This window comes from Ambystoma mexicanum, chromosome 1p, assembly GCF_040938575.1.
Source record: "Ambystoma mexicanum isolate Mex_15411 chromosome 1p, UKY_AmexF1_1, whole genome shotgun sequence".
NCBI classification, from domain to species: domain Eukaryota; kingdom Metazoa; phylum Chordata; class Amphibia; order Caudata; family Ambystomatidae; genus Ambystoma; species Ambystoma mexicanum.
The window spans coordinates 1,149,650,042-1,149,722,130 of record NC_090921.1 but is presented as its reverse complement, the minus strand read 5'-3'; the positions used below and the strand labels follow the sequence as shown (position 1 = coordinate 1,149,722,130).

Here is a 72,089-nt window from a genome sequence, read left to right as displayed (position 1 = left end):
GGACTTCCAATCCTCAAATACAGCATCCCCCAGGAAGCCGGCCTGTAACACGGCCCCATTAAAAGGCTGACATTTAAGGCCTATAAATGAGTCACCTGTCTAGCCCTACTTAATCAACATCAAGGCACAGGAGTGCCTGCAGGACCCGATCTGTGTTGGATCATCATTGCACTAGGTAATCCACGTTGGGCTCTATAACTGCAGGGAGGTGAGCTCTTTCAATAAGGCCAACTTTTAAGGCCTGGAAAGGAATCCCCTGTCTACCCCTGTCAGGACATGGAAAGCTGTAAGAAGAAAGCATATCCTGCTAGGTATGTTATGATATGCCCCTCTAGTGCAACTTTTACTCTCACAATGCCTTGCAATCTCCTGTTCCATTCAGCCATACCCCCCTCCACCTTCTCTTGTTTTGGGAGAGGATAGCTCAGGGGTAACGCGCTAGTCTTGGAAGCAACACAGGTTCGATCCATGGGTCCGTGCTTAGAAACCTCTGGGTATTAAGCGCGTTATAAATAACGAATTACAATTACAATTGCAAAGAATGTTTCCCTCCCTGCACCATTACTACTGGGCCTAGTGCCTTATTTGCACTTCCCCTTACACCCATCAATCCCCACACTGATTCCTGGCTCAAGCTAGTGTCCCACTGCACTCTAGTGCCCTGCCTAGGCAATGCCAGGCAACCCTGACTATCATCACGCACGACTCGCCCTCAGGCACATGACACCAGCCCACTGACTCTGACATTTAGGTCCAAGAGCCAGCGTGTGCTTGCAAATTCCCCCACCTTGCAGCCCTCCTCCCTTCCCAACTTCTATCTGGGACCCCGGCCTAAACTCGGTGGCAGCTGTATGCAGGGCTTTAAGTGGGGTAAGAAATCGAGGGGGGCCCTCATTTGGGGGCGTGGCCTGTGGGGGGCGTGGCCTAAAACGTACGCAAATCGTAAGGTATGCACACACACATATATATGCATGTTATATATCTGTGTGCGTACCTTACTATGGTTTGTGTACTTTGCAAGCCATCTTTTCTAAACATAGAAATACGTATTTCTATGTTTAGAAAAGATGGCTTGCAAAGTACACAAACCATAGTAAGGTATGCACACAGATATATAACATGCATATATATGTGTGTGTGCATACCTTACGGTTTGCCTACTTTTCAGGCCATTTTTTTTTAAACATTTCGGTTTTATAAAAGATGGCTTTGACAGTACACAATTCAAGCCATCTTTTATAAAGCTTTGACTACGGACAAAATTGTCCGTCGGCAAAGCTTTATAAAAGATGGCTTGAATTGTGTACTTTTCAAGCCATCTTTCATAAACCTCGCAACATGTCAAGGAATCCCCAGGTTCGCCGAGGGTTAAAGACGCCTTGGCGACCTGGGGAAACAAAGGGACAGTAACTGCCTCTGGTGACCCCTCGCGCGAGAGGTCACCAGAGGCAGTTACTATGACTTACAGAAATGGCAGCCAGGCACAGCATCGCTGTGGTTGGCTGCCACTTCTGTCAGATCGCCTGACTTCATGGCAGGCGCATCTCCCGTCACGGCTACTGCCGCGACGGGATAATGCATCCCGCCAATGTTGCGTGCGGTGGGACGGGGGCCCCGGCAGGGCCCCGGCTCAGTCCCACTTTTTGGAGACTGCCGGGGCCCGGCCCCGGCAGGCCCCGGCCCACTTAAAGCCCTGGCTGTATGCTTACACTAGCAGCTAGCGCTCAACTCACAGTCAGTAGGTCACCTGACTCAGTTTTGCTTGAAACACCCCCAACCAACTTGGTGCCTAACCTAAACAAATTAACGTTACCATGCACACCATTGCCTTCTGCTAGTGTCTGCCCTATCACTGGCACCACTAACTTTCCACCCACCACACACCTCAAAGACCCTCTTCTTTCCCTAATGGACATGACCTCACCAGCTCAGTTGGGAGTCTCAATACTGCTGTGAGCTCACCTAACACTACCTTAGTGGTAACCCATTCAGATATGACTGCATCACTGCAATCCCACGCTAAACTTCACCCGACAATGATCGCCTCCCTTCTTGTGTGATACTGTCATGATATCTATACTCCCCTTAATGTGCAGATCAAACTTAGCAAGCCCACACTGAAACCTACCTTTACATATTTAAAGGGTGCACCACCTTGATATCTCTGACCTCAGCATGGCTAATAACCTTGATCTATTAGCTGTTTCTCAAAATCGGCATCATGTGGCATCAGGCCCCTCACTATTTTAAGCAATACCACCCAATTACACAATCCTCCATAAAGATGGACTATATGCTAGAGGTGGAAGGGTCACCCTTATAGTAAGAGATTCTCTCCCACTGAGAGTTACCTGCAACTCATTAATCTCTTTGGGATACATTTTAACTACCAAGCTTACTCTTTCTCACACTTCCACGATAACCTTACACCTGGTCAATTGTGCTCTAGGACCCATCCTCTCATTTGAAGAGGATATTCTGCACATGCTGTTTAATTTCAAACCATACTCCAAGACAATACTCCTTGGTGACCTTAACTTGGGCCTTAATGACGAGGCTGACATAAACACTGCATCCCTATGCAGCTCTCTCAAAGTGCCTGGCTTCTCACAACGTATCCTTAGCCCTACACACTCCAGAGGTCGAATCCTAGACTGGTTAGCTGACTTGAACTGTAACACTGCAGTCACCTTCAATCTGCTCTGCTCTTGGATGGATCACGCTATTATCGTATTCACCATACCTGTGTCAAATTTCCCGCCAACTGTAGCTCAGCCCCTTCCACCTACAACAATGCAAAACACCCGTAACATAACCAAAACCAATATCCTGCCCCTATTGGATGAGCTGTCCACCTCACAGCGTCCTGTTAACGGCCCTGCTGCCTTGGAAGACTTGTACATACTAACCCTCACACAAGCTATCAACACAGTGGCTCCCCTCACCCAACAAAAAGCCTAATCTGCCTTACATCTGAAAGCCTGGTTCTCCGCTGACCTTAAAGCCCTCCAGCTATTAAAACATTAATCTGAAACCAAATGGAGGAACAACGCCGCTGAACCTAATAAGGCTGGCTTCACTGACGCAGCACGAACTTGCAAAAAGGCGGTTCTCTAAGAAGAAAGCTCTTCCTACAATACAAGAATTTTGAATGCTAAATCTAGCACTAGAGAGCTCTTTCCGATACTGCACGAGCTTGAACCTCCTGCGCCCCGCCAACAAACTGCACTATCCACAGTACCTGGTGTTCCACATTCGAAAATGCCCTGCTACACAAAATTGATACTCTCCAGAAAAAGATCCTTAGAAAATGAAACTCCTTGAGCAGAGCTCTCCCCCACTCTTCTGCCATTGGGCCCCAGGCCACCCTACAAGACATACCTTTTTTTTTACTTCAAACCAATCTCAGAAACTGAAGATATTCAGATCATCAAAGGTCTCAAACCCTCCCATTGTCAGGGGGATTTATGCCCAGCTGCTGTCATCAATGACTGCACCGAACCCCTTGACCCTTCACTGCCTCCCTCATTAATGACTCTTTCTCCTCTTGCATCATGCCTACCAGTTTAAATGATGCCTGGGTATTTCTCCTGTCAAAAAAAACAACACTAGACCCAGCCATCCCTACAAACTACCAACCTATCACCACTTTCCCTTTTCTCCTTAAAATCCTGGATCGAGCAGCTTACCTACAGATTCAGCCATACCTGGAATCCAATAACCTCCTAGGTCTGCGGCAATCGGGATTCCGACCAGGCTATGGTACTGAATTGGCCTTGCTGGATTTAAAAAACAATTTAATGAGATCAAAGATGGCAGAAACTCAGCCCTCCTCTTGCTGCTCGACCTGTCGGCAGCATTTCACCTTGTGGACAAAAAAATGCTTTGTCATCACCTTGCCTCACGTATCTACTGCAGCTACTTCCTGGATATCCACCTTTGTATCTGATAGATCCATGAGAGTGTTCTCAGCTTATGCTGGAGCCCCTCCTGCCACTGTCACTTGTGGTGTCCCTCAACGATCGTGTATCTCCCCAACCCTCTACTACATTTTCACTAAACCCATTTTAAACTTGCTGGATGACCGTGGCATTTCCTATACCAACTACGTGGACGACACACAAATCCTTCTCGCTCTTACTGGACTCAACACCACGGACTCCAACACTCTATACTCAGTCTACCAAACCACATTCGTTGCCTCAATGATGACAAGACCAAGCCTACAAATCTTTTACCATCAAGGGTATCACCATCTCTACATCATGTAATGTTAAGGCTTTGGGAGTGTGCCTAGATGACACTCTGTCCCTAGCCAGGCAAGTCAACTCCATTGCTTCTTCGGTGGCGCACACTACCAAATTAATTAATGCCTGCAGACCTTTTCTAACTACTGACAGTACTCTCACAATTGTCCGGGCACTTTGGCTCTAGATCGTATTATTACAATGATTTATTTGTAGGCACCTCCACGCGCAACATTAAGAAACTTCAGATCATCCAGTAAGCTTCACCTCACCTTTTATAGTGACTGCAATATCCTTTCAAATATAAAACAGATTTTCATGTTACACATCTTTTGTGCAACCTATACAGTCAAAGGGAGTTACTAGCACTTTATCATTCCCCTCCCCGCTGAGTGTGTATAGTGTTGTCAAACACTATGGGCCTCATTACATGGTAGGAGGTAACCATGCCGCTATTAGCGGCATGGCTTCTCCCTTACCGGGTACCGGGCCCGGGTAGGTGGTATGGGGACTTACCGGGTCATTCCGACCCTGGAGGACCCGGTAAGTCCCCATTCCAAATACCATTCCCCAATCCCATTTGAGCCCCCATAGGGCTCAATGAGAATGGGGAAGGAGCTAATAACGGTACCGCAATTTGCGGTACCGTTATTAGCTCTGAAGTCCCTCAGCGGGTCCCGTCCTTAACGCCTGGTCAGACCAGGCGTTAAGGACGGGACCCGCTGAGGGACCTCGTAGTAGGGCGCTAAGGGATTACCGGCATGGTGACCTTACCGGTGCTGGTAATCCCTTAGCGCCTACCGTGTAATTAGGTCCTATATCTAAAAGGAGCATCCAACCGAATATGGGATGTTCTAATCCAAAAAGGTAAAACTTTTTCTGCATCTATGTCCAAGCCTGAAGGGTTATGCTAGCCCATACTGTAGTTGGGTTTTCCATATTTTCATCCATCAAAACTGATAAAATCCATATAATGAGTAAAAATATAACTAAACCTTGCAATGTCATTCTTGTTTATCCAATATATGCAACCTCATTGTTGGCTGCAGTTCATCTCGTCTTCCTAGTTGTCTCTTGAGGGTTTGGGAGTGCCTAATGAAATATTTTGAGATTTGAGGAGCCATAATTTTAGCATTCTATCTGTGCCTCAGATATTTGGGTCAACTGTGATAACCGCACGGACGGCCATTTTAAGTGCATCACTTGCATGTTTAACTGCAATGTAAAGAGGGCTAGGGTGACTTTGATCCATTTATATGATCACATCGAAGTCTGGCAAAACTCATGTTTTCAACATAAGAGCCAATGTACATCAATTCATATTCGAAATGTATGGCAGAAACTACATATAATGTAGTGCATGTGATGGTTTTTAGGACTTGCTTTTTGTGTTTTATAGAGAAAATTACTTCTGTGGGGCTTACATACCTTCTATGTTTAGCATTTGCTAACCCCAGCGTTGGCCCTTTTGTCTGTAAGCCCATCCTTAGGAATGACCTCATCTGCTATTTGAGCATGCTATATTAAGTCTTTCATGGGAGCTGATTTAGAAATCTTGAACACGGCTAAGTCTACTGATGCATTTCCTAAAACTATAGTTGTGCAGTTTCTCTCTAAACCAATTCCTAGAGTAACTTAAACTGGTAAAAGACTGGGTATTAATAGGTCTTTCAGGGTAGATGTTTTACAAAAATTTAAAAAGGCTCTGTCTTCTAAGGCTTGTCAGATGATAGCTCACATTTTGCGAAATATAGCTATAACAGCCCTGACGTATGCACTACATTGAGTCATGAACATGTTTCCCTCTCCCGAGGACTGTCAGCCATTTTGAGTAGCTTCATTGTTACCTTGTTTAGGTTGCAGAAGGCTCCCCCTGCGATAGAAATAAAGCTCCCTCACGTGCCATGCTAATCACTGCTCTAGAGTACCTTCAAGTTTGAAAGTATAATGCTATGGATTCGTCCTCCTCTAAGAAATCACAATGTAAGGAACAGCGCTTTCTTGGCACATAAATAATTAATTAAAATTGTAATTGACCATTTGTAATGTAAAACCTACGTTATTAACTTTTTGGCACAACACTCATGGGGATATCAAATAGCTTGGGAGCAAGCCATAGATTATCAGAGTTTTATATGTGTCCTCTTCTCAGAAATCAAAATGTAGGGAACTGCTATGCTTGGCTCATGAGAATATTTGTATGGGATGCTGCATTTCAGTGGCAGAGGATGGCTGCTTTTAGTGTGGAGTACATCATTGGTGTCCGTAGGCTGCCTGTTTAATTCACTACTTAGTAGGTTATCCTGCAAGGTTTAGAACATTCATGTTGGAGTACTTGCATACATGGTGAGTTTCAGATTCTGCCCACTGAAATTCAATCACGCAATGAACTCTATAAATTCAGTTTTGGAGCATGTCCAACTAGTTAGGAGGTTATCTACATATTGTGACAATAATATAATGTGGGCAAGTATTTTTCTGGTTTTGATTTTACCAACCCGATAAACAGTTTGGCGTTCATTAGTGCAGATTACCACCCGACAGCTGTACATTTGGTTTGTAAGAACACACTTGCTACTGAAAACAAATCATTGTGTGTCAAGCAAAAGGTCAACATGGTGCAGAGCTTTTTTTGCATTTTGTAAATAAGAATTGTACAAAATGTCCACAGTGCCGTTTGATGATGAGGATGATGAATAACGCTGGTGTAGATTAACACCACATCGAAAGAAAGTATGATATATGAGTCCTCTCAAGCGCCATTTTCCAATTTTACTAGAAGGTCTGTGTACGTCGCCTTTTGCCCTGAACATTTGAACTCTGCCGTGCAAATTAGTAAATGCGTCGTACCATCGAAGCCCATGTTTAATTGTACATGCTTCCTGCCATGCAAATGCATGCCAACGCAAATACTGGGGCATTTGTGTTGCGGAGTGGAAGGAAGGCGGTGGAAATGCAAGTTGCGTTCCGTCCCTCCTCTCCACCATACAAGGGGATGAAAATGAGGTGCAACGTGAATTAAAAGTGGTAAAGTCCTACGGTATGAAGGGCTGAAAATTAGCCCCACAAGCATTTAAAACAATAGTGGCAACTCCACGAAATATCTACATGCCATTTAGTTGCAGATTATTGGTGGATATGAAGATGTGCTGCTTCCTCTGGCTTGCTGAGGTCAAAAATGTTGATTTACCAAAAAGATTTCAAAGCGGGCTTAAAAAGTGAATTTCTTCATAGGTTGTAGCAAAGATTGTGTCATGCACTTTTGTCTCTGCGTGGCACATGATGGCAGCAGCTGCACGTGAGGGTTATACCTTATTGTATGGTGTCTATGCAAGGCAGTATTAGGTCTTTTGCCACCAAAATATTGACCTACCAGCAGCTTCTAACACCCACAAAATTGTCATAATATTGTCATACATAGCAGCCTTTTTTGGTGTGGACTGCAACAGGCGGAAATATAACATTATAACATAGAACCTGCCACGCATGTGCTGGCATTAGAAACCTCACTTGATGTGTGACAGCCAAAACGTACTGGCTTTGCTAATTCTTGTTATTAAGTTATTTATTTTATGTAATGTGATATAGTTTTAACATAAAACTTTACACATAACATTTACAGAATACGAACAGAACAATAAACTCATACAATGCGTTCATACAATTTAAACAATAGTTCATACCATGACTCATTACATGATTCCATTATTCCATTTAAACTTAATTGTAGTGTCCATTTAGTTACACCAAAGAAAATAAAAACCTAAAAAGGAAAACATTGTGAAAGGAAGACACAGACCTCCATAAAATAAAATATCATTGCACCTGAGGCCCAAATATAAATTAAAACACAGTCAAAGAGCTTTTAGCACATCTTGCCGACCAAACCATCTACTAACCATGTAGTACCCCGCCTAAACAAAGCATTCACATCTGAGGTTCAAAGCCCCAATCACCTGAATTGATTATTCCCATATCAGACCAATACCCAAGGATGTCAAGGGGATTACTGCATAAAGATGTTGCCACAGCATACCCATCCCAACTGCCTAGGGTAAAAGATGGATTGCTCTGGGATATACATGGCAACTCCACAGGAGTCAAACATCTTTCAATCACCCTCATGACCCTGTACAATGCCATATGTAGCCCTTTATTATTAGTATTAAGGCACTGTTTCCAAAATTGGATTTCCTTAATAGCATCCAGGTGATGTACACATTTACCTAAGTGATGAATATAGACCCTACCAAGCATAGAGTACTCCCTTAATACGTGATTTGCTGTCTCAAGATGTGTTTTATTAAGACAGATACGACAGGAACGTTCTGATATTTTTAGGGCAAAGGCAGAACCCATCACACTTGCAACCGGTAATCGGTTAATCCGTAGCAAAAGTATGAATCTTCTCAGATGGCTTGACGGGCACAGGTTCAGGTAGGGTTGAGCTTTCTTGAATGTGTACAAAACCTTTGCGATAAAGATATAGCTTTTCAATGTGCTCAGATGCGATATGTTCACATTCCAAACTCACAGATCAATACTTCTGCCTAATGAGTGCCTTATAGCGCTGGGATCCTCTCCCCACTTAGGTGTCCATCCCAGCTCTCCAAAAAGGAGATTCATGCTGTTACTGAAAGGGGACCTCTCCTGCATTCTACTTTCCACGAAGGCTATACTCGTCAATAACAGATTGGAGGAGTCGTTCATCATTTTAACATACATAGAAGCTCTTTTTTTTCAATACCACTGATTTTAATGACATAATCCCCAGTTCTAATTTGACCATTGGCATAGGGACGCAGTTAGGCAGTCCCAGTATCTTCCTCCAAATAAATAATTCTTGTTATTGTTTTCTTAAGTCGTTATACTCACTGTTGTGTTGGCAGGGGGTGCCAGGGGCCCCTGCCGTCATTCACATGTGCGCTCACAAACTCGCACAATGAGCCACGCCGGAGACGTGTGACTTGCTCGTGTCCCCGGCGGCAACTCCCAGTGGACCGTCTTTATTATCAACTGCGCATGCGCGAGTCTCGATCCCGCTCGCGCATGCGTACATTGGCGTATTCACTACGCAACATCCCTCCCTTTTCCCTTGAACAACAAACATCATCAAACATTAGAATTAACAGTGATCTATTCAAACTGCAACTGACAGTGTGTCACTAGTTACGAGGCAGGGTCCATGATAAAGTCTTGGAACCTCTGCGGCAGCTTGCGCCCCGCCCGGCTCGGGGACCTGTGTGCCTCAACATTGGGCGTCTCTGGTGCCCCAGTAGTCTCTGGCGGTCCATCGTTTCCTTGTGGCACTTCTGCCTCCGGATCTGGGCCTTGCGTGACGATTTCTTCTGTGTTCGCCGACCCTATTCGCTTGAAGAATGATACGTTCCGGGTGACTGTCCCTCGTGTATTGGCGGCCGTGACCATAGACCCCTTGACGTGCGTCACTCCCAGAGGTTGTGTTTCGCATGGCAGTGATAGCTTTCCTTCAGATCTCCGATTCCGCACCAGCACGATGTCTCCCACCACAATCTCTTTCTCTGGTAATCCTTGCCGTATTGTCTCACTCTCATTCTGAGCGTCCCTCTCCATTCGAACATGGTTGTTGTCGATCTCCCCCAGACGTCGCCCTTCTACTTCAGGTAGCAGTCCTCTTGGTACCCGGCTGAAGAGGGCCTCCGCGGGAGCGACTCCCGTGGACTGGTGCGGCGTGGTGCGGTATTCTCGGAGAAAGTCAAATAGGTTGCGTCTGAGCTCTTCCCCCCCGTTCATCGATATGCGGAACACTTTGTTGAGCGTTCGCATGAAGCGTTCGACTTCTCCGTTCGCTCTTGGCCAAAGGGGGGTGACTTTACGATGTTTTATCCCCCTCTCCTCACAGTAGTGAGCGAGTAGCTGTCCTTTGAATGGTGCTCCGTTGTCCGAGCATATCACCAGGGGAAAACCATGGGTGGCGAACATCTTCTCCATGGCTAAAATGGTGTGGTCACTGGCAGTGGATTCGACCAGCTCCACCTCTGGATATCGCGACCACTGGTCTATCACCACCAGGAAGTGTGTTCCTCTGCCCGTGGATCCGAAATCGGCTTGCACTGTTCCCCATGGGCGGTCACTCCGTTCCATTGCCTGAATAGGTGGCCCCCTCTCCACGGGACTTGCTGCCTGGCAGGGAATGCAGGCTCTCACAAACTCTTCAACCCTTCTTTCCAGATCAGGAAACCAGACCTTCAACCTGAGCCGTGCTTTCGTTTTAGCCATCCCCTGGTGGCCTTTGTGGGCGAGCTGCATGACTTTGTTCACCAGTGTTCTGGGTATCACGATCTGGTGGCCTCTCAGCAGGAGACCGGCATCTGCAACTGACAGCTCATGGCGTGCCATCCAGAACGCTTGTAGGTTCTTCTGCGCTCCTATATTCCTCCGGGAGTTGGTCTGGAGGACTTCCCGCCACTCCCCACTGGCTACGGCTTCTTTTATTACAATGAATGCCTCGTCAGTGTTGGATTCGTCTGCGATCTCGTGGCGCGCTAGGGCAACAGACATTGCCGACTCCACCACCAGGTGTATAGCCACTATGCAGTCAGCCACTTCCTGCGAGTCTCTGGGTCGTCCTGTACCTGGATGGCGGGACAAGTAGTCTGCTGGGTTGTGTGTCCCTGGGCGGTAGAGTAGCCCGACCCCATACTCCATGAGCGAGAGCATCCATCTTTCTATGCGAGGTGGAGGTTTGGACGATGTGCCTGACAGAATCGGGATGAGGGGTTTGTGATCTGTCACCACGACAACTGGCTTCCCTAGGATGTAGATCCGGAAGTGTTTGCATCCCCACAATATGGCCAAGGCCTCACGTTCAATCTGAGACTATCTCCTCTCTGTCTTGGTGAGCGCTTTGCTCGCGTAGGCGATCGGTCGCATGGTCCCCTGATGGTCTGCCTGCATGAGGACTGTGCCCAGCCCCACCGGGCTGGCATCGACCACGATCTTTGACTCGCGGTCCAGGTTGAAATAGGCCATGGTCTCTTGTCCGGACAGGGCATTCTTGATGGCTGTGAACACCCTCTGTTCATTTCCGGTCCAGGTCCACGCAACGTCGTTTCTGGTCAGAGCCCTCAGGGGTTCCGACAAGGAGGCTAGGTCACGAATGAATCGTCCGCAATAGTTGACCATCCCCAGGAAGCTTCTGATTTCTGCTGGGGACGTCGGCGGTGCTGCCTCTCGAATGTCTTTCACCTTTTCGGGATCTGGGGAGATGCCCCCGGCGTGGAATATGAATCCCAAAAATTCCAGCCTGTCCTTCAGGAATTCGCACTTTTCTTTGTGCAGAGTTAGACCGAGGCTGTTTTCTAGGCGCTTTAGATGTTCTACCTCCGAACGGGCAAAGACCAGAATGTCGTCCGACATGTTTATGACTCCCTTGAGTCCTGACAGGGCCCCCCTGATGGCATTTTGGAAGACCTCTGCTGCGGACGAGACTCGAAACTGAGCCTTTTGTACTGGTATAGCCCCTCGTGAGTTGTAAAAGTGGTGATATACCTCGACTCGGGGTGGAGCTCTAGCTGGTGATAACCAGATCTCAAGTCCAGTTTCGAGAAGGCCTTCGCCTCCTGAAGTTCGCCAACAATGTCGTCTAGGGTGGGCGTAAGGTGGCGTTCTCTCTTGATGGCTACATTGGGTAGCGTCATATCCACACATATGCGTACAGTGCCCAGCTGTTTGGGCTTTGGGGCCACCACAATTGGGGAGACCCACGGGGTAGGTCCTTCCACTCTTTTGATAATATCTAAGTCAACCAATGACTGTAGCTCTTTTTCTACCTGAGTCCGCAGATGGAATGGGATGCGGCGGTGCTTTAGCGCTGTCGGCCTCACTGATCCATCGATGTGCAAACGTATGGGGTCGGCTTTTAGTTTCCCTATGCCGTCGAAGATCATCTCAAAGCGTTGCAGCAGGCGTTCCAGATCGGCATGATATACCGCTAACGTGAAGTGCACAATGTTCAGCGCTTCCGACGTGGCACAACTTAGAAGGGAGTGTGGGCTTACGCTGGTGACGAAGAACCGTGCTTTGATTCTGTTCTGTCCATGAGATACTGGAGCTATGAACACTCCTTGGATGGGAAGGGGTGCATCTCCTCCAAATGCGTATATTCTTGCTGTGGACTCAGTCAAATTTGGCGGGCCTGGAAGTGCATTGTAGTGTTCGGTAGCCAACACACAGACAGATGCCCCGGTGTCTATGAGGACCGGAGTAGGGACTTCTCTGATGAGTACTGTACATTTTGGTTGTCGACTTTCGCCAGGGCCCTTGGCAATGCTGGAGATGAAGAAAATATCCTCTTCTTCCTCTTCTGCGATGTTGAGGTCTTGCATACCCTGTTCGACAGCCGATACACCCCTCACTCTCCGAGCGTTGCTCCTGCCAGCTCTCTCTGGCCCCCTCGAGGCCGCTACTGGTGTCGCTGCCCTGCACACCCTAGCGTAGTGTCCTGGTGTGCCACACCGGCCACATACCCTTGATTTAGCTGGGCACTCACCCCCGTGTGGCAGGTCATACCCGCAGTAGGAGCACGACGGAGCAGTGCTTGGCGTCGTGGAGCCTTCCCCACTCCTCGGTGTCCACCTCACTCTCCCTGGACCAGAACGTCTGATCGCAAATGCCTCTTCCTCTTTTCTCGAGTGTGTGGCTGAGTCCATCTTTGCCCCCCTGGCCTCAGCAAGTTCGTAGGCCCTCCCTGTGTCCAGAATTTGCTGCAGCGTCAGCCCAGGTTCCCTCAGGACTTGTCTCCTTAGCTTCCCGGAACTGCACCATTGCAGCAGCTGGTTATGAATCATTTCTTCTTCATTCGCCCACCGGCAAGAGCTTGCTAGGTGCCGCAGCCTTGCACAAAACTGGTCTAGCGACTCTTCTTCCAGTTGTTTTTCGGCACTCATGACAAACCTGTCAAAGTCTACGTTTGCCATGGGAAGGAAATGGTCTCTGAGCGCTTGTTTTGCTGCGTCATATGTGACTACTGGGATAGTGAGCGAGTCATATATCCTATGGACCTCCGTTCCTGCCGAGTATACCATGATGGCTATCTTCGCCTTATCCTCCGTTTCCCCCGAAGCCCTGAAGAACATTTCAAATTTTTTGACCCACAGGAGCCATTTCGGTCCCAATTTGGATGGAGGGCCCGTGGTGTCGAATTCGGGCATGGGAGCCAAAGTACTGTGCATCCTGCGTGGGACCGGGGCCATGGCACCCTCTTGCTCTCCCTCCTCACCCATTGTGATGAGTGGTACTCACAGGGGGATGTAGTCCTTCGTGGGTGTCGAGGTGGTCTAGCTAGGTGGGCCTACTTGCGACACAGAATCCTTCTCTGACACACCTTGTCGACTGTTTTTTTTTTCTTCGATGCCACAGTCCTGTGGCCGCATAGGCTGTGTAAGTCCCACAACTTGGTCTCCAAAAGCTAGCCAAAATGCAGCTGGTGCACGAGCACCCTCGCGGGCCGCAACCACTGCATTCTGCGTGTGAAGCAAGATGGCAGCCGGCCGGCCGTGCGCATGGATCCGTGTCGACACGGAGCAACGATTCTCCTTCCAACGCCGTCGGAGTGAAGAATCGCTCCGGAGTCGTCCTCGTCGCCAATGTTGTGTTGGCAGGGGGTGCCAGGGGCCCCAGCCATCATTCACACATGCGCTCACACACTCTCACAATGAGCCACGCTGGAGACGTGTGACTTGCTCGGGTCCCCGGCGGCAACTCCCAGTGGACCGTCTTTATTATCAACTGCGCATGCGCGAGTCTCGATCCCGCTCGTGCATGCGTACATTAGCGTATTCACTATGCAACACTCACTCATGTATTTATTTCCAGGAAAAACATGTCCCCATAATGACAACACCGCATCATGCCAAGTAGCAGCCACATGTGGCACCCCAGAGGCAGGGGATAGCTCTGATTTTGTGGGCAATCCACCTGGTTCTGGAGATTGATGACTTTCATCGTGCAGTCAGTCCCTACATTAAAAGCCATCGGACTCCATTAGGCCTCTGATTATAGTTCATCACTTCACACTCATTGAACGTTCTGACAGAAGTGTTTTGCTGGTCCGACACTTAGTTCATTTGTCATTGTCAATTGAAGGATTTATTTTTAATGTAATAATTTTACATACATTAAAGTGCTCACACAGCCCACAGGCATCGAGGCGCTGTTACAGGAATTGTTTGTTTTTTGGATGCGTAATTGTTTTTTTTGGTCTTAGTTGCGTATTTATAACGCGCTTAGCGCAGACCCGGGGATCGAACCTGTGCTGCTTCCAGTCGTCTTCCTTCCAAGGCACGCACGTTGCTGCTGAGCTATCCTCTGGGACCATATCCCGAGATTTATAATTCAAGGAGTTGACTTTTAGAGCACAGCTCGACTGGGGAACAGATCATTGGTGACATTTGCATAAACTCAATATACCACAAAAAAGAACATAAAGCCCACAGCTCCTCTAACAGCGAACAAGCAGTCAAACTGTTTCAATTCAATTAGGTGACGACAGAGGGCCGGATCAGCAGATTGTTCTAACTCTGATGGGGGTTTTCTGGTGAGAGGCGGCTGGGGATCCTGGGGTTCCTTCTATGGATGCCCAATGTAGCGGCAGAGGATTAGGTTTTAGGGAAGATGCATTGGGTGGGAGAAAGGGGTTGGGAGAAGGGAAAGATTTCAAGCTTTTTTTCCCCAGTGTAGCTTTCAGTGGCAGACTCTGATGCCACCAGCAGCATGGGCAGTGTGAAAGCCTGCCCAATTTCCAAACTCATACCATATTCCCTTTGCACTGTAAGTTTGCTCAGGACCTTAAATCAGACATCCAGGGACCTATTCCCCAACATTGCCCTTGCTGGGGATTTAATGCTTTTAACACCAGCAAAAACTGAAGCCCAAAGAAAAAAGCTAGAGCCAGTGGTGCAGCCGGGGGTGGGCGGGTGGTTGCGGGGTAGGCCAGAGGGGGCAGATGCTCCTCCTTGATCCCCCCTGGTGGTGATGCACCCCTCCAGCGGCCATCGCAGGGCTGTCGCTGCCTGATTTTGAAAAAGACAAAAACTGGCAACCACGTTCTTGCTGTGCTGTTGTCTCAGAGGTGATAAAGATGGCAGGATGACTGACAGCAACAAAACCAAATATCATTCCCTGGAGGCAATCCAGAAGTATAATCATAGTAAGATCACTTGGATAATCCTGCACCATAAACTCTATGATGTCACCAGATTTTTAGAGGAGGTACGGAGCCCCTACGATTGCCTACTGCTGCACGTAACACTTCCTTAACCCTTCACTCTACTTTCTACCTTCCGCATTGTCCAAGGCTACTTGAACTGCAACAATGACCATCCAAGAGGGGTTAGCAGTCACCCACCGGAGTACACATTGAGCCTCATTTTGACCCTGCCGGTCCAGAAACAAGGGTGCCGGTAAACTTACCGGCACCCTTGTTTCTGGACCAGCATATTACCGGTCTGCCTGCCGGGGCTGCCGGAGCCGCCGTGCCCGAAAGGTCTGACTCTGCCGGGCACAGTGGCCACCGTAGGCAGACAGGTCACGGAAGCATTGTTAGCAATGGTGCTGGTGCCTCCGTGGTCCACACTCCCATAGAGTGCAAATGGACACTATGGGAATGGAGACTTATAATTTACCAGCGCCTGACTTTCCAGGCCGCTGGGGTTGTAATCTCCCAGTGGCACTGGGAAGTCAGGCACCAGTAAATATTTACAGGTCCTGTGGCAACCCGCCGGTAGCACCGGCACGGTTACCGCCAGACCCGTAATGAGGCCCATTGTGTGCTCCCTACATTCTCGCTCCAACCCTACGCTATTTATACCTCAACCCCTGCATTTCCAAGCGGTACTCCTTTTTCACACACAGGCACGGCACTGTCAAATCCACTAGGCTTCCGGGACCGGTTAGAACAGCTCAGCACGTTAAGTGTTTGTTGCTGTAGATAAACCATAATGTACCCTTTCCCCTTCAAAAAATCCTTTTTCATGTAATCTATTGTGCTACGCTCACCAGTTTGGAGGTGAACTATTTTTTTCCCTACCCCTGATCTGCTTTCGTGTTGATGGTATTTAAAAAAACAAGGATGTTGTATTGTATTGTTTATTTATTTATAGAGCGCACTGAGCCGTCAGTCATCTGGGTGTTTGTATGAAGTTCTTTTTTTTTTTTTTTGGTTACAGTTACAGTGAAGTACAGTGCACCTATAGCATAATACGAGAAATAGAAAGAAAGCAGGAATATACAAGGAAACTTTACAATAATATATGCATGTGCAAAAGGAAACAGTGAGAAATATATACATGTCATAGTAGGTAGTCCAAATTATTAGAGTTGGGATACAGTGATGTAGATACAATTATGAGCGTCTTAGATTGGTACATCAGTGGTAGTTAGAGTGTAACCAATGTTTGGCATTCGTTTTGAATGAGTGAAAGGACGGTGATGCTCTAAGGGTGTACGGGATAGAGTTCCAAAGTTGTGCTGCCAATACTGGGACGCTAGATCCTCCTGTTCTTTTGAATCTGAAGTTAGGGATTTTGATACTATTAGTTTGTGCCATTCTGATAGGAAGTTCAGAAGTATGCTTGGTAAATGTCTCAGTAAGGTATGCCGGAGCTTTGTTATTGAGGCACTTGTATGTTAGGTTTAGTGTTTTAAGTTTAACTCTGTCTTTGATGGCTAGCCAGTTAGAGGATCTTCTTTGGTCGGATATTTGCTGACCTTTGGGAAGGCCTTGGATAGGGATGCGGATCTGGGTGTCATCTGTATAATTAGTGTATGAGACACCCAGATTGTCCAGCATATCAAAGAGAGGCTTTGTAAATATATTGTACAAAGTAGGGGAGACACATGACCCCTGTGGTACGCCACATGTGATAGGTACTGGGTCAGCTGCTGAAGAGGGCGAAAAGACTCTTATGGTTCTATTATCTAGAAAAGAGTTTATCCATGTAGTGGCCACTGTAGAGAAGTTGGCAGCCGATTTGAGGTGGTTACATAAGACTTTTTGGTCAAACAGTTCAAAAGTGGCTGACAAGTCTAGGAGTAGCAGAATGGAGGTTTCTCCTCTGTCTTTTCGCTCATCTAATTGGTTCTTGAGATCGAGAAGGGCAGTCTCAGTCCCATGGCTTGGTCTGAAACCAGATTGTCTAGTATCTAATAAGTTATTAATCTCCAAATAAGATTGAATCTGTAGATAGGCAGCTCTATCTAAAATTTTAAGGAGAAACTGAACTGTCGTTATAGGCCTGTAATTAGTCGGGACAGTAGGGTCCAAATTAGGCTTTTTTAGGAGGAGTAGGACCCAGGCGTCTTTAAGGTTGGTTGGTACAGAGCAGGATTTGAAAGAGGAATTAATGAAGGTGGTAACGAAGGGAGCTAAGTCTTTAGCAGCTTCTTTGATGATGGATGCTGGGCAGGTGTCCCCTAGACATCGGGAGGGTTTGAGTGAGGTGATTATGCTTTCAGCTTCAGTAGTGGAAATTGACCTGAATTTGTATTGGTTGAGTGGTTTAGTTTGGTAGTTGGCTAATTCTTGCAAGATAGTTTCTTGAGTGGCAAGCGCAATCTTGTGGAGGGAGGTTTTTGGTGGATATTTTATCTTGTAACATTGTGATTTTATTGCATAGGGCATTTTGGATGTTAGTGCACCAAATTAAATTTTTGGTGCAAGTGTCTATGGGCGCAATAGGGGATTCTAATTCTCTGAGAATAGAGAAAATGTCCCTGGTGCTTAAGTTTGCTTTTTTTAATTCTGTCACTAAAAGTTTCTTTTTTAGTTTGTATAATTCCCTTTTTGTACCTGTTGGTGAGGAAGGTGAGGAGATTTTTGTTCTGAGTCGATGTTTTTTTTTCAAACTAGTTTCGGCCTGTCTTTTTTCTTTGCGCAGAGCTTTTAGGCTAGGGGTAAACCATCTGTTGAGGTGAGCCAGTGGTTTAGCTTTGCTCACTTTCAAAGGCGTGATGGTGTCTATAGCTGTGTTAATAGTATTATTGTACAGATCAACCAGTTCTGTAGGGTTGGTAGACAAGTGGGAGGGATTAGTAATGGGGTAGATCAGCGGTAGGAGGTTTGTGACTGTTATATTCTTTTTACATCTAGTGAGGGCTGGTGGTGCCATATGTTTAGTTGCATTGGTTTGCGTAGCGTCCTGGATGGTGAGCGAGAGTAGATAGTGATCAGTCCAGATGCATGGTTCAGTGGCAGTAATGCAGGAGGTGCAGTTAATATCTGCGACCCAGTCCAAGGTATGGCCTTTGGAATGAGTGGGTCCGTTGTTCTTGATAGTGAGGCCAGCTTCCTTGATGGTGTTTGCTAGGATAGAGTCATTGGTGTCTTTAGGGTTGTTAAGGCACAAGTGGAAGTCGCCAAGTAGGATAATTTGTGTCCCTGGTTTGGCGTTTGTGTTCAGAAGAGATGTTATGTCTTCTTCAAATGCTCCCAGAGGGTCAGGAGGTCTATAGATCAAATGCACAGTAAAAGTGTGTGACAGGAGTAATCCCATTTTAACTGAGAGTAGCTCCGCTGATGGCAATCGCATAAATTCGATCTCTTTGATATTAAGGTCAGATTTGCAGATTAGTGCAAGGCCGCCCCCTTTGGATGTTTCTCTGTCTTTTCTAATGATAGTGAAGTTGGCTGGGACAGCTCTCATCAGAGCTGGTCCTGCTGCTTTATGGAGCAATGTCTCTGTGACCACAAGGAAGTCTAGTTGTTTACAAGTGATAATATCAGAAATTTCTGAGGCATGGGCTACAAGTGATCTGGCGTTGATGTTCAAAACCTGCTTGGAATTTTTATTAAGCTGATCTGCCCCTCATTTCTGTTACAGAGCACAAGAATGAGAAACTCGTTTCAAGAGCGGGCTCCCAGGAAGACCTATTCCTCAGTTAAACTAAATTATTTCATACAGAATGCATTGTATTTACTTGGTGAACATGTATTTCTGAGAGAACTGTACACGTGTTGAGTATGAAATGAGTTCTGAATGAGCTATGTGCACTCCAGCCACTTTCCGAGTCAGATTCTGGTAACAACTCACCATTTCTCATTTAGTCCTGGGGTATTTTAACACGATCTCCTTTAGCTACTACACCCATAAAACATGCACGGACACAGATAAAATGCAGCAATGCTTTACTCAGAGGCTAAACACATGAAATGTAATAAGGCCCCTCGGTGGGCCTCCTGCAGCCTGCAATGCTGCCTTACTCCAACACTTCAATAAAATACCTTTTTTGCACCTTGGCTACCGTTCACTTTTCTCTACCATACAGTTCAATGACCATTGAGTATCTCTCTAATGCCCACCACAGCTATTTCCAGGCACTCCGACCCCACAGCATTTGCAATCTTGTGCTCTGTAAGCACCCAAGAAAGCACCTGTAATCCCCACAAGCGTATCCCTCATACCTTCTGCTGTGCAAATACATGTAACGCCCCCTGGGGGCGGTCAGCACTGTGAGCATTTTACAGATCCCCCAATCAAGTTAATAATCCAATACTTAGGCCCTCATTACGACCCTGGCGGAGAACCATGGTGCAATTTGCACCATGGTCCATGGCGCAAAGCTGCCAACTCCGCCATGGGGGTTGGCGGACTTACCGCCCCATTCCGACCTTGGCGGGGCGGTAAGTCCCCAATCCCCATTTACCCTTCCCCAATCCCATTTTTGCCCCATAGGGTATAATGGGAGTGGGGAAGGCGTTAATTACGCCACCGTAAATTACGGTGGCGTAATTAACAACAAGTCCCGTAGCGCCATGGATTTTTCCGCCTGCAAAAAGCAGGCGTAAAAATCACCATGGCGCTACGGGAACTCGTAGTCAGGCGGAAAGGTACGCCATGCTTTACGCCGGCGTAAACCCCTTTCCGCCAGGGTCGTAATGAGGGCCTTAGTCATTTCCAATCACGCCTTGGCTTTCTGAGGGCCCCACCCCTTTTTTATCCATTGCAATGTATTATTGAACATATAAATGATTGGTTCTGTTAAACAGAGATGTTTATAACTAACGTTCTCCCACGCAGGCTTCATTTATGCAGACAACGTTTATTACCGTATGAGAAACATCCTATTTCTGGAAACACGTTTGCGAACATGCCAGTACACAATTGGAACCTTTGAGAAGCACTGTGCCCGCACGGCGTCGGCGCGCCCCAGAAGGACTCGAAGTTGCAACGTTGTGCCATTGCCCTGGCCTGTAGTGGCGACGTACAGCGTCGGTAAGTGTATGTTTGTATTTTAATGTATGTTTTATTGTTATGCATGTATGTACATGTATTGTATGTATGTATCATGTATGGTAATGAATGTATGTATATTGTGATGAATGTATGTATTTTAATGTATAAATCATGCATGTATTATAATGAATACATGTATGTATTGTTATGAATGCATGTATGCCTGTGTATGTATGTGTGTTTGAATGAAATGCATTGTGTGTGTTTAGGACTAGTTGGGTGAGTAGCTGGGCATGCATGTATGTATGCTTGTGTGTGGGCATGTGTGTGTGTGTGTGTGCTATGTATAGCATCTCTGCAAAGGAGTTACATGACCAACCTTACAATGTAAATCTCTTGCAGAGACTACTGAAGTAATTTTCAACGCGCAAGCATGAAGCTACCTCCACAACCTATATATGCTATTAAGGGTTGCTTTAAATGAAATGCATGAAGCATATCACCCATCATACATGTTATTTAAACTGGACATTACTGGCATCGATGGGTTCTTGCTGCAGCTTCATACATGTGATTTAAAGATTCCATTAGTGGCATAGATAGGTTGTGCCCATCTATGCCAGTAATGGTCACCTTAAATCATGTTCGTGTGACAGGGGCAGCTCTTCCATATTGGGTGAGGGGGAGTAAACCCCCCTAAATCCTTGCACATCGTAGAGGAGCCGAGTTAGCCTAGGAGCCCCCCCTCAGCTGCCTGTTGCACAAACACAGTTTCCCTTTCACAGTTTGGACCCCTGCTGCGCATATCCAATGAGCCACGCAAAGCCAGAGGCATTGTGCTTCCTCAGCTTTGCATAGCCCATTGGGGATGCATGATAGGGTCCTGCACGTTTGTATGTGTAAGGGAGCGCTAACGTGTCACCCCACATATACAAATGGGTCGGGTTCCGCTCTGCATCAGTAACACTTTGGCTCGTGCATGCATGTGCAGGAACAAAGGGAGCGCTCTGCTTCCTGGTTGCTATTCATTCTGTGCGGGAGCCGGAGGTCTTTCTGGAGCAAGCAAAAATGTTAAGTGTTAATACTTAGCTAGATTGGCATTTTGCAAACAGACAGCCAATCTAGCCCTCTCTTACTGTGGCATGTTTTTTTTACTGGGCATCTTGTGAAAGCAAAAACAAGATATCGAGGCTGAGTACCCCAAAAGGAAATAGACCAAACGCGGTTACAAAGGAAGATACAGAGATCTTTATTCTATACTGAACAGTTTTAAAGGACAAAGCAACAGATAGCTATTGGGCCCTAAGTACAACACAGTGAACTCCAGCTCTGTTTGGTGTGCTCAGTGAGTGGGGTTGTACATTAGAATAGTCAGACCTTTTATACAGTTTGAAACATGATGTCCAGCCCACCTGCAAGTTGATACTTCACGGATCTAGGGTTCATGCCGAGCTCATACATCTATATGTTCATGGATTATTCCTAATACATTCATGACAAGTTTCAATAGCGACAGTGTGTCTTCGGATTACACATTGATCCTTCACATACATCTTTATACAATGTAGTTTAAACAAATATTCGCATTTCAGTATTTGACTACATTATTTTTAACATGTGCTTGTGGATTAGCTTCGTTGGCGCAGGTAATCCTCTATACACAGGTCAACGAAGGACAAGGTCTCAGTTCATGACCCTAACATTTGGCCTGCAGGCAAGTTACATATTAGCTTGTACACAGAGGTCAAGACGGCCATGTTACATTCAGATTGACACTGTCCACCATTTTAGAATACAGGGTGACTTTAGAGAGAGAATCTAAAATGGCAGATGAACCTAAAATGGCAGCTTACACAGATCTAAGGTCAGGACCTTGCGACACTGATTTCCTCACCAAGCGACTTGGCCTAGGCCAATATATTTATATACTCGATCTTGAGGGTATAATATGATTTCCAGTTCGACAAACCCTCCTTTTGGCCAATGCCAAGCTAAACTACTTCTAATCACTTTTATGGATAATTCCACATCTCAATGTCCACACACCCTGAATCACTATCAGAAATATCAATCGCCATTAGATCGGTTATCAGAATTTCTTTCAAAACATATTCATTGAGTTTTTATATGGGGCGTATAACTCGCGTCCCATCGTACTCATCGCCTATGCACAACATCCCCCTAGCATCGAACATATACCAGGAAGACACTGTATACAGCAACAAAGGAACAACAGGATTCCCAAAATGATCAGCAAGACCGAAAGTACCTTCCAACCCCAAGATTGCAAGAAATCCCAGAACCAGGCGCTAAGATCCCAGTTTCCCTCCGGAACATGCACTTCTGAACTTAGGACGTGCAGATTCTGGATTGCCTTAAAGATAGTTGGGGAGGAATCTGGCACGAAAATGCAGCAAGCAGACCCCACTAATTTACATACCCCTCCACGTTCAGCCAGGATGACGTCTAATGCCATCCGATACTGAAGTGCTACTAACCTTATTGCTTTCTGTTCTAGAGTCATATTATAAAGTATGTCCATGGTCCGATTGATGGTTCTCTCCAGTACTCTCGCTAGTCTCCTGATATCCTCAGAGTTCATTATTTGTCCCCAAAATGGCACAAAGGATTTTGCTACGTCTCCCAGAACTTGTGCTGGAGTGTCACCGTCCTCGTCCCGCCGTGGACGAGCCTTTGAAACCTCTACAGTACTGGCTATGAATACCCCGGGTAACAGGATCCCTAAATAACAAGTTCCCTGCCAATCCCTGGGTAACCATCGAAATGCTACATTACCGCAAACAAAGTAGACAGGTTCGCCTACATACAAAGGTCTTTCTTCCCCAGTCAAATTTGCAACGTTGGCGCAACCTTTAAAATCATCCATTGACTGAGTACCATTCCTCTGTATGCAAAAAGAAACTGAATCGGGGCTATGGCTAACAGTGTAAGAAGGAGGCGTGGCATCCTTATTGCCTATAGAAGCCCTTTTAAAAGAAATCAAAGATTGGAAAGGACGAGTCAGTCTATCAGAAGGCCTAATAGAAGCGACATTAGGCTTACTCCTATTCGCGAAGAGCGAGCATCCCAAGGGAGTCAGAACACGTTTTTCAAACTGATTTAAATTAGTCCCATCAAACTTCCCCGAGATGCTATCGTTCCAGTGACCAAAGAATATTGCTCTAAGAGAAGCATAACAAGCAGTTGTCAAAGGTAAAGGATGAATAGACCACCCTAGCCCCTTATCCCCATGTTGCAGCAAATGCGAGCAAACGCAACAGTTGGACTTATTAAAGATGGCATGTGTAGCATTCATGATGAGTAAAAACACATTATTGTAATATCTCTGTCTATGCTGAGAATCCCTAGGGGATAGAGTGTGCAGATGCACAAAAGGAGTGGAAACAGTAGGTACATTTTCAGTCGGTAACATATTTTCTAACGGATGTACTTCTTCTAGATACCCGAAGCCTAAAACAATGACCATTATAAAACCAATTAACATTATCAACAAACAGCAATACGTTTTCGGGGCCCTTTTTCCGGACTGTGCTTTTTCGAAGCTGGTCACACGTTGATTTATCAGTTCTGTACGAGCGGTAGCGGTGGCAGGCATTGTAATCTTCAAACAAACACGCCAATGTTTTTTTTGCTGGCGACCTCCAGGCCGAGCGTCTTCTTAGTCCTTCCAGAACCCTAGCCAACAGAATCCCCATGTAGACAATAAATCGGGCCAAAAAGGCAAGCCCTTGATGATTTTCCTCGATCGCACAGCTGAACCGTGCAGTAGGTCTATTTCCTAGGTCGAAGATCGTACCTCGTGCTTCCTGGTACTGAGTGATCTGAGAACAACGTGTCGTCACTTCCCGTTGGGAGCGACATATCAAGAACGAGAGAAGATGCAAGACCCGGAACAGCAGCTTCCGGAGACAAAACTATTGAAGAGTGTGGAGGCAAAATGACTGTTTCCCCAGACCTCACAGGCTCAGTGAGAGCCTCCGACACACTCTCAATGCTGTTTACTGCTTCGGGATCATTTATTGCAGTACTGATGAGGGGTTCTGTTTCTTCTGTATCGTATGGCACTGGGTGTGGAATCATCTTGGTGTGGTTCGCGTGTATCCAATTTTTCCTGCCCGACACCCGCACCGCTGTTTGCGTGACCAGCAGGACCTGGAAGGGGCCCCGCCACCGCGGTGCAAGGCAAGGCAAGACAATCACTCAAACGCTTTAACGAGAACCCAGTCACCGGGCCGTATGCTGTAACCGGGGCACTCGTACCGTACAGGTAACGCCTCTCGCACCTGGTGATAAATAAATACAGGTTATTAGTCAACTGGCTACAGTAATCTGAAAGAAGTGCATGTTCCAGATTTCGCAGTGAATGATTTTTTGGAAGGTTCCAGATATTAGCAGGCCTCCCCATAAGCACCTCAAAGGGAGAAAGCCCAGTCTTAGTTTGAGGGGTCGTATGCATGGACAACAACACGATCAGTAAGGCGTCCGGCCATTTTAATTTTGTGCCGGCACATGTCTTAGCGAGCTTGTTTTTGATGATGCCGTTGTGTCTTTCTACTAGTCCGGCACTCTGAGCGTGTCTGGCCGAATGGAACCGTTTATCGATCTGTAATTCTGCGCATATCTGCAGAATTACAGCAGCGATAAAATGTAGAGCATTGTTCGACCAGATGACTCTTGGTAGCCCGAACCTAGGAAAATATTCCTTTAACATTGTTTTTGCAGTAGTCATGGCTGTAGCGTCTTTAACAGGAAAAGCTTCAACCCATTTGCTAAAAGCAACAAAAATGACAACTAACACGTATTACAAGTTATTACATCGCTCCATTTCAATAAAGTCAAAGTGTATAACCTAGAAGGGGACAGAAGGTTGGCCAAAACTTCCCCTAGGAGTTGATGTTCCTGTTGTGAAGACCATGGTCGAAGCAGGTAAGTCTTCTTATAAGTATTTATTGAGATAAACAGATGGAGAGACACCCAGCAACAACAGAGGCTCTTCCCCAAACCAGCAAACCTCAACGGACAAAATTAGGACACTGTATTCAGATGAACAAGCATAAATTCTATGACCTCACCAGAACTTGAGACAGTGGAAATTCCATGATAATAGATTACCTGCTAACTGGGCCTGCAATCTGGAACAACATCACAACACATCTCCCTTTTTTTTTAATAAAGAAAATCTCTTTCAGAAAAGAAAAGTTTTACTTTTCACACATGACCTCTCCTTACAGTGGCAACCCTACTTTTATTCCACACTTGTCCACCAGCCACACATACCACACCCTTCATAACTGCTACCACCCTAACTGGGTCTGCATACAGAGAATCCCCCTTATTCTTAACCTGTCCCTTCTTTATCCTGACCCAGTCGCCACACTCCACACGCAATTTCTTTCCGCCTCTCCTTTCATTCTCACACCTGACCCATTCGCTCTTCTTCCTTTTAAGAGCATTTTTCACTTCATCAATCACGACATCCGACTCCCTGCTCCTTCCAAGCCACGGAGGACATGCCATGGAAAAAGGTTTGCGTCCCCTCATGAGTTCAAATGGACACAGACCTGTGGTAGCATGAGGTGCCATGCACAATGCCCACATCCTATTCTGAATAGTCGCTAATTTATCTTAACCACACACTTCCCCCATGCAAAACCCTGACCATGCTTTCTCCAGAAATGTATCTCACGATTTTAAAATCTACCCACCTAGAAAATAGATCCACAACCAAAACTATGAATTTACCCCGACCATATCCAAGATCAACAGGGCCCAATATATCCATAGCCACGTCACTCCAGATCCTGGATGGAACTCCAACATCAACCAATGGCTGCTTCTTAGCTGCCGTACCTTTACCACTCTTGATACATAAATGGCATCCAGCTAACCGGCTCTCAACCTCCTTGTCGAAACACGGCCACCAATAATCTGTTCTCAATACTCCCTTGGTCTTGGTGACACTGATGTGGCCACTATGTGCCTAATCAATAACTTTGTTCCGAATACCTACTGGAACTACCGCTCTCTCCCACCTGAACAATATGTCATCTGCAACTGATAGTTCATCTCTCACCTCCCAATACGGTTTCACACCCTCCGCCAACTCTGACTTATTCGGCCAACTTGTAGACACTACATACGGATCACTTTACTGATTACCTCATCCCTTCTTAATTCATCTAACCATTCTTGTCTCGATACAATACCATCTGTATTCACGAAGACCATCTCCATATCCACATCCTCCAACATATCCTCAGAGGAAACTCTCACCCTTGACAAACTATCAGCAAGTATGTTGTCCTTTCCAGGAATTACTTCCATTCCAAAACTATGTGCCTGCATCCTTTTGACCCAGCCTGCCACCCTGCGCGAGACTTTGTCTAACCCCTTAGTTTCAAAAATCACCTTCAAAGGTTTGTGATCCGTCCGAATCACAAACTCCACACCCAGACAAAATTCCTAAACCGCTCAACAGCCCAATAACACGCCAGAGCTTCTTTTTCAAGTACCGAATATCTTAATTCAGCGCCCTTAAGGCATCGTGATGCATGTGCTATCACTTCTTCCGATCCATCCTCTTGCTTCTGTGACAGTACGGCACCCAGGCCACCCTCGCTAGCATCCACAGTAATAATTGATCATTTTCCTGTGTCAAACCACCCTAAAGGACAAGCAATATCTATCTCTTCCTTGATTCTAGCAGACTCCATATCACATTTACGATTCCAAATGAAATCTGCACCCTTCCTCAAAATTTTCCTAATTTCCTGTACCTTGGATGCATAATTCACTACAAATTTCTGGTAAAATTCAGTCATGCCCAAAAATGAACGTAGTTCGCTTTTGGTGGTTGGCTTCTCAATCTCCTTTATAGAATTAATCATACCCTCTTTGGGTCTAACACCCTCACACGATACTTCATGACCTAGATAGTCCACTTTAGATACAGCAAATTTACATTTCTCCTCCCTCAAAGTTATACCTCTCTCCTCAAAAATCTTCAACATTCTACCCAAATTCATGTCATGCTCCTCTAGTGTTTCACCACAAATTAATACATCGTCTTGGAAGCAAAATACTCCCCTCAAACCTCTCAGCAGACGATCCATAATCTTCTGAAATACTGATGAGGCTGACGCCAGACCAAACGTCATCCTTCTGAACTGAAACACTCCATCGTGGGTGATGAATGCCGTAACTTTCCTACACCCTTCCTCTAGTTCAACTTGGTTATATATAGACGTCATATCGAGTTTTGAAAAGAACTTGCCCCTTCCAACCATGGTTAACATCTCACCCATGTTCGGTAGTGGATGCCTATCAACCATCACACATTTATTAAGCTCACGCATGTCAATGAACAACCTTAGATCACCGGAAGTCTTTTTGACAACCACAATAGGGGATACCCACTCAACTCCACCCGCTCTTTCAATGACGCCTAATTGTAACAAATTCTCTATCTCTCTTTTAACACCTTCTCGTAGAGAAAAGGGGATGAACCTAAGTTTTGCCACGACGGGCCTACTGCCCCTCCTTAACACTATTTGGTGCTGAAAACCTTTTACTCTCCCCAATGTCTTATCAAACACTTTTCCATACTCTGACGCATTCTTGCTGGAAACTGAGCATGGTGACACTTGCAGAACTTGCTCTGGCTGATTGGGTCGAGTCTGATGGCTAAATTCTTCTGTTCCCTCCATCCTAGTAAGGATTGACCTTTCTTAGTAATATACACCTTCCCATCACATTTCCGTCCCTTAAATTCAAATCTACTCCACACATATCCTAAAAGCTCAATCCTATCCTGATTATAATCGCCAGGATTTATGTCGGGTTCTAGCAATTCTGACAGCACGCCTTTCATTTCGCTCTCAAACACGCTTCTAGACACTAAAGTAATCTTCGAACCAGAGTCAGCCATCATAGAAACTCTATGACCATTCACTTTCAACACCACACACGGACGTTCACAATCATCTGAGCCTTCATTCTCCATAACAACATTAACGGTATTAACGATAACATTCTGCATCGGCAGGGTTATTTCCTCCTCTGACGACCTTCCATCTTCCTCCTCATTCACGTAAAGAACCTTCCTTTGACCCGCCTGGCAAAACTGGTAATTCCTGCAGCAGTTTGCAAAATGCCCTCTCCTTTTGCATTTCGCACACACAGCTCTGCGACCAGGACACACGATAGAAGAGGCACAATGCATACTACTAGCGCATCTAAAACAGAGGGCCTCATTACACGGTAGGCGGTGGACCAAGGTGCTATTAGCACATTGGTCCATGCCGGTAAAATACTGGCACCGCCTTGGAGGAAAGGGGAATTACTGTCCTATTCCAAGGATGGCGGGGCAGTAATTCCCCCTTCCCCCATTGCCCTTCCCCATTCCCATTTTTGCGGTACCGTAATTAGCACCCTGGTCCCTTTGCGGGTTGGTTTTTAACGCCTGCTTAAAAGCAGGCGTTAAAGTACCAACCCGCAAAGGGACCTCGTAATCAGGCGGTAAGGGTTAACGGTCACCGGTACCATTACCGGTGACCGTTAACCCTTACCGCCTTCCGTGTAATGAGGCCCATAGTCTTTCGTCTTTCCTTTCATCTTTTCTCTCAGTCCTTTGTAGTGATGCATCTTGACCCTTTCTTTCTTCCCCGGCAATCCGATTAATCTGTTTATTCCTTCCCCTTCTTTTGTTCTTCACATCTACCACGTTTAGTATTTCAGTCTTGCTCTCCTTTGGCTCCCCCACCTCACTCCTGTATAGTTTAGCCACACAGGCCAGAGAGTGTTCCACACGCTTGGCCAACTCCAATACTTCATCCAAACTAGGCTCATCTCTTAACCATAGTTCTTCTCGAATTTTATTGGATCTACAATGTGTCATGAACTGATCTCCAATGTGTTCGTCATATGCTTCCTGGAATTTACAAGATAAAGCCAGGTGTTGCAACGCTGTCACATATTCTTCCACAGATTCACCATGAGTTTGTACCCACATGCGTAAATTATATCGATCCAGAATTCTGCTGGTTTTGGGGTTAAAATGCTTGTCGAGTTTCAATAAAGCCAAGTCAAACTCATTCATATCATCACCGCTTCCATCCCCAGACGGTTGGGGAAGTGTTTCATATATCCTTTGACCTTCATACCCCAGGAAGTGTAATAGTAGTGCCAATTTCCTTTCGCTAGAATACGACATTCCTATAGCAGCTTTCATGTAGTGTAGAAATCCCTTGCGCCATTGGGACCACGCTACTTTTGCTGAACCAGGAATTGGCATGAAAATAGGTGGGCCTGCTATTCCCGGCAACGCTGCCATGCTTTTGTGGTCGTTAGAACCGCACCTTTATCCCAAATTCTCCTAGCCACCAGCTGCCTTGGGAAAACTCGTTGTGCAGAATGAACACAATGACAGTTACGAAACAAAGTACAACTCTGCTGGGCACCTTGTCAAATCACAGTTTTCAGTGGTGCCCCGACCTTGCTGGGTAAAACTCTCCCATTACATGTAATGGCTTTCACGGAGCAAAAGACTGGGTGACTGGCCACTGGTATTGATATCTGGCAACCTTGACAATTTGCTCTTCTAATGTTCCTCCTGTGTATAGCGCCAGTGAGAAGAGTCACTTCAATCGCTTACAACCAGTATACGAACTTCAATGAGACCCACTGTGCGTCTTCTCTACCGACAATACGGTAGGCTGTCTGGTGCTCCTCTTCGATTTCATGCCGCGTCGCTGCTACATATAACAGGGTGATCTCCTTCCTCCTGCTTTCTTGTGTTCCGCTTCGATTTCACGCTGCGTCACTGCCATATATATCAGGATAGTCCCCTTCCTCCTGTCTTCCCCTCCCCTTTCAGGAACTAATTGGCAGCTTCTGAACGGTCGCTGCACGGATCAGTACAGCAGCGCTTCACCCGCTCCATCCGAATCGACACAGGGTGAGTACGGGACTTCTCTGGAGTGTTGCGCAGACACAGCAAATACGACCGGGAGGGGAAGGAGGATAAATGGGCACGGCAGCAGTGGGACTTGGCGTTCCCAGCTAGGAAGGCGGCGCAGGCACTTACTTGAGGGTCGAGGCTGCCAGGCTCTACTTTGTGGCTGCTCGACGCCGGGTGGCGGAGCAACCTATCATACGAAATAAAGTACGGGAAGGCTTGACAATGAACCGCTGCTACAACGCTCGGGGAAAAGCAGAGCCGCAGTTGTGGGATCACCGCTGGGGGTCTCCTGCTAACATCCCATCCTCGTCACCATTGTTGTGAAGACCATGAAGGAAGCAGGTAAGTCTTCTTATAAGTATTTATTGAGATAAACAGATGGAGAGACCCCCAGCAACAACAAAGGCTCTTCACCAAACCAGCAAACTTCAACTGACAAAATTAGAACACTGTATTCAGATGAACAAGCATAAGTTCTATGACCTCACCAGAACTTGAGACAGTGGAGATTCCGTGATAATAGATTACCTGCTAACTGGGCCTGCAATCTGCAACAACATCACAACAGTTCCCTTTCCCACATTATGCTGTAAACAGATCATACAGTTTTGGACAAAACATTCAGCTACCTTAAAGATTTTGTCATTCACCCATACATTTTCCAGCATTTTTGTAATCTTGCGGGCACATTTATGTGTAGGGCCATGAGCCATGACGACCATCATCATGATGTACGCATCGGGAAGTAATCACTTTCCTTCGACTCTGTCCACCCAACACCCATCATCATCAAGTTTCCCCGAGACCTCAGCCCACTTTTTAGACTCTTCCAATGTGGCATCGGCTTGGATACCTCTCACAGAATCGATACTCTCATCCATAGCACAGGTATTTTTGGCTTCCCTTGAAGTATGTGGGCCTCGGACGGCGGTCAGGGTTTACCGGTACCGGTAAGGGTACCAGTGCTGGTAAACCCTTACTACCTTACTACGAGGTCCCTTTGTGGGACCCTACCTTAACGGCTGTTTTAACCAGCCGTTAAGGACGGGACCCGCAAAGGGACCTAGGAGGAAATTACGGTACCGCAATTTGCAGTACCGTAATTACTACCTTCCCCATTCCCAGTGAGCCTTATGGGGTCAAAAATGGGAATGGGGAAGGGCCATGGTGAATGGGGAATTACCGCCCCCACACACCTTGGAATAGGGCGGTAATTCGCCATACACCATGGCGGACTCGGTAAAATATCGGCGGCAACCATGGTGCTAATAGCGCCATGGTTACCTTCATCCATGTAATGAGGCCCGATATGTCTAAAGAGAGGTCAGTGGCAGTCTGTTTGGTTTCCACGACCGTACTCAACGTAGTGATTGCGTAAGCGGCTGTGGATGTACCATCCGGAAGTTTGAAGCAGGAGCCATCGCAAAACAGCTCCCCTTGTGGATTGTTCAAAGGAGTAGCTTTTAGATCAATTCTACCCTTTGTCTCTTGTTCGGTAGTATAAAGGAAATCATGTAACTCTTCGTCACTGCAAGCAGTACCTTGCGGAAAAGGTAAGAGTTCAGCCGGATTAAGAACACAACACCTCTTAATTTGTATGTGAGGAGCAAACAAGATCAATTCATATCTCAATGCTTTTTCGGCGTTCGTCTTATGATGGCGCGCATGTTTTTCCCTACTCTTCAGTTGCTGTAAAGCTTCTTTTTTCCAATTCTGTAATACATCAAAAGCTGCAGGTCTAGCCTTTTTTTAATAGTACAGATTCTAAGTATTCTATACGAGGGATCTCAAAACTACCATTGATTGGCCACTGAAGTTCGGAAGCATGTCTAGTTTGTCTGTGCCAAATATCATTAAACACTATACTACCAATACCATGCTTACAGTACATAGTACAAGGCGGCGACCCCTCCTGTGGCGCCAGATGGCTAAATTCCAAAGATTGTCTGTCACTGCTGAATAACGCCCTGAAGCAAGCAGACAATTTCCCAGGCATATCAGAATACTGGTGTTACCTGGTCAATAATTGTACTCGCGAGTGCAATGCTCCAAAACAAATTATCAGGATACTTAAGAATCGGGTCACGACTCACCTGATCAAGCCTAAGGAGGTCCGATCGGATTTTAAAGTTTTCTTTTCCTAACAAATTTTACCCCGTGTTTGGTGATTTTGGCAAATCTGCCCGCCTCGATAAGTGGACCCTCGTCAAGATGCCGAATTGGACCGCATGCTCACCGTCCAGGGATCGGGCCGTGCAGTGCTGCTGAGGTGTCGCGTCTCATTCAGAAAGGGGCCTCTTTGGCACCGTCTGATTCCGGTCCAATACCTTGCGTCAACCTTCAATGAGTTGGCATCAATCTTGAGGGCTCTTGTTTGGGTGCCATCTGTGAAAGCAAAAACAAGATATCGAGGCTGAGTACCCCAAAAGGAAATACACCAAACGCGGGTTACAAAGGAAGATACAGAGATCTTTATTCTATACTGAACAGTTTCAAAGGACAAAGCAACAGATAGCTATGATAAACCAAGCATTATATGTGATATTATGTGGCTAGAATGGCATTTTGTGGCACCCAGTCTAGCCATTTTATACTGTGGCATGACATTTTTTCATAGATATCTATGATAAAGCAAGCATGTTACATGTTACTACTTGGCTAAACAGGCATTTTGCAAGCAGACTGTCTCGTCCTTTCTTACTGTGGCATGACATTTTTTACTGCCCATCGATAATACACCAAACATGCTATGGGTTATTACTTGGCTAGACTGGCATTTTGGTGCAGACTGTCTAGATATTTCTCACTGTGACATGGCATTTTATTATGAGCAGGTATGGTAAAGTAGGAATTATAAGTGTTTTTACATGGATAGATTGCCATTTTGGTGCAGCCAGTGTAGCCATTTCGTATTATGGCATGGAATTTTTTACTTCGCATCAAATAAAAAGCAAATTAGTGTTTTAACATGTCTAGACTGGACTACATTGTGCAGTCAGTCTGGACATGCTTTCATATTGTGGAATGTCATGTTTAAAGGCAAAAATAAAAGGATTAGGTTTTTATGTAGGGATACTGCATGTACTGGCACAACCAGTATGGACATGTGTTCTTATAGTATAATTACTGGCATTATGTGTAATGCAAACATGAGTATGCGCTGTTTATAGGAATTCAGTCATATATTGGTGCATCCAACTTGGAAATGTATTGGCACACCAGTGTAAAAATGTTTTTATGCTAAAATATATTGTGGCGGAGGCATCATGAAAGTGCATTGGGAAACGCTTGTGTGTTCTGTTGGTGACTTGTAAACTGTCTGGCATTTTACCCAGTGTGACATAGAAAGTGTGCTCTACAATGCACCCTTTTAACCCAATATTTAAAAAGAAAAACTCTGTTCCCTTGCTATGCTCGGTCGATCTGGCACATTTGGGGGAAATATTTGCGCCACTCAAATAAAATAATTCACTAAGTGCCACTGGATTTAAAGTGGCCATTGCTGGCAAAGGTACATTGTGGCCACAGCCTCATGCATGTGATTTACACTCACCATTACTGGCATACATAGGTTTTGGCTGCAGTCTTATGAAAATGGTATAAAGTGCTCCTATGACATTTACTTGATTGTTTTAATGTTTTATCCCAGAGAACCAACTGTAAATTGCACTCCTTTGTATCTCATTTTTTTTTAAATGGTGCTGCAAAATGTATCATTTCAGCATATTATTTAAAATAAAATTATTGAGGGGGGGTTCCCAAACCCCTTCAGTTTTTGGAAGCTTCCTTGCTATGCTTGGTCGCTTGCTCTTATTTGAGGAAACATTTAGAAACCTCTATTGAAAACATTCACCACCCAGCAAGGGCTTGCTTACCCATGAATCATTTAGAAATCTTGGTACCCCTTCAGTTCAGGAGATATTTGTGCCCGCCTCCCCACACCCCCCATCCTCCCGGCACCAAAAGCTGCCTCCGCCACTGACTGGAGCTCCTCTACCAGGCCATGGCCATTGCCAATGTAGTGCATGCAGTCCGAGGGAAGGTGATCATAGTAGGAGAGGAGAAAGAGGTGGGCACTGTGAGAATAACAACCCCCGGATGTGGGAGGCCCCAACACACACTCGAGGTGTGGTTATGATGTCCATCCCGAGTGGCAAAAAAGGAAAGAGAGGAAAGTAAGTAGTCAGGGAAAGGCTGAGCCATCTGACACAGTGGGAGTCAGAGAGATTAGTAACCAGAATGTCCTGATCCTGATTGGCTGAGCCCCCCTGAGCTTTCTAAAAACGCCACTTATAGATCTGTGTGAACGCCATGCTCCACGCAGAACTTCTCACTCCACAATACCTGTACATTGCGACCAAAGATTTAAACTGTGATTTAGTTGCCCCCTCATCAAGTCGACAGTCATGATACAACCTTCCACGTGGGCCAGTGATGGAAATACGAGTACAGGGCCATTTCCAAGGACAGCAAGAACATAGAAAATCGTTAGGCTATTGGGCAATATTTTGGCACAAATGGAGTGTAAAGTTGATTCCAAACGACGTGCAGCTGCTGAAACAGAGCATCTGAGCCATGACAGCTTTTTTCAAACCTGCCACTCAGTGTGGTCTAGAAAGTGAATCTCTCCAGGCCCTAGAGTGCTGCCCCAAACCTGTCCACGTGAGCAACCTTGCAATTACACAATCCCCCAACTGGAGATGACACCTGAACAGCACATACATGTATTTATCGTAAAGGAGAACCTGCTAAAACTGGCACGTGACGTGCCAAGATGTCAAGAGAGAAACATTTTTTTCAATGAATCAAAAATGTACAATGGGGATGACTCCAAAAACAAATAAATGAAGAAGATGGTGGCTTGGTTTCTGCAATGCGAAAGCGGAAGACTCATAGCAGCCCTGGACATCAGTGATTACACCTGTTCTCTTTCCGGCTTCAGTGATTGATGGATGTCATCTTGCAGGCCTTTAATGAAAGTCAACAGCCGAAGTTAGGCCTCATTGTTCGACCTTTGTGCCAGGTAGTAAACATTTAGACCACATTCTCCACTGCTGCGTTCACATATTTATTGTGTTTGGCCTCAACCTCAGACCAGTGCTGCAGTGGTGTCTCCCGGAATCTAATGTAGGGGCCACAGACAAAGGTCGAGGGGCCGCCTATAAAAGGGCAATGTGTATGCTTTTCCCAAATTGACGCAGGCACAGTAGTCCATTTAGCAGTAGCAGCACACGTGACGTGTGTTTGCCTCTACTCAAGCGCGCTATAATGTAGATTTCAAATGGAGGGACTTGTGGGTTTCAAGCAAGTGAGTAGCTTGCTATGCTAGCTCACAAGCACACAAAAAGAAGCAGCCCCAACTGAGTACTGGAGCTAGTCTAGTGCTGCACGTGGCACCCAAAGAAATCAAATTAATTAAAAACGATTGTAGAGACATCGCGAGAGCCCGCGCTCTCGCGAGATCTCGCGGCAGGCTCAAGCTCCGCCCCCGCGCGCTCCGGCGATTACGGGACGAGCGGAGGACGCGATAAGGTGCGTCCTGCTTAGCCCTTCTGCTACGGGGCCCGCTCCTTACATATCTTGGACAGAGACTCCAGTGCGACATCCCCTCAGCCACCTTAGGCCCGTTGGCCCGTATCTTTAAGGCATGCACGTTGTGTGCACACTGCATAAATCTTGTGAGTGAATAAATACAACGCCACAAGATTAGAGGCTCCTGTCTTTATTGAAAGCATTATACTACATAAATTGGCGACGAGGATCACCACCAGAACCCACAGAGGAACATGCAAGGAGCAACGCCACCGCCACCATTTCTCCAAACTCCAGGTAGGCCTGCCATTCCATGGCCACAATGGCAGCCCCTATTCACGACATATGTGGAGGCCCTAGGAGGAGCGGGGTTTTCAGCGGCGAGGCGCAGGGCCATGCTACTAAATGCCCTGGGAGTGGAAGGACAGAGAATATTCGAGAGTCTCACCCCGATACCGGTGGATGGCGACAATGACGATGTTTTCAAGGAGGCTGTCAGGAGAATCATAAAAAGGTTTGCCAGTAAAGAGAACACCGTGCTCCACCGGATACGGTTTTACACGCGAAGACAAGAAATATCTGAACCAGTTGACGATTACGTCACCAAGCTGAGGGAATTAGCGGCGCTGTGTAATTTTGGCAACAATGCGGAGAGTCTCATATGTGACATGTTGGTCGTCCACACTAACAGCCGGAAAGTCCAAGATAAGTTTATTGTCGAAAAGGAACTGCAGTTGGAGAAAGCGATTGAGATCGCCAGGGCAGTCGAGGAAACGGCGGGAAGACGAAAGGAGCTTACTGGGCCCCAGAGTTCTGCAGAAATACAAGCAGTGGGTTTCCATGCAAGAAAAGAGAGGCGGGCAGCTTACACGAAAGAAGGGAGAGGGAACAGAAAAGAACCCCTAAAGTGTCACAGGTGCACCAGCACGAAACACCTGGCGTTTGACAGGGAGTGCCCAGCCTGAGACAAGGAGTGCTCCATTTGCAAACGTATTGGCCATTTCTCCATTGTGTGTCGGTGGTGGAACAAGAAAGTCTCCAGCCTCAATGCAGATCGCAATACGGAGAAAGAGTCATCCTCAGAAGATGAAGGTAGACCCACTGTCATCATGGTTAACAGCACAAGAGCGAGGAGAGAGAAGCCTCACTGCATGATCAAGATTGATGGCATGGAAACTAGGGTCATGGCAGATTCAGGGTCCGATCTAACGATCATTCCCCTTCGCACGTATAAGGACATGGTGGGAAAGGAAAAGGTGCAAGTGCTAATAACGAAACACAAACCCACAGTGTTTGGAGGGGCGTCAGTCGAACTGTTAGGATATATCAAAGCCAAAGTTGAATTCAAAGGAAGAGAAACCACGACCAGGGTCTATTTTAGTCACGAAGGCCCAGCAGTGCTAGGGTGGGACGACCAAGACAAGCTGAAAATCAGACTGGATCCCAGCACCGAAGAACAAGTCCTGTCGGTCAGGGTGACGAGCGGACCTGTTGACAAAAGCGACTATCCAACACTTTTCTCCGAGGAGCCGGGGCACATCAAGGGTTTTCTGCACAAAATAATACTCAAAAGGAATGCGGTCCCTGTAAAGCACTGAGTGAGACCGGTACCAGCCAGGGCAAGGGACATCCTTAGAAGTCAGTTGGAAAAGATGAAAATGGAGGGCGTCATAGAAGAAATCGAAGCATCTGAATGGCTGAGCCCTGTCGTGCTCATAAAGAACCCCCAATCACAGGAACTCAGGGTATGCATAGACCTACGCAGCTTAAATTTGGAAGTCATCACAGATAATTACCCTCTTCCAAGCATAAATGAACTCATTCTGTTAATGAAAGAAGCCAGGATATTTTCAAAACTGGACATGAGGAATGCATATCACCAAATACAGCTACATGACGAGTCGAAACCCCTCACGGCATTCATCACTCCATTTGGCACATACCAATTCACCAAAATGCCATTCGGGTTGTCATCAGCAGCGTCGGCGTTCCAACGCATGATGGATGTCTTGCTAAAGAAAGTTAAAAAAATAGTATACTTCCAGGATGACATCCTCGTGTATGCAGAGGATGAACAAACGCACGACGCCAGGTTAAGAATTGTCCTAAACAAGCTACAAGAAGCAGGGGTGCGGTTACGCTATGAGAAATGCCAGTTAAGAGGGAAAGAAGTTGAATACTTAGGATATAAGATTTCAGAAAAAGGGATCAGTCCCAAACAGAATCTCATGCAAGCAATCATTAAAGCACCGGAACCAATCAGCAAAGAGGAAGTAAGGTCATTTCTGGGGTTGGCTGAGTACTATGCGAAGTTCATACCGAAGGTTTCCGAGACCACGGCACCCCTTCGCGATGTACTCAAAAAGGGCTCGGAATTTGTATGGCAAGAACCCCAAAAGACAGCTATGGTGAAGATAAAACAGCATATCATAGATGCACCATGCCTTCAACCGTTTAATCCGGCGTGGGTAACAGTCGTCACCACCGACGCCAGTGCTTATGGACTGGGAGCAGTGCTAACACAAAAGAAAGGTGACACTGAACACGTTGTGGCCTTTGCATCGAAGGCATTATCGGAGGCGGAACAGAACTATTCCACCATTGAAAAAGAAATGTTGGCCTGCGCATGGGCGGTGGAACATTTCAGGACATATGTATGGGGCACCAAATTCAAGTTGGTGACTGATCATAAGCCCCTTATCCATATGCTCAGCCCGGGAGGCACAAAAGTTTCCACGCCCAGATTGGCACGCATTGCAGCCAAGCTGCAAGAGTACACGTTTGAGATCCAGCATATCTCAGGCTGGAAAAATTCACAAGCTGACTGCATGTCGAGACTGCCGGAGGGTAAGGATAAAGCCACCACGTTCCTCCATGGAGAATGCATAGTTGCATCCATTATGGACTTGAGAGCGCCAGATTACCTGGAACTCAGTGAGAGACACTGGGAAGAGGAAGATGGGAAAGACCCCACCATGGCCATGATCCGCAAATGGACCAAGGAAGGTTGGCCTAGTGAAAAGGCGTTACCTGAGGGCATGAGACCCTACTGGAAGGTGTCGGATGAACTATCGGAAACGGAGGGGATAATCATGAAGTCAGACCAGATTATTCCTCCCACAGGAATGAGAAGAATCATCCTAGGTAGAGCCCACGCGGGCCACTTGGGAAACACCATGACCCGTCGCAGAGTGAGAGAGGCCTACTGGTGGCCATCCATGGACCAGGAAATTTGATCCATGATAGAACGTTGCCATGAATGCCTCAACAGCGACAAGAGACTTAAGGTCCGCCAAGCACCCCTAATACCCACGGAAATTCCAGAAGCTGTGTGGTCAAAGGTCGGCATTGACTTCATAGGGCCGTTGGAAGCAATGGCACCCGAACAACGGTACGGCATAGTACTGGTCGATTACCTATCCAAGTGGGTGGAGGCCGCGTTCGTCCCGAACATAACCACGGCAACCGTTATAGAAGTACTTACAGAAATTTTTCAGAGGGAAGGCCTCCCCAAGGAGGTAGTCACAGAAAACGGGGTGCAACTAGTCTCAAAAGACATGGAGGAATTCTTAAAAAGGAATCACATAAAACAAAAGAAAGCGGCCCTGTATCACCCCAAGCAAATGGGCTTGTTGAGAGGGCAAACAGGTTCATAAAAGGCGCCATCCAATTAGCAACAGCATCGGGCATGGACCCGCTCAAAACCACCAAGGAGGCCATAGCAGCCCACAGACTCACACCAAATGGGATCACCCAAATATCCCCGTTCAAAATGTTGAGAGGGAGGAGTGCGGCATCCACGCTGATCCCACCAGGGTTGTCGAAAATACGAGAAGATGAAGCGGTGGACATGGCAGAAGTAGTCTGAAGAATCGAAAGCGATAAGGCACCCATGAAATCATGGAGTGATCGGAGAAGAAGAACCAAGCAGACGTATGACATAGGAAAAGGAGACTTGGTTAAAATCCAGTTACCGAAGAAAGATCAAAGCACAGGGTCTCGGTTTAGCCGACCCATCAAAGTGATTCACAAAGGAGCAAATCATGTTCGCACGGAAGACGGGCGAGCGTGGAATCTTGAAAGAGTGGCACTATACCAGAAGAATCGAGGAAGAGCGAAGACCCCGGAGAGATCACAAACGGAAACCGAAAGAGACTATGGAGCAGGCGAAGAAAGAGAACCAGAAGGAGACGACAGAGAGAGGGTTGAAACCGAGGTTGAACCGGAAGCACTGGGTGCAGATCCCGATCAGGAGCAACAAGAGAATTGCACCCGAACTGATGATTGTCCCAGAAGGGAACACAGAAAACCGGTGAGGTGCAATGACTATGTTTTACAATGATTTCGGTGTGCGTTGAAAAAGGGAGATGTGTAGAGACATCGCGAGAGCCCGTGCTCTCGCGAGATCTCGCGGCAGGCTCAAGCTCCGCCCCCGTGCACTCCGGCGATTACGGGACGAGCGGAGGACGCGATAAGGTGCGTCCTGCTTAGCCCTTCTGCTACGGGGCCCGCTCCTTACATATCTTGGACAGAGACTCCAGTGCGACATCCCCTCAGCCACCTTAGGCACGTTGGCCCTTATCTTTAAGGCACGCACGTTGTGTGCACACTGCATAAATCTTGTGAGTGAATAAATACAACGCCACAAGATTAGAGGCTCCTGTCTTTATTGAAAGCATTATACTACAACGATGCATCTATTGTTTCATAAGCATCTCACAATTTCGCTTACACCATAAGAGAAACCAGCCCTCCTCTCCCCATGCCGCCCTTGTGTTCTTTACCTTAAAACCAGTGTATAATGGCCAACAATCGTACACCATAACCACAGGCCAAAACTGCAACTATTATCTCGTAACCAATGCACAATGACATCCCAGACGCACACACCATTCCCATGGGAAGCAGAGAGTGCTGAATTTTTTTATCACCTGTGTGCACTTGTGCGGGTCATGCAGGGCAGGGGACAGGACTGGCCTTTACACCTGCAGTAGCAATAGCAAGCACTGGACCCTACTGATCCTCACTCCTGTGCCGCTGTCCGGTGTGCACGTTTATTTTGCGTTCTTCACTGCATTTGCCATGCCCGCAGCCTGCCCCGGTGGCAGCATTGTGGCTCTGTGTGTGTGCCGTGCAGGCGCCAGTGTACACCAGGGCAGCACTGCAGAGAGTAGCCCACGGAGAAGGGGGCACAAAGGGGGCATGGGATTTTAGAAGGGGGGGTCCGTGCCCCTCCTGGCCCCACCCTGGCGACGCCACTGCAGGACTGACACTGTATTGTTGACAGCACCATTGTTTGAGGCATTTACATCACACTGGGGTGTGAGCTATACACACCTACATAGCAATACTTGAAGGTTTTGGATTTTTCGGCATTACCTTCGACCTAATCATGCTTGCTAATACAAAAAAGTGTTTTTCATCAAATTTGGATTTCCCACATTAAGATGTCCTGTATTCGTGGATAATTTACCTTTCTTTTATATTTTTACAGGGTTAGATACGTTCTCATTGTATTTGGATTATTTGCTGGAATTAACAATTTTTTTGCCTTATTTAACAATTTTTATGCCTTATTTAAATCAACCATTTGATTTCCTATGATTTCAAAGTTATATTTGCAAGCATTTCTTATTCCTTTTCTTCAAAGATGGTCATTTGTTGTTGTTGTTGTTGTATTATGTTATTGACAGTGAAATGGAATTTTTAAACTGTCTCTTCTTTCCTCCCAGTGCTTCGCAAAGTCTCTGTGGCACCTATAAAGTCAGTTCTTTCAGTTATAGAGTGGGAAAGAGCAGGAAGGGTGATTGCCCCCTTTTGACCACTACTCTTATTCTGTTGGTCAACCATGCTTCCCCCTGGGAAGACACTTTTTTTTTTAAAATACACTCTTGGGAGTGTGAAATGGCTAAGAGTAGCTGCAACATAGAGGTACATTGTGACAAAATATACCAACCGCACAGTGGGTGTGCACTCGCCTGGTCTTTTTACATTTTTTAAATGTAATTGAATGATGGTAGATTACCCTCCGGAAAATGTGTGGGGCTAATCTGCTCAAATTTTGCTATGCTCACTTCATGACATATGCATAGACCTGTGTACTCTGGGTGGACACAGCCTACAGGCACAGTCCCCCCTGTCATATTTAGTTGGGATATGACAGCCAGGAGTACACCATGTCATCTCAAAAGTGAGAGGGCCCAACCTTTCCCCTGCCATGGCCAGTCTAATTAACTTACAAAGGATTCCATAGATCCACCCTGTCCATTAGTTTATTTCTTTATTTATTTCTTTGTTTATGTATACCGCGCTGGGGACCCGCAGGCATCTGGGTGCAACATGAACACGAAAGGAAAGACAAAGAAGACAGGACAAACATGAATGATTCAAGGTTAAGTGACTATGTCACCCCGGTAGGAAGTCGAAGAGCTTATTTGAAAAGAAAGGTTTTCAATGATGCCCAGAACGTTTTCACATTTCTGTCCAGATGGAGGGTGCTTGGAAGGTAGCTCTATACCTGCGCAGCCCACGGGGGGAAGCCCTACCTAGGCCTCCAGCCCTTTTAAACCTGTACGCATTAATCGTTCCCAGATTGCAGGGACGTCATTTCACCAAAATGCCAGGGGTAGCGGAAGTGACATCACACGGCCCTTGACACCTAATGACATCACAGGAGGTGATGCCATTTGACCCCACCCCGAAGTGATATCGCGGGAAGCAATGGAACACCACCTTTCTTTCACCCGTTGAAAAAACAGGAAGTGGCATCACATAGCATTGTATACTATGAAAAATATGGTTACGATATCACTATAATGTGATGTATACGTTTCATACAAGAATGTATCGCCATATGTATCGTTAAGATCAGTGTGTATAGGCCCATATTACCAAATTACTGTGAATGCAAGCAGACGTCCATGACCAAATGATAATGTGTTATTATATAGCACTTAGGCTTAAGCGCTTTATATAGAAGAAATATACACCCAATGTCACCCAACCTGTGTTGGTACTCATTTATCAACCTCAGAAAGATGAAAGGCTGAGTTGAGGCGTTTAAGAACAGACTTAATCAGTGACTCACCCCCTGAAGTGTGCCTGAAATAAACCCTTAATGAGTCTAGCAAATATTGTATGGAATTCCAGAAAGACACATTATTTGGTTTTCCTATTCTTTCTTATTTAGGGTCAGTGCTGAAAGTTTTAGACTTGTGGCACTCCTGTTCTTATGTTTCTTCTTTTTTTTTTTTTTTTTTTTTTAAGGGGCCTGAAAAAGAAAGCCAGCCACTCCAGAAGTAAAGAGCCACATGGTGCTGGCCACAGCCCAGAAGATTGCATTACAAAAAAAAAAACAAAAAAAATGTTCTGAGATTGCAAGGTACACCACAGAGGTTGCAAGGGAGACCTCAGAGGTCGCAGTTGCGACCTCTGGCGGTCCCTAAATTACATCCCTGCCAGATTGGTGCAACGAAGGACACATGCAGGTGTATATTGAGTGATATGGAAATTCAAGTAGGCCAGAGTCTTTCCATTGAAACATTTATGCACTAGGGTGGCAGGTTTAAAGTGTATGCGTGCCTCGATAGGGAGCCAATGTAAGCATACCCTCCCAGATGATATGTGCTTACGTCTTGGAATGCCCTTGACGATACAGACAATATAATTTTGTAGGTTTTGAAGTTGATGCAGGCATTTTTTACTGGTGACTTTTAATAATGAGTTACAGTAATCAAGACATTAAAGAATGATGACTCGACCAATAGAGGCACAATTTGCTTCCAAAATGAAAGGCGTGATGTTCTTAAGGAGTCTCAGGTAGTAATTGCAGTTTTTAGAGATGTAGCTGGCCTGAGCCTCAGTGCCAAAAGAGTAGTTAAGAAAGCTCCCCAATGTCTTGACGTTTCCCGCTACTACGATGGGACAATCCTTAATGAAGACAAAGGAGCATTCTTTCCCCAATTTCGCTCTGGCTCCAGAGCTACCAAATAATAGTAGTTTGGTTTTTGATCCATTGAGGCAGAGCCAGTTTTCTGTCATCCACTGTTCAATGACCTCATACATGGAGTTTAAATTCCTGGTGTCTATTTCATGATCCTGAATGATTTTCAGAATCAGCTGGGCATTGTCTGTGTAATTTGTAAAAGAGAACCCACAGGTCTCTAACAGGTCTCTAACAGATGGGAAAGTGGTCTAACATACACATTAAAAATCATAGGCGAAATGCAAGCCCCCTGTGGAACTCTGCAGTAAATGGGGGCTGATTTTGAGGAGGCACTTTCCCAACATACCGAGGATTGTCTGCCCAACAGAAATTATTTAATCCAGCACAGTTCCCTATGTCAGAAAGAGTGTGGAGCAGGCGATCATGGTCAAGCAAGCCAAAAGGTGCAGACAAATTGAAGAAGACCAGGAGCTAATTTACCCCTGGTCCACCCACCATCTCAAGCATGTTAGTCTGCAGATCGAGAAGAGCTGTCGCCTTACTATGATCTGCTCTTAAACCAGATTGGTTACAATGAAAGATGGATGCTCATTCAACATAGGCCTGCATTTGGTTGGTGGCTACTTTATCCAAGATTTTCAGCAGTAAATTAGTATTGGTAATTTGCCTTAGGTTGTTAGCATCTTTGGGGTCCAAAGCAACCTTCTTCACCAAGGGAATGATTGTGACTGCTTTGGTGGTCGTGTTCAGCCCTTTAGCTGGTGGCAGCATTTGCATACTAACCAGAGATTAATTCAAGCAGGCCCACATAGGACCTGGCTGCAGAGGCTAACAATGGAGACAGGAAACCCCAACACCCTTTCATATGTACTGTGTCAACCTGATGCCAGTTCCCGCCCTTAGTATCGATTGACAGTGAAATGTCATGTCTGGCAGTGCGTGTTTACAGTAGTTATCCCCACAGGGAGACCCCATTCAGAAGGTACGAGCATGTGGCTTGACGGAGCCAGAAAGTCTGGTCTCATCGCATCTTCAAGGGAGACCTGCCACTTTAATCAGGAACCACAGACAGCTACATTAACCAAAGGGACACTTTGATCCACAACAGACAGGAAGATGGATGGGACTTAGTATTACATGTTTTCACCCTTTCACCTTTTCTCTTGCAAAGCACTCTGGTTATATCCTTACGCATACAGGAGATTGATGGTGGGGACCAAGTATTGGTTCATTTAGGTAGGCTTAGCCTACACAATCACTGTGGCCCATTTGGCTTTAAAAGAGGGATGAGACCCTGTTTTTGCAGATCATCTGAAGACTTCACCAGAAGCAGAAGGAAGAATTCATCATTGGACCCTGGCTGAAGGTACAGTCTGCCTTACATCTTCCGCCAGTAAAGGAAGGCCAGGACCTCCAAGAGGGAAGCATGATCCCTCCTTTCAACATCTCTGAGGGAACAAAGGGAGATACCGAATCCAGAGGACCTTCCAGCAGCTCCATAACCGGTACCCAGCTAGCACACAACGTGCCATTCTAAGCTCTACAGCAAGCTTCTTTGGTGGGAAGTGCCAAGGTGTCTCTGAACCAAACCAAGCACAAGGCAGCTGCCTGCGCCACTCTCCTCAGCATTGGGCTGTCTGCCTTAAAGGACGACATGAGCCAAGTTAATGAAGCTAGGAGGAGTGCATTGACAAGCATCTACCGATGTCTGCCTTAAAGGGCATTTTGAAGGCAGTCAAGCCCGTCGAGCTGCAACCGACTGCACCACTGACTGTTGTTACCCCACAGTCACTAAAGCCATCCAACAATCCTCAAACCAGTGCTTCAGGAACACCGACCAGCACTGAGACAATGATTCCAGACCCTGAGTAGCCGTGTAGGTCAGCCTGCAGCCGTCTGTCCAGCTTCACTCGCCGAACTGCCTGCCACTTGATACCCGCAAGTGTCTCCCATCTTGAACTCTGTTGCAGAAGCTGGAAAGCACCCTGAACCCGACTCGATCCTGTTGAGCATAAAGAGCACCCACAAACACAAGGTGCATTGTGGTTCTGTTCCCTGGTCCTTTTCCAAAGGCCCCTAATGACATTTTACAACCCATTGCTCCCTTTGTGCTGAAACCAAGTATGCTTGAACTGTTGTGATTATTTACCATAGCGACTACCGTCCTGTCAGTATCCAGAGTGCATCTCTTTCCCTTCTTTGAAACTGTATGTCCTTTGCATTCCTTTATAGGGTGGGTTATATTTCATAGTGTGTTAGAGCTGTCTGTTGTGATAATAAAAAGTAGATATTTTTATGCAACCTTGACCGGACAGTCCCTTTTATCATTGGGTGATTGTATTTTCTCTGTGTTGCAACTAACCAACGATCCACAACCTTTCGGAGATAAGCCTGCCGTTCCGTCCACATTACCAATATTGGGCAAGGAGGTTTATAATTTGCTTGTTTTTCCAATTAGTTCGGATCCCTTCTGGTGTACTAGAGGTGTGGGGCTGATTGATGGTTTAGAAACCGAAATTCATTGCTGAACCACTGGTGTCCCGGAAGTTGATTAGTCACATGCACTCACTGCATCTTGAGCACAAGTTGCTTGACAATGATACTCAGGTGCATGCCTAGGCCCCGCAATGTGTTCCAGTGACTGGAGCATTCTCAATGCTTTCTGCTACCCCGACAAGCCCGCACAGTAGAGAAGAGAGAAGCATGTCAAGTTACTTTTTTTCAAAAATATCTATGAGTTTAATGTCATGTGCTGGGTGGGCGCATGTGTGTGCAAAAGTTTGAATGAATGCGTTTGCAGACTTTTGGGCAAGTGCATCTATGTGCGTGAATATATGTACGAGTATAATTGTGTGACTGACTGGATGTTTGAGCCTGAATGGGTTTGCGTCAGTTTGGCAGAGATGGATTAGGCATGCTGCCAAGGAACAAAGGCCGACCCCTCTACTCTCTCCAAACTCTGCCCCTCTTTCCTCAAAGACAACAGCCAGGGCTGCACACTACCTCCCTACATGGTCTTAATTATCTTTTTAATACTTTTCAGCAGACAATTTTCAACTGGAAACATCTGTAAACAATTAGTGGTGAGAAGAACTAACTAGTAGGGGCCCACTTTTTCTTATACTTGCATATGATTTTAATAGTCTAAGCTGAAGTGTGATTGTTGGGTGGTGATTAGAAGGTATGGGGGTACCAAGCAAGTCTTGAGCTGTGTGAAATTACCTTGCCATGTATTGTGTTTCACTTTGTGTCTCTTAGAGATTTGGTGTAGGTTCTCGTTATTTTGCATGATGGAACTTGTAGGCTTTCCTTCCGGATGGGGAAAAGCAAAGCAACAATCGTACTCTTTTTGATCAACATGTTATACATTTCATTCAGGATGGGGAAATAAAGCAACAATCATTCTTTTTGAGAACACATTATACAACATGTCATATAAAAATTGTTATTGTTGACTAGTGCACTTTCAAAGCTGGTTCTGTAAACCGTATTATTTTATGGTCTTAACTCCTAACAGTAGCACATATGTATACCAAAATGCATCCCACTCTACTCTCACTCTTGAACTCTCCACTCCTCGTCTCCACACCTTATGTGCCTCCTCCAGCGTTCGCTTCCTTTCACTTATTTCCCGACCCCACTGGACTACTCCAGACCCCTGTCCATCAAAGACATCTCTTCAGAGTAACTCTCCAAAATATCGCTCAAAGTACCTCTGTTATCAGGGAAAGAGCGCCCAAATCCCACCAGCTCCCATCCATACTAACCTCCTGAACCAATTCTCATGCATTCTACCCAGTGGCGTAGAGAGGGTAGGGTCTGAGCAGGCAAGACCCACCCAAAATGTATAAATGTGGGCATTTGCATATGTTAATGTCACTGCAGTGGTCCCAACTACATCAGCTTTAGGCCCTACTTTTTAGACATTCCTAGCTACGTCTCTGATTCTACCCTCAGGACACTCTATGTCAGTTTTAAATGTGTGAAAACTGGCCTCAGGTTATTAATGTTTAAACATGTTATGCGTTCTAGTATAGCCTGTCCCTAGTATATGTTCTCACTCTTACCGCTTCATCACCTGGTATATGTCACTCATTCATACAATACACTTATTTAAGGACATTTTACCCTGGGACTGCCTCTGCTCTCTGGTTATTTGTATTCAAAATGAAACTTTCTTCAATAAATACAAAGTAAATGTATTGTGGGCACAGCATCATGGAAGGGTTTTACCATGGCAATGCTGGCATACATGGTGGAAACAGCACAATGAAAGTGATGTGCAATGGTAACGCTAGCATGTGGGTCCAGTAACAATACCTGGTTTGCAGTATGTAGTGCGAGTTGACCAACACTATTGTATGCATTTTTGCACAGTATTAATCTGATGAATTTATAAATCCATAAATCAGGCAGTGAGGCTTTGGCTCATGTTTCACTGTTTTATTTTACCTAAGAAAGGTAGTGTTTTATCATTTTATCAGGGCAGATCTGAAAGATTTTATGTTTTGTAAAATGTTAAGAATGAATAAGAACTTACAATTTTAAATAGTCATTTTTATATTTCCGTGCTTATTTGAAATAAGAATATTATTTCTTGTTTTTTTGTAAGGTTTATTTTTCAAACCATAAACATAATGAACATTTTTTTTAATTACCATATTAATGTTGTAATTTATTGTGAGACTTTTGGAACCCATGGGCCAGGCTCAATCTGTTTTATTGTTGACCTATTCTTCTTAGAGCACGGTGTTAGGCAGCAATTATGCAGACATATACAACATTCATAGTTGGCAAAAACAAAGATGTTTTCATGTCTGAGCAATCAAATCTATATGGAACTATGATCATCACTTCTATAAAAAAAACTGTTTCTATCCCGGGAGGATATATATTGAATGTTTGATTGAAGAAGTCCATTGTAGCCAACTTGGGTACTTTAAGAGTTATCCATTTTTTTTTAGATCATTCAGATTCTGAATGAAAAAACGTACGTTTCCAAATTTTCACACGTAAGTGCGCTATGCAATATGTCCGAATTTGAAGGATACGCATGCAAATGTCAGAATTTGAAGGATACGCATGCAAATGGACATTGAACAAGTTTAAAAGTCATCTGGAATTCTGAAATTAATTCAGGAATCTTTTTGTTTGGAATTTCCATTTTCACTGATAAATTACAAAAGAACGATTAGAAATGGAGCCTAAACAAGCATTGGCAAATTCATGAGGCCAGGTTTGTTTGAAGTATGTAATGCATAGATGTTTGCATTGTTGATAAAACAGCCATTTTGTGCAGTGCAACGTACCTAGGGAATGTGTCCCTTCTCCTCAAAAGGGAGCCGCCCCCCGTGAGACTAGGGAGGTGAGACCACTACCCAAAACCGTCCCTAGATGTTTGAAGTGAGATCTCACGTGGAGTGACTCCCCTTGGAAGACAGGGACTTCCAGTAGAACAAGGTTGTAACATCTTCCTTAGCCCGAATGTCTCACATGTTTTTTGCATACATGGGAGCATACATGGAAGCAGATAGTATTAATGTAATGGGGCCCTCACACATGCTTGGTGTGGCTGCTGAACCCTCTTAAAGAAGAAGCCCCAGGACCAATGGGATGGTGTTCCTCAATTTAGAGATCGACATATAAGGAACAAAGCCCTTACCTGGGAAAGAGAGAGGAGCTGGCATGAATCCAGCTAACCTGAAGGAAACTCTGCAGAGTGGATGTCGCTGGTACAGTGTTGAGCTGACACAGTTTCGAGGCAGGACCACAGCATCTACGTGGTGGACAGAGAGCCTGCGCAACACTGCCTAGCTCAGGAGTGTTGGAGAACCACAGCCCCAAGGTCTCTGCCAGTGAGAGTTCAAACCACGACCAACGCAGAAAACTGGCATACCAGAGAGAAAGGCAGCTGCCACATAGAGCAAGGAACCAGCATCTGGAACAAGACAGTCCTTGGGAAGGAGAGTGCAGAACAGCAGGTACACAGTGTGCAAAAAGTAGAGGGAGGAGGGCAGTTGAGCTATGCAGTACTCCGCGTGAGACGCTGATTGCCCAATGAAGATAAGAAAATAAAATCCAATAGATGGGTCCAAGAATCCCAAAGAGAAAAGGGGATTACTAGAAACCAGGAGATAAAGGAATCCATAAAAGGGCATGAACAAGAAACCTATACCCTGGAAATCGCACACAAGTTCCCGTTCGTCAGTTCATGGAACACAATGTGCAGAGCTTACCCGGGACTTGTGAGGAATCTGCGCCGGTCCACCACTTCGCTGCAACCCGACGAATGGCTTGCGCAAGACTCCAAGAGAAGGGCAGGCTGGACCAGCACTGCCACCTAAAAAGGGGGCAGAACACGTGGAATGAGGAACAACAAGAACAAATGTGGGCATTACGAAGGACGGAACACCGTCAAACAATCACACCCACCGCCCATACACACGCAAAGCAAACATATTCATGGAATTGAACAGGGTACGCCGGCACACGAAAAAGAAAGCGCAATTCCAGAAACACCTATGCCTGGCGATAGCAGGCGTAAACATCATTGCTCACACTAACAAATGCTTAAAAAGCATTCACACTCAACAAACGCATGTCTACAGCCACGATGAATGCACCATTTGTTGAGGCAATCATCCAGGGACACCGTAGGAGGAGGAGGAGGGCCAGGGCCCGGATCTTCCACCCAAGGACCAGCCTTTTTGGGATGCCTGATGACCAGGCCTATGGTACATATAGGTTCCCCCATATCACCCTAGACCTGGTCACGGAGTGGTAATATGACCTCACATCAACCACCATGTGCTCCTAAGCACTGAGCCCCTTGCAAAAGGTGCTCGCTGCTCTGCATTTTCTGGCCACTGGCTCATTCCAGCAGACCATCACCATAGTAGGTGGCATCTCTCAGGCCATGCAGGTCTCGATGCTTACTCTAGGTGTTGGCAATCATAACTGCACGTCCTTCTGTCCGCCGGAATATCTATATGCCCAGAATACCGGCAGAAACGTAAGCAATGGTCCAGGACTTATATGGGGTGGCGCACTTCCCAAAAGTGCTAGGTGCCATTGATTGCACCCATGTTGCTCTACGTCCACCTAGAGCAACAGAGCACATCTACTGCAATCGGAAACATTGGCACACCATCAATGTTCAGGTTGTGTGTGATGCCAAGGGCTTCATTACTGAAGTGTATGCCAACTATCCTGGTAGCACACATGATAGTTACATCTTCAGGATGTCCCCGCTACATGGGGCCCTGGAAGCTGGGATGCATTGCAACACATGGCTCATTGGTGAGTATGAATGGCCATGCACACAGACCAATAGACACTGCCAACAAATGACAATGGCAACCATTCTCACCTCTACAGGGGATAGTACCTACCCTCTGAGCACATACATGATGACACCCATACGCAACCCCAACACACCTGCCAACGTAAGGTACAACACTGCCCATGTTGGACCTTGGGTATAGTGGAGCGCACATTCAGAGTGCTCAAATCACGTTTCCGCTCCCTTGACCACTCTGGTGGTGTGTTGCTCTATGCACCACCAATAGTCTGCAGGATCATTGTGGCAGCATGTGTCCTGCACAATGTTGCAACACGGCATGGCATCCCTGTGGACATGGTGGTGGCACACCATCCACACCCACAAGCACACTGCTTGCGTGTGGCTGGGCAAAGGGCACATGGAAAGGCTGCACATATGTAGCATGGAAGCAAACTACTGTGCACGTTGTGGTATCATTTTGCAGATGTTGGGAGGTATGCTAGTAGGGGATGAGTACTGTCATACACAGTGGAGTTGCTAGGTCTGGAAAAGACCTGGGGCTAGGCTGATGTCGGAACTGTTGGGACTCGGGGCTAGCTAGTCTTTTGGCTGTAGCTCCTGAGATTCTATCCGGGGCTACAACCAAAAGATCAGGGGCTATAGACCCCTTAGCCCCCCCCTAGCAACGCCCCTGGTCATACAGACATTTTCAACTTATGTACAACACAGTGGGCCTCATTCCGAGTATGGCGGTAAGGGATAGCGGCCACCGGTAACGAGACCGGCGGCGGTGATCCCTTACCGCCATACTCCGAGTTCCCTTTGCGCCCTCGCCCTTAACGCCTGCTTTGAGCAGGTGTTAAAGTCGAGGGCGCAAAGGGGCCTCCAAGCCAATAACGGTGACCGTAATGAACGGTCACCGTTATTTGCATCTTCCCCATTCCCATTGAGCCCTATGGGGGCTCATTTGGGAATGGGGAAGAGCCTGGCTGAATGGGGAATTACCGCCCCGCCAACCTTGGAATGGGGCGGTAATTCCGCCATCCACCAAGGCGCTGCCGGTCCGGGTAAGGCGTCAACCAAGGCGTTAATAGCGCCATTGGTTAGCGCCGTACTCGGAATGAGGCCCAAGGTTTGTATCCACTCTTGTTTACTCTGGACAGGAATCAGTACACCACATGACATGGTTGACCTGGGGCAGCAATTCCAATGCAGCCAGATGTGCACCACAATTATACATCTAGGTGATGCTATACTTCACATACTCAGGATGCACAATGTTGGGTACTCACCAGACGTGTCCTCGTCATTTTCCATGCCTCCCATGCATTGCACCTGCTCCAGAAGAATGAATTGCCTCATAGCTTCTTCATACGCGGTCAGCTCCTCCTCCTCTGGTGACCCCCCTCCAGTTGCCAGAGCAGAGGCAAGGTTGGCACCTAGCTTGGACTTGGTGCGACGGGTGAGATAATCCCAGCGCTTCTATTCCTATGCAGAAGTGCACTTCTCAAACCCTAAGGCATTGATCTCATCCATGACATGATATGATATGATATGAAATGATATGATATGATATATGATATATGATATGATATGATGGGTTGTTTATAATGCGCTTAATACCCAGAGGTTTCTAAGCGCGGACACAGGGATCGAACCTGTGTTGCTCCGTGTCGTCTTCTTTCCAAGGCGAGCACGTTGCCGCTGAGCTATCCTCCCGAGACATGCTGCCAATGCACCATACGCTCAACTGGTGTATGTATGCTCCCCTGTTGCTGGCACATGTCACAGTGGTGAATGGCCATGTAGTCCATGAGGATCTTGAATTCTTCATCATGGAATTCTTCTTCCTCAACGTGTCAGTGTCCTGTGCTATGTTATGGCAATGAGGCTGTTCATGCTGTGCAGATTTTGTCTTCTTGTCATGAGGTGTTGGTGCTACCCCTGTGTGGCTGGGACCACTCTGGTCTCCTGGTTCCAGACCACAAGTGGGCTGGAGCATGGCATTACCCCCTGCGGCTGGGACAGTTGCTTCCACAGCATGTCCCTTGCCCTTTCGGGCTGGGACAGCTGCTTCTGCCGCACGTCCCAGAACTCTTGGGGCTGTGTCAGCTGCTTCCAATGCACGTTCCGGAACCCTTGGGCCTGGGTCAGCTGCTTCGGCCGCACGTCCCTGACCCCGGCCCCATCTGCCCCCTTTCCCTTTTGGGGCCTTTCCACTCATGTTCCTGGTGTAATGGAAATATGAAGGCACACAAAGTAATTGTCCTGGGCAATTTGAGCAAGGGGGCAGTCTACGTGATGGAAGACATAGTTCTGTGGGTCCACAAGGCTCAATTGTAGCCCAGGTGTCAAAAAAACAGTATGCATAATGCACAGGCACCCAAAATAAAAATTAATGCATACGCAATACCAGAATAGCTTCCGAAAAAACAAAAAAGCAGTACATGCTACGCAGTGGCACCCAGCTACACAAAAAATGCAAACGCGACCCTGGACAGCTATCAGAAAGGTAACAATAGTGGTATGCCATACACAGGGGCACCCAGAGTTGAAAAAAATGCATATGTGACTCACCGTTAGCCTCACAAAAATCAAAAGTATATGCGCGTATGGGCGGAGGCAAATCCCCCACCAAAATAAGAAGTTTGTACCGTCCCTGAAGAGAACGGATTGCGTGGCATCCCAAAATAGGCAGTACTTCACTCGTTCATCTCCTCCCCTTCGCACACACATTCAGAGTAGGTTCTACATGTACTAATGTATCCCCGAATATGGCGTACTGAATGCCTGCGTGCAGCGCGTGTCACATTAGTTACGCGCTGAGGGCCTTTCCTCGGATTTCACGTGGCCACGCTTTTCCCATGTTTTACGCGCAAAGTCCCTTCACTCTGTTTCTGGCTGCCTACATTGCGAGATACGCAAGACCCACGCTCCTGTCTCTGTGCCATTTTACCTGCCTTCTACTGCCCTTTGCTGCCTCCAACTTATCCATCTGCTGCTGCCTGTACAGTGTGTGTGCCTGCTGCCCACCTGCAGTGGGTTTGGAGTGCCTGCTGTCCAGCCATTGCCTTTGCTCCTGTCTTTGGCCCTGTGACCACCTCAGCTGCTTCATTGAACTCCCAATGTGTCATTCCACCACCACCAATCCAGAGCCGAGCTCCAGGACCACCTTACCCACCCACACCTGCCTCAGGGGTTGCCATGTCAGCATCATCATCCTCTGACCAGAGTGGCAACCCCATTGCAGCGTAGCAAGGGGCTGTCAACTTAATCACCAAGGAGTTGACATCTTGGTGGAGAAGGCACAGGAGCATTACTACGCCCTCTTCCTCCGTGTGATGCAATGCAGCAAGGAAGGACGTCAGCAGTTATGAGATGGGATAACAGATGCCATCAACGCAGAGGAGACGGCAACCCACACCTTCAAGACCGTGCATAAGTGCTGGGATGACCTGAAATCCAGGACCCACGGCAAGGTCCTGCGCTATATCCGGGCTGGTGCCACTGCGGAGGTGCACAGTGGGCGCAGGTGCCGGATGTTGGCTAACAACATCCGGGTCTGGAAGAAGTTCTACCCGGCACGGCACACCTAAGTCTATGAGTTAAGTCAATGTCTGCAGTTGACTGGTGAGTAGCCATGTGGTGCAATGCTCTATGGTGCATGTGCTCTGTGCATGTATCCGCTTGTTGGCAGTGACCCCCTTAGGCTTGCAGCAAGTATGTTTCTGAGATGGATGTCTGCGTGCATTCCCAGACATTGCTCTCCATGTTTGCATTCAGATTTATATGTATTTTAAATGTGCTATCACTTGCATTGTGTGTTGTAGTGCTGGCTTGCAAACCGTCCACATGCAATGTTACTTGTGTCTGAGACATGCCAGGGTGACAAGTGTGACAGGTGAGGTAGTGGTGCCCATGTAATGTGCATGCATGATGCTCATGTGTATGTGCCGAATATGGGAATATGTGACTTGGCATCACTCACGCCTGGATGCAACACATGCATTAGGATGTCTGGCTTAGTCACGTAGAGGCATTGCAGTTCACGGGACTCTGATGTGATTGGTCATTGCACGGCTTGAGGCCTTTCAGTTGATGTGTGTGCATGACATATGTATGTGCTTGTTGCTATTACATGCTCACATTTGCATGTGAGCATGTAATAGCATATGCAATTCATTGGTTGTGACAGTGGCAAGTAGCTTGATCTGATTATGTGGAGTGATGGCCAAGCAGGTGTCTTCATGGATGTGGATTGCATGTCCATATGTGTGGATGTAGAGGTTGATGGGGTATTACCCAAATTGTTCGAACACAATTGTTCGAATTACCGAATTGACCGAAAGTCGAGGGTCCCAATTGACCTTTGCACAATTGACCGTATATATATATATATATATATATATATATATATATATATATATATATATATATATATATATTTATATATATATATATATATTGATATATTGGTTTGGTAATATATATATATATGTATATATATATTTATATATATAATGGGGGTTGCAGGGGGTTTCCCCCGCATATATGTAACAATTGACCTTCACAATTCGGTCAATTGTGCAAAGGTCAATTGTAATTCAAACAATTGTAGTTCGAACAATTCGTATACATCCGTTGATGGTTGTTCCCTTGACAAGTCATGTTCATGTGAATGTTGGTGATACTACACCCGATTTGTTGCAGTACACTGATGTTTCTGTTCTGTGTCTCCTTTTCCACAGTTGCATCTGATGAAGAGGGCGGAAGCAGTGCTGTGGAGCATGGCTGCAGGGATGCCTCCACCTGGCAGAGGTGCAGACCCCAGCCACACCTCTGTGACAGCTCATCTTTGGGGAGCGATGTGGCTGTTGCAGTGCTGGAGACATCGGGCATGGCTGCTGGGGGTGCATCCAAGAAGGTGACGGTGGGAGGCGACTCCTCAGCAGTGGTGGATACACGTGATGCCACACAGGGGCCATCAATGCCAGAAGACACACTGAGCCATCCAGGTTGATGGAGGGGGAGGTGGAGGAGGTGGACGTTGCAGCCTAGCCCATGGGGTCAGGTGGGGGTTTTGAGGTAGGCGTCCCTTCTGCAGTCCTGTCCCAGGGGCATGAGACTGTGCAGGCCACCGTGGAGGTGCCTGTGCAAAATCTATTCCTTGGGCCATCGGATGCAGCAGTGTGCACCTGTCAGGATGTCTCCACCCAGACCCACCACCCAGTGTCGGCTAATGTGCACACGCAGACCAACACCCCCCTTACCATCTGGTGTGGCCATCCGGGATTATGTGCTACCCCTGCTGGCCGGGTTGACGAGGCGGACCAGTGTCATTCGTAATTATGGGCAGGCTACGCATAGTCTTCTTACCCATCATCACAGTGAGCTACACCGCCTCGTCGGCTGGCTTGCAGCATGCCTGTTCCATGGTGTCCTCCATGGGATGTTCACTGCTGTGCTGCCTCCTTATCTTCCTCCTCTGTGTGCCACTTGTCCTCTGGGGTGCCTTCCGGGCCAGATACCACAAGGGCCACCTGTGCACCAGTCCCAACCACAATGTCCCATCTGGTGGAGCCACATCCCTGCCTGAGTTGGGAGTCCAAGGCACATCAGCTGAGGTTGTCACTGTGCCTACCCAGGCACCGACAGGGTCAACGGCAATGCAGGGACAGCAGGCACCCATGAGCATTGCAGGTGCTGTACGCTCCTGGGTATCGTCATCAGCTTGGAGGGCATACCCAGATAGCGGGCACCGGGCACTGTGGCAGCAGGTCGCAACCAGGAGAAGGCTATTTGTTGCAGGGCATACCACCGAAAGGAGGCAGGTGCGAAGGTTGAGTCAGGAGGCACATGTGGACCTGAGGCACAGGATGTCTTCCGTGTTGCGAGGATATGAAGAGCAGATCGGGTAAGAGAGGCAGCGGGCTTGGAAAGCGAGGCTAGTGATGGTCAAGGCTGAGATTGCGCTGCGGGCTGCCATCCTGGAGGCCACTTGCAGGGATGCCCGGGTGATTGAGATACAAATGCTGGAGAACTTGCAAGCCCTCCAGGCAACAACAGAGGCCCGCTTGAGGGGTGAGAACGTGGCGCTGGGCTCTACCCTGGTGGAAAGGCTCAGTGAGATTGGAGAGGAGGACTAGCCCGCTGCTTTTGTACATAGTTATTTAGGTGTAGGTTTCCTTTTCTTATTTATTATTTTATCCTTTAAACTTTAAAGACTTTCCTTCCCAGTTTTTATAGTTTTTTTTATAGTTGTTTAGGCATAGGATATTAGTTTTATTTCATATTTCCCCTGGACTACTTTGAGCTTGAATCCCTGTTTATTTGTATACATATGTATGTCCAATACATCATTCTGCTTGTTAGATTCCATGCTTCATGCAGTTCATTTGTGTGTCGGCCTATTTGATAGTTCTATGTTCAAACAGTGCATCTGTCCATTGCAAGTCATGTGTCTTGTGGCGTGCATGCTTGTGTGTTGTTGCTGTGATGGTTGTGGATGGTAGGATGCACATGTGCCTGACATATGGGGGTCGGTCCATCAGATGACTGGGTTTGCACTGTATATTTTCATTTGCATTTACCTGTGCAGCATCACTGTGTGTTTGGCATCAGTGTGGCTGGGGTGGAGGGAGGTGGGCTCACTGTGGAGGAGTTCCATGGTCACGTTAATAGCATTTTTGTTTCTCATTGCTGTGTAAAATCCATGTTGTGCAGACACGGCCAACAGCATCTGCAGTCACACACTGCCTTCTCTCATGTGTCGTTCAACCCCTACCACTGGAATGCAGTAGTGGGCCATGTTTGCTCTTCTACAGTGGCAGAACAATTCTCCAGTCTCTGTTACTCATGCTCTCTCTGACTGCCCTATCATCACCCATGCATGGCCCTGTCATGTGATTGTTCGCTGACAGTTATTTTGCCACCCTTTCCGCCCATGTCACTGAAGCTCAGGCTGTGACACGCCTGGCCATTTTTTGTGGCTCTTGCAACATATTTTGGTAGGTTTGCTTCTGTTGTGGGCACACTTTCAGTTACTGTGCTTTGATGCCTTGGCAATGTGCCATGGACAACATGCACATGTATTTGTATTCACTTGTCAAATGTATATGGGGGAGCTGATTAAGTCCTGGAAGGTTTTGTGAGCAGATACTCCACTCATAGATGGACCTACAGTGCTTCCATTTGGTCATATTTCCAGTGTACATGTTGGTGTTGCACTTCATGGTGCTGTCACACCACGGAAGTTCGGGTGAGCTGCAGACATGCTTTGCACTGGTATTGTGGGAGACTGTCAAGGGGCTGCCTCGGGGGGCCACATGTAAGAGGGTCAGGGGGGGTGGTGTCCAGTCTGGAGGGGGCTGCCTGGTGGGCTGTCACAGGTGAGGGGTGTTGGGGCGTGGTGTCCAGCCTGGAGGGGGGTTAGGGGTGATGTCCAGTCTGTAGGGGGACTGCCTGGGGGAGATCACAGGTGAGGGGGGCTGGTGGGTGTTGTCCAGTCTGGAGGAGGCTGCCTGGGGGGGTCAAAGGTGAGGGGGGCTGGGCGTGGTGTCCAGTTTGGAGGAGGCTGCCTGGGGGGGGCACAAGGGAAGGGGGCTGGAGGGTGGTGTCCAATCTGGAGGGGGCTGCGTGGGGGGGGGGGTTGTCCCAGGTGAGGGGGCTGGGGTTAGTGTCCATTCTAGAGGGGGCTGCCTGGGGGTGTCACAGGTGAGGGGGCCTGGGAGGTGGTGTCCAGTCTGGAGAGGCGGCTGTGGGTGTTGTCCAGTCTGGAGGGGATTGCCTGGGGAGTGTCACAGGTGAGGGGTGCTGGTGGGTGTTGTCCAGTTGGAGGGGGTTGCCTGGGGAGGGGGGTCACAGGTGAGGTGGGCTGGGAGGGTGGAGTCCAGTCTCAAGGGGTCTGTCCAGTCTGGAAGGGGCTGCGTGGGGGGATGTCACAGGTGACGGGGCTGGGGAGTGGTGTCAAGTCTGGAGGGGGCTGCCTGGGGTGGTCACAGGTGAAGGGGGCTGGAGGGTGGTGTGCAGTCTGGAGGGGGCTGCGTGGGGGGTTGTCACAGGTATTGATAATGATACAATTAACTGTTAAACAATATAATTCGTAAAGAACTGATGAGTGTATCAAGACCAGAACACAATTAAAAAACATGAAAGTAGCTCATATCGAACAAAACGCAAAAAAGTAGTGATACTGTCAATAAATGCAACACGTATGATATTAATACCGAATCTATCATTTTAAAAGGAGCTCTTGCCTGGGTCCCATAAGAGGGGCCAACGTCCACAAGTGTTTCTGAATATAGGCTCTGTTGGGGAATTCCTTTGTGATGGCGCAATATATCGCTCTTTTGCATCCAATCTTTGCTCTTAGCAGGCTAGTTTCCCGTGGATTGTGGTGACTGCTGGCCTTTTCTCCCTTGTTCAATCTGAGTTATTTTTCTGACTTGGTAGCATAACCGTCTTCCATTGCTTCTACCTTCATGCTTCTCACTTTTCAGGACCTCTTTTTATTTCCTAGAGTGTCATATGTGTTGTTCTATCTTCTTTTCTGTTCCAATTCATCTGTTTCTGGGGGGCCTTTCCATCCTTTGTATTCTGAATAATCAGGCCAGAGTAGGGTGAATGCCTTGATCCATTACTTTCTTCTATTTTAGTTCCTCAGGGGTCCCATTCTTATTGTTGTTCGGCTACAGTGAGCTGCGTACCGGAAATGTGTCCAGACAAGTTGTTGTCTAGTGCTCATTTTCACTCTGTTTAGATTTCTGAAATGGCTTTATCTGCTCCTCCTTTGTCTGGTGTTTACCTACTGTGGGGCTACAGGCCTAATCTTCGGGCCCTTGCAGTTCTCTTCCATGGGTTGTGTTTCTGCACACTTCTTACACTAACCACCCTAATTCTGACCTCTTCCGGTTTCACTTTTTCCTACATCTGTCATATGAAAGCCTCCTTTGGAACTGCTTGCTAATCCGTCCTATTATACGGGCTGCGCCGAGGAAGAGGATGAGGATGGAAATGCCCAGATTACTTAGAGTATTCTTCATTACTTCTAGCACTTTTCTTCTTCAGAACACTCCTACAACCCTTCCGCTCTCCCTGAACCTCGGATGTAACCTGTGTTTAAGCAGACAAATGAATTCCTTGTTTCATGGATGTAGACGCTACACGTTTTCAAAGGACTGTGCTAAGGACGAGGTGGGGCAGGTTAAATAGGTGTCGGTGTAAATACGGACAGATCATCCAGACTTACCAAATCAGTGGTCTGGGCACTTACATTCTCCAGTAACATGTTTTAGTATTGGTGCAGCAGCTGAAGAAAAGGCTGAGGGAGGGGCTGAGGTTGTTTTATGAGTATTGCATCAGGGCTAATGGCAGAGACGAGAATACCAAGAGAGAAGAAAACAGTAAGGATGACCATTGCGGGTCCCATAGCTCTTCTGTGAGGATTTCACTGGAGGAGGGGATTGAAGGTACAGACATGTCAGAGCGGCCCAAAGGGGATAGCTTTGAGGCTTCCCCTGGAGCCCTCTCAACACACATAATAGGTCTGGATTCTCTGGGCCTTGAGACCAAACTGGAGGGGCTGGAATGCAGCGTGTTTTAGGCAGAAGCATTGTTATACATTGCAACGTCCAAATCAGTGACATGTGAAGGAAAGGGGACAATTCTGACTCCAACACAAGGAAAAAGCAATGGCCGCTGACACTGCAGTGCAAGATGAGTGTTGCACCTCGAAACTAAAATGGAGAAAGTGGAAAATCAGTGTTGGATTGTGGCAGGCTTTAAGGATGTGTTAGCAATTAGTAGGCTGGAGTGGCCTCATGGAGTCTGGCAGTTTTGGATACTGGTAGAGAGAGGCAACCAAGGAAAGAATGTAAGTAAAAGTGGCAACTGAAGGTGATCCGTGGATAAATGGGGATGTCAGGAGAGAAGCAGGCAGTAGGAGAATGCAATCCAGGTACAAATCGGAGAGGAGATTGAATCAAAGAGGCTTTTGTCTATGATTGGAAAAAGAGGGTGTGACCTGAATGATTTGGCTTGGATAATCATTCAAACAAGGGGGAGAGGAGCTTACCTCAATAAAAGTCATGGGTACTGTTGAAAATTGATTGATTCTGACATTGAGTTTCTAATGGTAGAGTTTTCTGAAGAATGGGAAAGAGTTTCTAATAGATATCTTCAAAGGAGACATCAGATGGTTAAAGAGCCATTTTGGAATCAACTCAAACCTATACTGTGAAAACCAGCTAATAGAGTCACATTAGAGCTGATAAATCCAGAGGCAGTCAAAAAATGAATACCTATGTAGGGTTGTGTCAATTTCCACTTATTGTTTGATGCCAGACCCAGACTCTGTCAGGTCTGTTTTGTGTAGGGGCATCATTGACCATATTCCCCTTTTGCTCAGAACAAAAGGATGCATTACTAGTGCGGCGATGCAGGAACAATCAGTCGTAATGTGTTACCACCGCATTATTGCCACATTACCGCAGCATCACACAACAACTTTGGTGGTGAGGAGGAGTAAAAGCAACCATGGAGTCCCATGGTCTCAATAAACCAGGACTAACACTGCCATGCAACCACTTTTAATCCCGCAGTAATTCAGCTGGACCAGGTGGTGGTAACAGTAACCAAAATTAGCATTAGTTCAATGGATTTACCACCGAACAACTGCCAAATTCGTAATGAGGCCCAAAGTGTGTTCATGTTATTTTGCCTGAAACTCATATCATTTTTTATTCCAGGTGCACCCCTAAATTCTGTTTTCTATCTTCTGTGATGATGTTCACTCCCTTGCTTTGGAGCCTTCAGTGTGATGACCAAGGAAGAAGGCAGAGTGCCACCCCAAGCTAGTGGATGAGTGGCCTTGACGTGGTTTTGAGTAGATCCCCATGCCACAGCCCCTCAGTCTCCACTCGAGGGTAAGGGGCAGTCACATTGCCACTACAGACCCTCCCAATCCCTTAAGGGAATCAAAGAATGGTGGCTCTGCAGAACTGGCAGCACCTGCGCGTTCTGTTCCCATAGTGGATGTGTAGAAACTCCCTTATAAATCTACAGTAGGAAAGATAGGAACCTGAATTAGGACAAGGAACTCAACATTCATGCATCCATCCTTCACAAAAAGGCCTACATTGTCATACAGTGAAAAGCAGATAGGCTGAGGGAGTCCACAGCGGGGTAGGGTCAGGGTGTGACAGCCATTTAGAGGACCACCAGAGGAGAGACTAGCCAGTCCCATGTTCCACATCAGAACTGGAAGCCATCTTCAGCGTGAACAGGCGCGTGTATATTCTTGAACTACTGCTTACAGGAGCTGTGATTTTAAGCAATGACCATAATTGCCCACTGTAGTATAATGGTGATTTACATAAAAGGAACACAATAATACAAAAAGTTGGACAAAATGCTTTTGATCTGGCATCGAGAACTGGACACAGTACTCCAGTCATAGCCATCAGTAATGGACACAAGACATGATATGATGTTCCCATACTGAACAGAATACTCCAGGAGGTCTGGCCTCTCAGAGCACAAGAAGTGTGCCCTGCATAACAATATAACTAGCCTCACAATTGTAACCAAATGCTCGTGATGTGACATCGAGAACTGGATAAAATAGTGTATCCTCACCAAGAATGTGTATATTGGCAACGATAAACTCTCACTATGCACCCCATCATTCCTCTTGGCCACCGGCAGGTCTTCTCCTGTTGGTTGTTCAAGTTCTCACAGTAATATTTTGATCAGAAAATTGTCCCAGCTAGTAGAACATGAACTGTTCCCCATTTCACACATAACATGCTGAATGCTAGAAGCTGTTCTTCATTTCTGACTGCGGTGGAAGGGGATTGGGTTTTTATGGGGTTAAGTTGCAGTGGTGCTAACGCATTTATAGGGTTGCTTTCATAGTATCCATAGGGGAGTCACCTTGTGATACTCATTGTTTGTTTGGGATAGCTGTAGCTGTGTGATTCACTGAGGGTTGGAAAAAAAGAGTGTTATTTTAACTTATTGGCTTCTGCATCTCACAACTGAATCATGGAACCATTGTTCCAGTGTTTATTGCATGGGCTAATCCATTGTCTTTAAGCCTATCATTGTTGCTTTTTCCCACGTGTGTATGAGGCAGTCTTAAATCATGCTTCTAATATGTCGACTAACTTTTCTTCTCTTTCCTAGGTGAAATGAATGCAACATGGTTGTAAAACCAGAACACAAAGTCTTGTGCTTGGTCGTCTATATTCTCACCCTCCTGACTGGGCTACCAACTAATGTACTGGCTCTTCAGGCCTTGATCCGGAAGATGAGGAGGAAAGCCACACCCAATGCCATCCTCCTACTCAACCTGACTATCTCAGATCTCTCCTTTTTGGCCTTCCTGCCATTTAAAGCAGCTGAGACATTGGAGGGGCAGTGGAGCTTGCCCTTGTTCCTATGCCCCCTCAGCGGGCTATTCTACTTTAGCACCATCTACTCCAGCACCCTGTTCCTGACGGCCGTCAGTGTGGAGCGCTACCTGGGTGTTGCCTTTCCCCTCAAATACAAGATGTACCGCAAGCCTGTATATGCAGTGGCTGTCAGCTGCTTCCTTTGGGTTTGCTCCTTTGCCCACTGTAGCATTGTCTATGTTACAGAGTATTATCAGGTGGAGAATGCCAACGCAACAACTGTTTGCTATGACAATTTTACCCAGGAGCAACTGGAGGTCCTTTTGCCCTTCCGCCTTGAGCTGGGCATCGTCCTCTTCTGCATTCCCTTCCTCATCACGTCCTTCTGCTATTGCAGCTTTGTGAGGATCCTCATATCCTCACCCCACATCCGCCGGGAAAAGAGGCAGCGGGCCGTCGGGCTTGTCCTGACCACCCTGGCTGTCTTCATCATCTGCTTTGCACCCTACAATGCCTCCCACATCATGGGGTACATCCAGGGCAAGAACCCCACCTGGAGGGATGAAGCACTGCTCTTCAGTACCTTCAACGCCAGTTTAGACCCCATCATTTTCTATTTCTCTTCTTCTGCCGTCCAACAATATTGCAGACACTGCTTTAGCAAGCTCCTCTTCTGCGATTCCTTTTCCCTTGTGCAGAGAGTAGTCAGCAAGCAGGCGGCCAAATTGGGATGCCCTGAGAGCAACAACAGCAATGACCATGGTTCAAGGTTATGACGATTGGCCACGGTAACTTGTTATTGTTCATTTTCTTACTGTCTTACGCTTCGATGGTGAAAATGGTGAACTGGCCTGTGTTTACACTGGGACAAATGGCTGGAACTATGGTAGGTGTATTGCTTAGATGTGGATCTGATTCTTGGACGTCTATCTTCTACTGAAAAAAGAAACAGTAACATGTGATGAGGAAATGTATTCTAAGATGACATTGGATCAAGAAATATGTTTTTTCAACAATCATAAAAACAAGGAGAAGGAAAATCAGTGGTTAAGAAAAAAGTGACTTTCCCAACGGGACTCTCAGAAATATGGCATCTGAGAAAATCACTAAAAAGCGATATGAGTGACGGGAAATACATGTTTGGGGAAATTTTGATGCAAGGAGTTAAAGGTATTTTCCCATGTTCGGACGCAAGAGTGAAAAAGGAGGCTGAATTACCCTTGGAATATGCGCTCTTCGAGAAACTATCAAGTCCGAGGGTTCATGGTAGACCCCACATGCCATTGATTTAGATTTCTCATTGTTAAGAATCATGGTGATCTAAACTGTATTTCCCATGCCCTGGCCGGTCAATATCACTTCTACGGTGTTTAAGGGGTTGCGAGAATCTATAGCAGAGCAACCGCAGACCTCAGTGACTAAGAACCATGCCACACGGCCCCTTCTGTAAGTGACATCATTGGGGGTATCCATGTAGGTACATAGCTACCTACAGGGAAGATCAGTTGGTCAATTAGTGATCCCTGCATATGTTTCCAGTGTGGTGTTCATTTTAAATTACAGGCATGAAATACCGACAATCTGTCATGTGGAACAGTCTAACGATTGTAATCGAGATTTCATAGACACGTCTTAGTCACTGTGTACCTATAGGCCTTGCATCCCTTAATCTTCTCTGTAAATAGTGCCTCTCTCACTAATATTAATTCATTCCAACTCTTTTTCTTCACTTATGACTGACAAATATTAATTTGCTTTTCCTAATTGTCCCACACTCTCCAGACTCTCTCTCTGCTGCTGTCTCACAGCTATCATCTCTTGGATGATCCCATACTACCTTTAACTGAGCACAATGAAAACTGAGATGCTCTTTTCCCTGCCATCATACACCTCCCAGCCCCACCTACTCTGCTACTCTAGGCCCGCCTCTTCATTGTATTTTGTTTACATTAAGTTAAGGCGTGATCAACGTGAAATTAAATGTAACATCAATGCTGCTATGCACAGACTGTAGTGACAGCATTCAGCAAATTGAATAATGAAATTAATGATATTCTACGATGGGTGAGCGTGCAGGCAAATCTCCAACAACTGCATTTGAATGAGCCATTGGGCGGCTGTTCGTGCTCGGCCTGCTTATTTGCACCAACCATCAGAATGCTGTGGATCTCATTTACTCAGGCACTGACCTTGTAACTATACCAGTGACTGACTATTGGAATTGTTGGGTCCCTTATTGATGTAGGGTGCATTCTGCAATGCTGTCAAATCACAAGGACAAGGATGGTTTGCTGTGGTACATATATTTATTGGGGGAAAGTACAGGTCTCATTGTCAGGAAAATATCCAACATATTTATCCCACTTTGATTATTTTTGCTAAATCTCATGAAGAGTAATGTGATTGAACTGTAACTATCGAAACAGTGTAGATTGCCTCCAATCAAAACTCTGAACAATTCATTTGTACAAAGTGTTAATTAAAACAATGCTGAATCTTTAGAAGATAATGCCTGAATTAGACTATGTCGTACATTGTCTGCTAGTTTTCAAGACCAGATGTGTCTCTTCCTCAGTCAGTAATAGTACACATCAAACCGGGCCTGTATGTATAGCCAAGACGTGTTAGATGAATACAGGAAAGGGTCAAACAAGTTCACATCTGTAAAGGGAAAAAGTGCGGAAAGTGGAGAAAACAGGAATTCCATATGTTTCATTATTTATTTTTTTCACCCATTCGCTTCAACAGCATTTTTCAGAGTGTGGGAGGAAGATGCAGGTGTGGTACAGAGAGGACTGTTTGAGTCAGCAGAGTGATAAACTGGCTACGTAATAACTAGACACAGCCCAAAACTGTGGGGTACATTTTTCTGCAGGAAATGCAGATTTCTTATGAGCACAGACTTTCAAAATTCTCTGCAGATTTTAGCAATCTTTTGCAGATTTTAAAATGTTTGGATAGTTAGCATATTCCCCTATGTAACTATGACATTTCCTCAAAGGTATGAACAATAATACTGCAGATGTTGGCATTTTCTGTAGACGTGGGCTATCCCTAGTATAAACACCTTTGCTCAGTCTCAGAGGTTTACGTCTTCTATAATTCACATGATTGCCTGACCATCGGTGTTTTAAAGTTCCCATTCTATCACACTCATGGCCTTAATGTTCATGCCCTGCACACATGTTCCGCATTGGGTGGTAGCGGACGGGGGGTGTTTATGATCCTGGCAGTGCTGTAGCACTACGGGTTCATTCTTTGGCTGAATGTCTGCCACGTAGTTTCGTCAACATAAGCATGCCAGGGTGGCATATGATTGATACAATCAGGTACGTCACGTGAGTGGATGTGCTAGCGAAGGGACCCGTATGCAGGAGTCCTTCACTTCCGCCTTAGCAGCGGTGGGTTATGAAATGAAGCCGTTCTTCCCCAAAATGACAGTTGTGTTTCTCTGTCGCCAGTTCGTCTCGGGAAGAGACCGATGTGGCTTTGAAAGCTAGAAGACCACTCAATAAGCCAGCCTAATAACTGTATCAGTAAGATACGATCTGGGTTGTCTTTTGCTTTTTTAACTGTTCATCTGGCTAACACAATATTTCAACCATGATTAGGAAAATGAACTCTTGCAGATTCAAATGGACTGTGTGTGTTCCCCTGAGTGGAATATTGGGCTGCTGGGGACGTGTGCAAGGAGTTTCAAATGCATCCAACTCTGGCGTTAATGTGAAATTCATTACAAATAAAGTGATGACTTGAAATAATGTTTGCTTTTGTGGATTGAATAACAGCATATCAAGGGCACTGAGAATTCACCCACAAATGAATTGTAAAAGAAATCTCTAGAGAACGTTACAGTATGAAGGTGTCGACGAAGGCACCACAAAATGGAGGAGGCACCCCCGATAACCCGGGCAGTGTCCTCCTCCTGACTTCTCCCTCTCTGGAGAAAGGGGAGGCGCAGGGCTCGGCGTGGCAAACACCAGCAAAAGCCAGCGAAAACAGAGAAGCGCGGCAAAACACTGGGAAAACCCGCGAAGGGGGGACAAAAGAAAGTGGAGGGGTCTCACTCTTTATAGCAGGCTGGAACTGCAGGGGAAGCAACATCCAGCCTCTACAAGGACACCCGCCCGGTAGCTTTGAAGGAGCTTTTCGTTTTCCCACCCACCAACCCTACGGATAAGAAAAGCAGAAGGGCCTAGTTGTCAACGTCGCAGGACAGCAAGGCTGTGGCGGTGTTTGGCCGGACAAACACATGAGACAGACTTCGGATGAGCCAGGGGAAAGCAAGAAGGGTCTTCGTTCTTCTCAGACCCAGCACACCTTGGGAGCCTAAGCGACAGGGGCGTCTGGGAGGAACAACTAGGGCTCAGCTTCCCCAAGAAAATGGCACTCTCCCCGCCCAGGGGCACCTGCAGGGGCAGGAAAGGCTCGGACGCAAAGGTTGGGAGAGTTGGGCCTATTCAGGACGCTTGGGGAAGGAAAGGGGGAAGCAGGTTATTTTGGACACGGAGCAGTCTCCGCATCTTATGAGTAATTGTTTCTACAAATGTGTGCAGTGTGGTTTTTGGTTTGCTGTTATTGTGGAATAAATCTGCGGCTCTTTATGCCAAAAAGCAAACAGGTCTCATTCTACACATTTCTGGAGGAAAAGGGAATTAGCTATGATATGTTGGATATGAATGGGCAGATGCCAGGGTTATGGAACCGCCAATCCTTCTGTTACTTTTTCTGCTGTGAGCGAGAACCACTTCAGATAAGGCAGCAATGGTCACCATCTACTAACCTGGTTGGAGCGCGGGCCAGCATGAGGTGGGTGGGCCTTAAACTGCCGCACTGGAATCCTGCTTTGAACCATATAAATCAAGTTTTGAATCAGTTTGAATGAAGTGAACCCCTTTGCACCTCGCTTGTTAGCCTGCCTGTTGGTGGATTTCTGATTCAGATTGATTCCAATCCGTTTGAACCATAGGACCCATAAATAGGATTCAGGGGCATCGAGTACGCGGGTGCTACGGGGCCCGGGCACCTGCCGGCAGAATGAAGTTGGGAGAACTTCAGGGGTGTCGAGTACACGGGTGCGACGGGGCCCGGGCACCTACCGGCAGAATGAAGTTGGGAGAAGTTCAGGGGTGTCGAGTACACGGGTACGATGGGGCCCGGGCACCTGCCGGCAGAATGAAGTTGGGAGAAGTTCAGGGGCGTCGAGTACGCGGGTGCTACGGGGCCCAGGCACCGGCACGCAGAATGAAGTTGGGAGAAGAGAAGGTATGCATTATTCACTGTCCCCGTCATAGAAGATCGTGCTAGGATGCTTACATGGTACTGCACTCGTTTAAATATTCCTGCACGTCACAGCTGAACACAATCTGTTTCGAAATACTGACCTGCTGCTGCTAATATGTTCGGAACTGCGTGCAATTGGAAAACACTTGCAAACATGGGTGGTGGCGCAACGTTTTTGAGCATGTTCATGTATTTGCCTCACTGTTTTAGGGCCATCAGCAGTTATGCACTATATTCAGCGTGGGGGTGGGGGGGGGTAGATTAGTGCTGCGTTGGTCAGAAAAAGAAAGCAGCGCATTTGTGCAGCTTTCGGTTTGCATAGGATGGCCCTGCAGTTCCCTTTCGTCGTGAACTACTCACTGCAGTTGTGGCCAAGCTGGTGGAGGTTACAAATATGCTTTTCATTCAGAAAGGAACATTTCACATACCGGTGTTTTCAGTTCCATAGCCATTTGCCTCCTTTTGGTGCAGTGATAGCTGGAGTTTTACCAAAAACACGCTTTTCTAAGAACCAAAAGAGGTCCTGGAATAAATGATCGAAGTGGTCCCGTATTACTCATTTTCACCAAGCCCAACCCTTTTCCTAAGGGACATTTTTGAAATACCACCAAAAGAGGCCCAGGGTGCAGATGCCTACTGGGAAATCTCCAGAGTTACTTATAAACCAGCCCACCCCTGTTTTTAAGGAAGGTAAAGGGAGCAGGAACTGGGACTGCAATGCGCTGCAGTGTCTGAACTACCTCACCTGGGCATAGCATATTAAAGGTTGGGCGTATATGGTTAGTCTTATTTAGGCGATTGCTTATATTTATGCAGTATTTATTAAGGCGATTCAAATATGAGGGATGTCATCATAGGGTGCGCTGAGGCCTTCATGCAGTTTGCCATTGGGGGAGGATTCCAGGAAGATATGGAGAAGCATTTTGGTTTTAAAGCACCTTGGCAGGGTACATTGTATGGCTGCAGGGCAATGCATCACAAACACATGTTTAAACTTAATGGGTTCAATGCTGTATTAATCATTATGTACTTCTCTGTACAGAACAAGCTGTGAAGCGGCATGAGACCCGACCCATGATTTTTCTGGTCCATCACACTGTGGACATTGTGTAAACAAGGCGTTTTACGGACTAAGTGGGAAAGTGAAGGGGGAAATGTAAACGTGATTGTGGCTAATAAGGTTGGTAAAGTGCCTGATTTTCGCGCTAAAATAAATCTAGATGGCGTGAGGTGAAAGGTGAACATAAAAACCTGGTAATCTTAAGGCCTATAATGATTGCACAAATAAACTTGATAGCTTTTCAGTGGCCATTTGGTGGGAACAAAATAGTCCTAGAAAGCACTTGGCAGCGGGATGATTAAAGGGTGGGATGCAAATTAACCGTTTAGGGACTAACCGATTCATTTGTTTCCAGGCACTACCATAATCTGCCCAACCAGAGCCATCACTCGCCAGGCACACTAGGGCATGCTGATGTAGTCGCAACACATGCCAATACCTGCTATAACTACGAGATATTACCACCATCATCCTTGGCATTTACAAAATATGTCAGTGAGTTCCCATTTGTCTGGCATTGGCATTCTATGCGGGGGAAGCGTGCCCATAAGTGCCCATTCATAATGCAGCTATAGTCTTTGAATTTGTAAAGACTCTAAAAATATTAAGATTCTTTGCAGATGCTGACTGGCGCTGTTCCCAATTCCCAACCTCTTTCATAGGGCTTCACACGGACCAGGGCAGGAGCGCCCTGACTGTATCACGTGCACAGCCCTATTGAAGGCAATAAGGAGAAGTCACAACATCTGTTTTCATGAATGGGTGCTGAAAATCCAGCTCATGCAGGGAATCAATTGCCTTCCAGCCCGCCCTCTCCCTGCCTGCCTCAGACCGGGGTCAGAGGGCAGCCATGCCTCCAGTCTGATTGAGAGCAGGAAGACGAGAGGTGAAAGCTGCAGACCCCGGACCTGCTGCTCAGCCCATACCTCCGCGAAGTCTCAGTAATGTGGATATCACCACTTTACACAGAAGGAGGACCTAAAACAATATTGCTGTCCAATAGTAAGTCTGCTCGGTTCTCAGGGGTAGTAGTGTCTCTTGCACTACAGTGAACAACTTCCAGAGGGTCCTTCTGGTACAGCAATATCGTCTAAAAACCTGCCATAGCTTCAGGTGGGCATTTACACCACCTTTGGGGTGATGGTCATGCTGCGGTAGGAAGGTTATGATGTACATCATAACAAAGAACGGATGTCCCTTTTAATCAGGAAACTTCTTTACTTGTTTCCCCTTGAATTGGGAACTTTTTTGGGGTATTGGTGATGGTAATCCACATTGCAGCTGTATCTTCTGTTTAGCGAGCATTTAGTTCTCCCAGAGAGGGGTGGAGTAGGGGTAGTGATGGCACACTGGAATGCAACTGGAAGGATTGCATCTCCTTCTTACTTGACTTTAGTATATGCAGTACATGCTAGCCAATGTTTACACTGTTCTGCGCCAGTTGATTACCTGGTGCAAATGCAGTCATATAACTGCCGGTGATGTCACTTCCTATGCTTAGGCACCCCCTGGAAAATTGATAAATCAGATGCCCTGATAGGATTTGGGAGGAATCAATGTGATTCGAATCTGAATTTAGGCATGCTCACAGAATACATGAATAATCAAATGTAGTAACGCTTAAATAAATGCATGATACGTTTAAAACCTTTTAATTGAAAACAGAAACAGCTGCTTACGTTTTAAGGCAGCTTCTGACAACGGGCATCAGGGTTTGAATCTTCCTAATCATTATTTTTTTATCAGCTACAAATGGTACAAATATTTCAAGCAATGTTGTCTCACCATTGCCTGGATTGTTTCAAATCTGATTTAAGAGGTATGCCTGTGTCAGAATGCCATCTGTTGAGGGTGGCCTAGCCTGGCCATTTTTAATTTTTAAATATGAAATGATCTGGACAATGATGTGGGCAATTCTGTTGCGGAAGGTGAGATCTGCTACTCAGACCCTACTTCCATAATGCTCCATGCCAAAAAGCATACTGTAACCATGTAACTTGGTGTGACAGTGTACTGACATCCCCAGCAGCTGCCCTGCAGTAGCAACAGGGTAGGTTCAAAGGTCACATGTGCTTTCTTTAACACATCTGCTGGAACCCAAAGTTCCTCAGAAGTGTTTTTTTAGCTTCATGAATCCCACGTTCAAAATATCCTAATT

General features: G+C 46.5%; 1 protein-coding gene across 1 annotated transcript; it reads left to right on the top strand.

Moving 5' to 3' along the window:
• Positions 1-20,308: 20,308 nt before the first annotated feature.
• LOC138570006 (free fatty acid receptor 2-like) lies at positions 20,309-65,902 on the top strand. The gene is made up of 2 exons (XM_069648567.1): positions 20,309-20,497; positions 63,380-65,902. The coding sequence occupies exon 2, from the start codon at positions 63,396-63,398 to the stop codon at positions 64,362-64,364; it is 969 nt and encodes a 322-aa protein (XP_069504668.1). The 5' UTR covers positions 20,309-20,497; positions 63,380-63,395; the 3' UTR covers positions 64,365-65,902.
• The last annotated feature ends 6,187 nt before the right edge of the window (positions 65,903-72,089 follow it).

Bases quoted from the DNA above. Each gene is read 5' to 3' on its own strand.
- LOC138570006 (XM_069648567.1), top strand. From the start codon at position 63,396: ATGGTTGTAAAACCAGAACACAAAGTCTTGTGCTTGGTCGTCTATATT.